Consider the following 52,843-nt stretch of genomic DNA (forward strand, 5'->3'; position numbering starts at 1 on the left):
TTTGGCCCGCTAGGCTGTTTCACTCAAGCCACGCCCACCACTCCTACACCTGACATATATGACATCAGGTGTGGGGCTGGTAAAGGCAGGGCTTGGGGGCAAATGAAAGAGGTTTGCAGGCACCACCAGTTACACAGCACTTTCCAAGCACTGACTATAAACTCATTGTCTGCACTTGAGAAGCATGTTCGCCCACCTGTCAAAATCTTTTGCAATCCGATATCTGATGCTTAAAAGTGGGAGGAGACTCACAAAGCCTTTCCTCAGTCTTCCTGCATTTTCCTTTTAAGTCTGGGGGACCTGCCAAAGGCTTTAAGACAGCCCCCATGGTCCTGTTTGAGCCCCCAGAGTCTCAAACATGGGCACAAGGGCTCTCTTAAAGCTTTTTGCAGAAACCTCTTGTGCACAAGCTGCTTCAAAGGTTGCTTTTGCACAGGGCTTCAAGCTCAGCCGATGAATGGGGATGAAATTCTGCTGCTTTGGCTTAATGTTGAATTAACCCCTGTTCTGCCTATCAGCTGATGTGGTCCTGGTTTGGGGATAATGGCCTCATTGGCCAAGTTTGGGCTGCAAGCCAGAGGTCCCCCACCCTTAGCATAGGGGTATGTGTATGTCTAAGGGAAAAGATGTCTCCCACCCACACTAGTCTAGAGCAATTTTCTTTTAAAAAGAATCTGACTATAAATTGCTGAGTATCCCATTAATGTTAACAGACTCACAGCATGCACCACTAATATTCTTCCGAGAAATATTATCCATTTGCATTTTAATGAGACACCATGGTGTAATTACACCAGAGTACTTCAATTTATAGGCTACTGCAGGGCACGTTCAGACGTTTCAGAGCCTGTTGATGTGATAAATTTTATCAACTGAAAGCTTGAGGAACCATGACAGCCTAGGTGAAGATTGATAGGGAAACCTGATAACCTGCAATGGCTATGACGGACTGTAAAAAAAAAAGGGGGGGGATTTCTACTGCAGAAGTATTATTTCCTAGCCCTGTGGCATAGAGTTGTGGTGCTTCAGCACAACAATTTATTTTGGACTTGGTGCTGCTCATGCCTGCAAGTTTATCTCAGTGCCCACATAATATTAACCTCAGAAAAATGCCAATTCAGACCCCCCCCCCAAAAAAAACCTAATCTGGATTTACTGTTTTCCATGGAGTGGGGTGGGTTTTTTGGGGTGTTTGTGTGTGTTTGCTGATCAGATTTTCTGTGGAAATGTTAAATCTGGAGGAAAAGGGAAAATATGGGAGTCTTTTTGACAAAGACAACATTGCATGGATGCTGCAAAGCACATAGATGCATGCATAAGCACCACTGAGTCTGCAGTAAAACTTCCCTGCAGAAGTGCCTCTGAATGCATGCCAATGCGCACACTAGAGAAGTGGCTTGCCACCCCCACCCCCACCCCCACAAGTACTTAACAATTGCTGAGGGTCTCAGTGGGCCACTTAATCATTTTTCTGCCTCTTGTAGCAATTGCATTGTGTTGTGCTAGATGCTGTATGGTTTGCATTGGTATTTTACTGCTTCTTTTATTCATTACGTATGGACTTTATTGTATAATTCAAACTGCAACATAGTATAAGAAATAAAAGCAGCAATAAAAATATAATTAAAAACCTATATGAATATGTAATACAGTGTGCCACCCCCTGGCTGCTTTCTCCAACTAGACTGGTAGTCCAGTAGGCACAAGTTTGGATCTAACCCATTGTTGCCTGTAAGGAATAATGGGCATGGCTGGAGCCCAAAAGAAACAGAGCGCAGGTCGGATTAGCTAAATCAGCAAATAATGCCTGTGGTCCCCCAAACACTTAAGAACAGGGTTGGGGAGCCTGTGGCCTTCCTAGTTATTGTGGGGCTACAACTCCCAATAGCCCTGGCCAGTGGTCAGGAATGATGGGAGTTTATATTCCAGGACGCTCTGTAGGACCTAGTTTCCTCAGCGCTACTTTAGGATGAGACTGGAAATGATACCTTTGCAGTCTTGAAAATGACTTCAAATTGCATTTTGGCAACAGTTGTTGTAGTTTTAGATTATATACAATGCCAACCTTTGTCTTCAGAATGAATCCTTCTGAATGACCCGTTTATCGTGCATTCATCCTAATTGGCTTGCAAAAAACTAAAGTTGTTTTTTGCAAGCCAATTAGGCTTGCAACGATTATAGCCGTTCTTTATTGAGCATTCATTCTGATTTCCTTGCAAGATGGTAACAATGGGCATTCGTCCAACATACATCCTGATTTGCTTACAGTGTGTTTACACGTCTGCATGTTAATGTTTTGTTCCATCTGACATTTCAGATATTTACCAATCACTTTCCTAACTGCAAAAAGTCTGATCCCCCTCCCCAAACTCAAAACAATTTCTTGCATTAGCCCGACAAGCCCCTTTAACTGTGCAAACCTAAAGTTCCAGTATGTGCTTGCATTCCATTCCCACAAAAAAATGGCAGTCAGTCTGGAGGTGTCATACAACTGTTAGAAAGGACAGGAGGATCCGGCTATTGCAGGAAAAGGGCTTATTGGGAGAAATTCCTCAATAATCTGCCTCTTAGATATCCCTTGCCTCTTGTGCTTCAGAGTTAGAGGGGCTGAAAAAACGATGCAGTAATTTTTGGCTTTTAAATTAGATATTAAGCCAGTAAAGCAGTGTGAAAGCATGGCTTCTGCCTAGAAAAGAACTAGTTTTGCTTTTGAAGTTTTACCACCTAAATGTCAGCCTACGATAGACTTCAAAGGGAAGTGTACCGAGTGACCCCTTCCTGCAGCAGCCCAATTGCCAAATTTCTGCAGCAGCTGGAAGTCTAAGAAGTTTAACAGCAAAAGAAAATCCTATTTATTTATCAGCTCGGTGCTTATTGGTAATAGCCTTAACTGCATATATATCAGAACTGTTTGGAACAAATTGAAGAGTCAGAGCTGGCTTTGCTGTAATGTTTTCACAGCGGGGGACCACAGCACAGGATCAGACAAGGACTCAGAGCCCCCAAAGGGATTTTTTTTTGCAGTTTTGTTCGTTCAACACCCTGGCCCAACTGGGGCCAGAGTTTCAATGATGAAAGAGCCAAACAGGGAATGTTCCGGGAAGCAGATGTGATCTAGTGGATCCTAAATCCTCCCAGCTGCTCACCTGAACCCCAATCTGGGTGGAAATATTTGTGAGCAGGTTTAAACTCACCCGTCACTTTCCCCTTTTGTTCCAATGTCCAATTAAAGAAGTAACTTTACTGTTCTGAAACAAGGAACACGCGTTATTTTCCACAGGGAGCTTAAAGTTTAGAAACAGGGACAACCTTCCAATTCCCAGTCTTACAGCACTGGTGAAGCTACAGTGTAAAATTAGTACAAGCAAAAATAGGTCAGTAGTTATAAAAACTATTTTTATTAAACACTTTTTTCACTGTTATGAAATAAGAGCAGTATTTTACAAATCTTAACATCTTCCCGAGCAGTTGAAACATTATCTGGTTAAAAATCTTTCTACCCCACCAACCTCCCTACGCAAAAATAAAACTTGAACAAAAGTAGTATAGTACAAGTCCAAAATAAAATGTAGTTATTACACAAATTCAAAACACAGGTGGCTGATTAAAACCACCACCACTTCACATAAATATATTGGTTGTAATCTTGGAGGCCTGCTCATTCGTGATTTGGATAGACAGTGTTTTAAGCCTGACTGCAGCAGGACTGCTGGCAAAGTAAGACAGCACCAGCAAATTCTGGCACCATGGTCAGAAGTTGTTTGTGTCTGCCTTTTGCACCAATACTTCCAACTAGTTTTCATAGAAAATCCAGCTAGTAGGTTTAATAGACTTGGCTTCAAGCCAAAAGGATCTCAGCGGCGTAAGCTTAGCTTATTCTTCCTTAAATGTTCACCCTTTATGTTCACCCAAGCGCCATCATTTTCCAAAGCTGGAAAAAGCACAAAATGTTAACTGTTGCCAATGTAAACATATCTATGCTACCAAAAACAGAAGTTAACCACTGGCAAGAAAAATGAGACGCGAGTAAAGAAAACAAGGCCAACAATGGGCAGAGTTGTTGTTTAAAGCAGCTGGGTACTTGTAGAGCCACATTGTTTGCTGAACCGAAGGAGTTCCTTTGATTTGGAAAAGGGCAGCAGCAGCATATATAGAATATGTAGGTCCTCGGATGCATTAAAAGGAAGGATGTAATGGGAACTTTCCTGCACCCAGCTCTTCTCAAATGAAATTCATGCTGGGTGCTGCTTCATCTGGGCCCATGTTGGATGTCCTTGGCAGAGACAGTAGTTTAGTGCCTCCCTCTACTGTGTCACTGGCAAGGCCACATTCACGGGGACCTGGCTAGGCTGAGGTGCTGGAGACACATTGCTTATGGGTTGCTGAGGAACAGTTGCCGACTCCATCTTGCTGATATGTATGAAGCGCAGGCGAAGCTTCAAAGCAGGCCTCAGGTTACAAATAATCTTTTCAACCTTTAATGAAAGCCAAAGGAAAATAAAAATGGTTATAAAGCAATAAAGGGATGGTTCCTTTATATATAGATATATATGCCTTGCTATCTCACCAGGAATCAGCTAACTTGCGGTAAAGCAAGCCAGTGGAGATTGGCTGGGCCATGGTGAATGCAGAATGTAACCAATCCCAGTAGAAAGCAGAGATTAAAATCGGCTTCTATCAGCTCTGTGGGTTTGACCTCACTAAGGAGTTTACCATGGGAAGCTTCACAGTCAGAATATCCTTGAAGGTGCCTACAAAAAGCCCTGTGCACTGCTTTGAAGCCCTGCTGATCAGCTGTTCTTTGCCACTTCCAAAAGCGCTCTGGATTGTGTTGAAATCCTGATGTTCATGCAGACTTCAAAGCACCCCATTACCTGATGTTTGTGTAACATCAGGTGACTGACAGGTGGTCAGCACTGCCCACCTGTCAAATGTGGCCTGCTGGTTTAAAGTCTAAAATAAAAAATTAAAGGTCTTCATTTAGCTTCACAATGCTTGCAGAAGAACAATTGTTAATTGAATCATGATAACCGATTTCTTTTATATACAGGTTTTAATTGGCTCACTAATGGCAGGATGTCTATTGCAAAAAAACTTTTTTTGGTGAATGGCCATCGTTAATAACATAATTAACACCATCTCTACTGTTCTGCATTTCATTTCTGTTTATAATTCTAACTACCCCCATGTTCTTGCATCTGACAAAGAGGACTCAAGATTCTTCATTGGTTTTAAACAGTTTGTATGCTATTTTCCTTGACTCACTTCAAAATTTAAAACAGAAAACAGAATTATAAGTATGTAAGATATCTTAACTGACATTTTCCCATAATACAGTGATATCACGGCTACAAAAGATTTTTAAAAAGAAAAACAGAGGAAGAAAAGAGGGGCAATAGAAATAAAGGAAAGAGAAAGAGAAAACAAAGAAAGCAAAGGAAGAGAGACTTGGCAAAAAATACAAAAGAGGAACTTCCGGTTTCCCATCACTTACTTGGTCTTTTACACTGTCTCCAGTAAACATGTACTTCACATGATACAGGAAATCACATATCGGATCCATGTAGTTGAGATGTGTGTTGCATTGGTCCACCTCCAGAAGCATTTCATAAAAAGCTACTCCAATCTATTGAAACACAAACAAAAACTGTACTGAATATGCATGGTATTAGTGAGCTGAGGTTGGTGAGCACGGCAAGCAGGGGCAGAAGCCTATGGTTCAGTGGTTCTCAAACATTTTTCTCTGGATCAAGCTTTCAGAATAAAAACTTGCTCGCAACAAGGCTAAAAATTTTCATGGATAAAAAATTCATTGGAAAACAAAAAGGAAACAACTAGCAGTGCTAGATTTATAACACGACTACTTTATAATGGTAAATGTAAGGTAAAGGACGCCTGGATGGTTAAGTTCAATCAAAGGCGACTATGGGGTTCGGCGCTCATTTTGCTTTCAGGCCAAGGGAGCCAGCATTTGTCCGCAGACAGCTTTCCGGGTCATGTGGCCAGCATGACTAAACTGCTTCTGGCGCAATGGAACACTGTGACAGAAACCAGAGCGCATGGAAACACTATTTACCTTCCTGCCGCAGCAGTACCTATTTATCTACTTGTACTGGCGTGCTTTCGAACTGCTAGGTTGGCAGAAGCTGGGACAAAGCAACAGGAGCTCAACCCTGTCATGGCAAGCCCAAGAGGCTCAGTGGTTAGACCACAGCGCCACCCACATCTCCACTTTATAATATGATCATGGGGCATCCAAAAACATGAATCATTCCCAAAATATAATGATTGTCCTTGAATCTTCCCACCACAGTGGAGTGTTACACTCTTTGAGAACCACTGCAGATCTTGTAAAAGGTTATTAAAAATAACAGATCACATTATTTCAATTTAAAATAGTGACCTGAATCTTGCATACAGATATACTACTGAAGCATTCTGCAATCGGACTGAGCTTTGATTATGAGAGATAATGGGATAGACAACTGTATATAGTTTAGTGGAAATGTGTTTGCCAGATACACTGGTGTTTTGTGGTCTACCACAGAAGCACAAGGACATTTCTGGTGGACATTTTTTAAAAATTAGTCTTTATCTAAATTTGGGGCATCTTTTGTTTAAGATGAACTCATCAATCCATAGCCATATGGGGGTTTCAGAGCCGGCAAATGAAAATTGGTGGCGCCATAGCAGTAACCCTCATTTCTAGAAGAACTCGGGAATTTTTATTCTTCAAAGATGACAGGAAAAATCGAGAATAAGCTAATTATGCACTTTTCATATCTCTTGCTCTGCCTGGCTTACTACAGAAAGCAGAGTTTAAAAGGCACAGATGTTCCTTCCTGTCTTCAAAGACAGAGCTTGAAGTCAGCTTTGTTTAGCTACTTATGGCATAAGCATAATTAATTTTAGGACACTGAAAATGTCTTGGAGAGTTTATTTTAAAACTCCTTTGTTGTGCTTGAAGAGACAAGCTTGCTGAATACTGTAATTTGCTTTCTACTGTGACTGAATGCAAAGTCCATATAATTTGAGGCTGTGCCTGTGGTGATTTCACGAGAACTGGGCTGTGTTTCTCCCAACAAACTGACAAAGGCAAATGGGCAGTAAAGAAAAGGAAAATACCCAAAAGATTTTGTAAGATATCCTGAAATTACATAATTATGTGATATATATTCTCTTGCACCTATGACTATGGCAGGGATATATTAAACCTCCAACTAAATTGCTTCACTGCAAGATGTTATATTGGAAGTCCTCCAAAGAGGATGGAGGGATGAACACAACGAAAGATATACAAACTATCTCTTCGTTGAACTAATTTTGTTGGAAGGATAGGAGAGCAAGGTTAACGTTTGCATGGAAAGCCTCACCAGAAAAGGCAGTATTTAGCAAAGTCCAAAAGCTTGCTGTCCTACGGTTCTGATGAACACTGCAGCAATTTCTCTTGATCTCACATACCTCTAGCATGCATCTTGTCCTCTCCTGCTGGAACCGCTGTAGGAATGGACCAACCAGGTGATACACGTAGAGTAACTGAAATTCAGTCTTTACTACTGGTATCAATACTTCAGTGAGAAACCTGTAATATTTTAGAAGTTATATTAAGTTAGAAAAATATAAAACAAAACTAATAAAAGCACTATTTTATACCCTGAAATTTACCAAATTTTGTTAAGAGGCAAGTGCTGCTAATAATAAGATTCATACACTCAGATATTCTGACACACACTTAACAGAAGATATTTACCTATCAGCTATGTCCTATGGCTATATGTGCACTTTATATACAAGCAGCACATTTTTATTTGGCTGAAAATAATATTCAGATATTATATAGAGTATGCCTGTCATGGCGGGAGTCAGGTCAGCAATAAAGGAAGCATATCTTTGTTGTCAGTGAAGTTAACTCTTTATTCAAGGAACTGAACATGTTCTCAGCAACACTCCCCAGTAGGTCTTGCTTCTACTGCCTTCCACCATCTCTAAGGCTCCTCCTCTCTCAGGTGTTTCCCAAGCAGTCTCAAACTGTGTCTGGACACCTCTGTTCTGCTCTTCTCATTACTTTGCAAGTTCTTGGACACCAGGTGAGAGGGGAGCTTGTTGCAGCAGAAGAGGGAGACTGTGTTCAACAGTCCCTTGACACCCCCTCCTGCTCTAGCCTCAGAGTCTGAGCTGCTTCCTGTCTTCCTGCTCACTAAACCCTGTTGTCCCTTCAGCACCTGAAACCTACCCCCCTCCAATCCACTCCCTCCAACTGCTCCTCTGTGTCCCACCACCAATCCTCTGGCTCTGAGCCTTCCTCCTCTGGGGTTTCCCCAGCTGGTGCCTCCCACCATTCCTCTTCATCCAGCCAATCCATGACACCTACTTTGGAATGAGGGAAAGTTGGCCAATGCTTGAATGGTGCCAGACTGCATGTGCCAATGCCAGAGTGTAGCTACAGCACATCTCGGAGTAAGACTGGTGGCAAGCTGTGAAGTCAAACAGCTGGAATGGGTAACCAACCCATTCGGTCTCCGAAGTCAAGCTAGGACTGTTGATAACACTCACAATCCTCTCGTGAAGGACAATCCAGTAGGGCTCCTGGGGAAAGAGAGCCAAAGCAACTTCAGATCATCAGGACATTGTGGCCCAATTCTAATGTTGTAGGAGCAACGTGATTGCCACTCTCTTCTGGCTCCACCCTACACCACATTGTTGTAGCATGGGAATGTAAAAACCACAAGCCCGTGTGTGGAGAACCATGTTTGCACAAAAGGCAACTTAGTTACTGCTGCAGGAAACTGAGTTTTAATAACAAACATTTAAGAGTTCTTAAAATAGCCACCCTAAACAATTTCTACACGGCTCAAGGTGTCAACTTTTCTGAATTGCTTCAGATGCACCATACTCTGTCTTTGATTCTTCACATCCAAATTCCGTTGACCTTACAGTACATTCAAAACTAAGAAAAATGAACGCTACCCTAACTTCGCATTATATTTCTTGTACAGGGGTCGATGGTTTAGCATGCTCTCTCGTCACTTAAATCAGAATTCAAAATGCAAGATGACTTACAGGTAACGCAGTGATAATGAGTCCAATGGCGTTCATCCAAGCTGTGATATTGTCTCTGGGCACTAAAGGCTGACTATAAGAAACAAAGGGGGAGAGAGACACATGATTCTTTCATTTAATAATTTGGCAAAGAAATTGATACATTAAAATCGGCTAAATATGGTTAGCTCAGTTGGTTAGGGCGTGATGCTGATAATGCCAAGGTTGCAGGCCCGATCCCCATATGGGACAGCTGCATATTCCTGCATTGCAGGAGGGGTTGGACTAGACAATTCTCAGCATTCCTGCCAGTTCTACAATTCTGTGATTTGGTTCCTGGGAATCTTTCCATTTGACAGATATTAGACAACATTTTGCAAGATGTTATCAGGTCCCTAACTTCACAACAGTGTCCCCCACCCCCACCTTTCAGAAAGTTTCACATACCTTTTCAGCACAACATTGAGGAGGGCATTGCCCACATCCTTTCCTGGTACAGTCAATGCCATGAGTTCGACACAGGTAACATGGAGAGCGTGGGCAGCTGGGTTGGGAAATTCATTGAACCTCCAGTCACAGTTTGGGAATGGGCTAGATGATTTGCCAGCCATCGGTGACAGCAATTAAGGTAAAGAAACTGTTATAGAAACTAGGAAGCAGCCATTAGAACATGGGTAGGCAAACTAAGGCCCAATCGCCTTCTAAATTCAGCCTGCGGACGGTCCAGGAATCAGTGTGTTTTTACATGAGTAGAATGTATTTAAAATGCATCTCTGGGTTATTTGTGGAGCATAGGAATTCATTCAGTCCCCCCCCCCAATAAAATATAGTCGTCGTCCCCCCCCCAAAGGTCTGAGGGACAGTGGACAGGCCCCCTGCTGAAAAAGTTTGCTAATCCCTGCATTAGAACAAGAAGTTAGCATCCTATCAGGAGCATCACAGTTACAGAGTTTGATGTGTTATACACTTTGTGTTTCCCACCAAATGCAATGCAGTGTATTAGAAATTCTGAGCCGATTTCCCCACTTCAAGGAACTAAAGGTTTGTTAAGAAAATGACTGGTCCTGTGATCTTTTGGATTTATAAATTTTACTTAGGCTGCAATTCCAAGCATGCTTATTTATTTATTTAATAAAAATTATATACTGCTTGGTTGTAAAGAAAACAAGAAATATTAAAATTGTCAATTGAGCAAAGGAAAATAAATAGAAAGAAACCAGTCTGGCTCAACTCAGTGGGGTTTACCTCTAGGTGAACCTACCAATGCCTGGGATGTTAGCCACACATATTTAACACATGAAGAGAGTTAAAAACATGCACGTTCTACTTATTTTGCAGTAGTAATTTGATAAGAATCTGTGGGCGGCTGAAGCACTAGAAAATAGACATATACCAATTCATTATAATGAGAATAGTTATTTGGATGCAGCCTGATATTTCACTCCCTCCTTTTTTTAAAAAGGATATTATCAACCAGTCTCGCAATCAATTTGCAATAATAAATATCTTCAGGAATCCACAGGTTATCTTCTCGTGCATTCATACCACATTTGAGGTAAGTATCACTTAAGCACCACCCTTGTGGCCGATTGTCTTTAAGGGAGCCGATGATGGCATGGACGAGCTTTCGTTTGAGGTTCATCCTCTCCCGGAGGTGCCCCTCATAGTAGTGAAGAGTGTTGTACAGGTAGGTCACTGGACGATCTGCCAAGAGGAGAATAGATGTGTTTACAAACTTACTGCCAAGTCTGTGTTTAATCCATGTTATAAAAGTAAACCTTCATTCAGGCAATCCAAGTTCTGTTCTAATAAGTCTGGGATTTGTACCAAATATAAATAATGCAATCTGATCATCTCTGTTTGGGGGAAATTTAGCCTGCAATTTTTGCTATCTTGTATACTTTACTTCGCTCACTGCAGGAGCTTCAAAGATTTCAACTTGTTTCCCCCACACACTTTCAAGAATATGTATACAACCGCAAGGACTAGCTTGCAGTTTTCATAATAATAGAAGCTGAGATTTGTACGAAGCTAAATTGTGCAGCCAGCATCATAGAATGCCTTTTTTTTGCACTGTCGCTGAATTGCTGTATGTACACATAGCCATGCTTGTAGTTTTAAGAATCAGAGACAGAAGTTCAAATGAGTAGTAGTACCTGTTGCCTCTTTGATTAAAGTTCTCATAATAATTCAGCACATTAACCCTGGATTTTGTGAAAAATCAGAGAAAATCTCAAGCTAGGCTCATGTCAGAATAAATTTTGTGTGCTCATTCTCTTTATGGGATAATAAATCACTTCTTTTAATGATAATCTCTGTAGTAACCCTAATACACCTCTAAGTAGCAGCTCTGGCTAAAACATTTTTTTCTAAAGAATGCAGCATTGGCACGGGTAATGCAAATATTTCTCCGAACCCAGGGAATAATATCTGGGTGTTTGGAATTGGAAAGAGCAGGTAATAATGACCAAAACGTGGAATAAGGTCATCCTAGAGGACAATTCTGCAAATACTTTATAGTGACAACAATGGATTAAAGGCCTTAAATTAGATAAACATCGATATACATTAATCACATTGGAAAGAATTGCTAGTCTCTGGCTTTTCCAGATTACTATAATGCATCAGTGACAATAAAGAACAGTCTCAAAAGATGCTTCATAGTGATTTGAGCAAGATTCTAAGCATGAGTTTAAATGCTTATATGGTAATGTATGAGGTTTCCTAAAGCAATCTATATAGCAACAAGGGCAAAATCTGGTCGTGTCAAAACCTTAAAAATTCTGTTCATTTTCCATGCCCCTTTAGTTCGTAAAATGCTTTTTAAAAAATCGAGGCAAAAAAACCAAACAGTTTCACTTGCAGAGTAAATACAAATGCCAACATAATCTATTTTGCATTTATCTCAAATTTAAGCTGTTTGATCACATAATTTGGATTTATTTTTAAACCACGAGGGATTAATACCTTTTTCTTAATCCTTGTTCTCAAAAAGGGAGGGAAGTGATGTGTGGCTGTTATTAGTGGTCTACCCAGCATGGTGACTATTACAAGTCATGTTGTTTCTCATTACTGAACTACTAATCTTTATGGCTTCTCCTCAGCTTTTGAAGTAATTGGAAACATCAACAATCCAGTCTCATACTTCTCTCCTCACAGCTATTTCAAAAGACAACCACCCCAATTAGCTCCTTCCTGCAACCTCATGAGCTTTCATGCATGCATGGCGTTTGACTACATACAAAGGCTTCCACTTTGCTTCAATAGGCTTGCCGGGGCTGCGCGCGCGCGGGGGGGGGGGGGGGGGGAGGGACTCGGCATGCACACATCTGCTTTGTACCATGCAGAATTTCTCCAACACTAAACATCAACAGGGACAGAGCTTGACATCTGCACATACGTGCCTGCAGTTTTGGCTCAGCCAAACATGGATGCTAACATACCAGCTCGGCTGGCATTTTTGAAATGTATATTGACACAGACTTTTGAAGAGGCCAGCAATTTCCATACTCTTCCTAGGAGTAGGGGTTCCCCCCACTCCCACAAGTCTGACAAAGCCATATGCAATTACTCCTTTACTATGCTGGTGAGACAAGCAAAATTAGCACAGCTGGAACAAGACTCAGACACACACAACGCTTCATTGGTGATATTGTTTATCATCCACTCAGTTTACAAAGTAATTCACGTGTTTACCGAAAAGGGGGGGGGGTAAAGTAACTTACCGTGAAATTTGTATAAGCCTCCTAGATGATCGAGTAAAGTCTCCAGTGATTTGGACACCGGAAGGAGTTCCAGAAATCTGTGAATCACAATGTCAAATACTGGCAGGAAACGGAGACACACATTTCCAAAGTATATCGGCAAGTACTGGGGCTGGATTTGTACTGGAGGGTTGACTTGCTCTGCTAACCCTTCAAAATATAACTTTTCAGGATACCTCTGTGGAGAGAAAAGTTTTTAAAATATTAAATTGACCAGCCTTGCTTTGGTAACATTCCAAACCTAATATTTTATTCTCTAAATGTTCTGAATGCAGATTTCCCCCGCTACAATCCTGTTGTGCACTTGAAAAGCAATGGTGCTTTACATTCATATCTCACTGCAAAATCTCTAGCACAAACTGAGCTCTGTAATTAGAAACACATACAGGCAGCAAATCATATGACTTTTAAAGATTTCTAATTTCAGGTGTGGGGTGGGGTGCGGCTACTAAGAAAATGAATAGGCATATTTCTGCCACTGGGGAAAGAAGTGTTTTTTGAAGCAGTGTGATGAATGCAGGTAAGTCTTAGGGTGATTCAGCCTCAAAGCCCACATCTCAGGCAGTTCACTGTGGTATCTACACATGCAGGAAACAAAAGGTACCACACCTTCCAAGTCCTGATCTGTTCTAGGTGGTAAGGATTGGTCTAGCATACTCAACTCCCCTAATATTCCCCAGCAGGGGAAATGGTTTTGCATGTGTCTTTGCCTGTAAGACCTGCCTGTTTTCAAACTATACTCCCAGTTCAAATGTGAAATACTGCCCCATCTGCCCCTCACTCTCCTCTACAGCACATGCAGAAACCACTTTCTTGACCATGAGGCCCTATTAGTCTCGTCCGTTCAATCCACTGGAGCCCGTCTTTGTCCCTAAAGCACCCAGGGTTTGAGACCCATCAACTACCCTCACCCGGTTTAACCAGCCAGTCGAAGCCAATCCTTGGGTGTGGCTGCTGTCGCATGTTGACAGCTTTTAGGAGCCCCAGGTGAGAGCTGAGTGCAGGGTGGGGAACAAAGGTGGACAAGCTACCCCAGAAGTAGCATGACATGTCCCCCACCAGAGGCACTACCCCCTCCCCTAGAACCCCATACACCCCAAGCAATTTGCAGTAATAAATAAATAAATAAGTGCCTTGAGAAAGAAGGAGTAAAGTTAGAAACAATATTCTAACTTTACATATTTCACCACTAAGTCAAGTAACAGAAAGTACCTTGTGATAGGACATGTGTTTTGTATGCCAGTCATTCTGCAGCCAATGCTCTGGGGAGTTGTCTTTCACAAATTCACTTACTCGGTTTCGGAAATCATTAGGTTTAAGTAAGAGCAACTGAATGATGAAGTAGCACACTTGGGCTTCGTTGCCCTCATGACTGCGCATTGCCTGAAATGAAGAGGATAAAAAGCATCTAAGAGGACAGCAAAATACTACAAATTAAACATTTGTGGCTCATGGAGGAAAATAAATAAATTTGTGAGTCAAATCTGTAGCACATGAGCCAGAGATGTTTGGAGAGTGTCACACTGTGCATAGGCGTTTATATGCTAATGCTAGACGCCTCCAAGCCAAGATGAGCAAGTTGGAATGGTTGGTTGTAAAGGAGTGCAAGTGCACCATTTGTGCATTGTTTGACTGTTAAAAACCTCTAAGCAGTTTACAAAAATATAAAATGAAACATTGAAACTATTGATAAAAATAGTTAAAACAGGTAATTAAAAATATTCAGAAGATGGTTAAAATCAGCAATAGCTAAAAAGAAAGCACATGCAAGATATATAGTGGGGATGAAAGAGACAACCAAAGAGACAGTTATATCTTCTTTGCCTCTGTCGTCACTGTGGAAAATGTGGGGTTGATCCTTGTGCCTGATTGTACTTTCTCAGAGTGTCTGAGGAGCTGAGGGAAACAGTTGTAAAAATATGAACAAATTACTGGGTGCAGGTAGCATCCACTAGAGAATACTTAAAGAACTCAAATGTGAAATTACCAATTTTCTAACAAAAAATGCAACTTGTCCCTATGATCAGCTTTTTAACTTGTTCATAAATGACCTAGTTAAGAGTGAGCAGTGAGGTGCTGATGTATCATAATCATTCAGCATGGTAAAAACAAAAAGGAATTGTGAGGAGCTTCCCAGAATCTCACCAACTTAGTACTATTAGTTTTATGGTCGTCATACAAGAGGTATCCACTGTTGTGGCGTTACTTACCAAACATAAAATCAACCGGTCCAGTGTCACAATGTTGTATTTCCACACCATGTCATTGAGAATCTCAATACACTTATTGAGCTGCTGGCCTCCAGCTGATGTGGAAAATTCATAGACCAAGAAATCTGCAAATGTCCTTACATGAGCCACCAGAGCTCTGGCTCCAATTCTTTCCAAGACCCTAACAAACAAGGTAGGAAAATGCAATGGTGGCAGATGAAGAATTAATTTAACAAAGTGTAGTGTTAAATATAGATACTGTACCTAAGGCTGCCATGATCAAGTAACCAACCACTAGAGAGCTACTGTTTTCAGAACATTCACTCTCAAAATGCATGAAGTAGGGCAGAACTGATAAAAAAACCTGCAGTAAAAATAGAGTGGTGATTCTAGCCCCTTCTGTCCTAAAATAGATTCCCTCTGGAGTTAGTAGATAGGTCTGCAGCAGCCCACTTTGTATTGATTTGCACTGATAATGAATTTTGTCTTTCAGCCTATGCCTAGCAGACTATACGTAATGAAAGTCCAGGGGACGAACCATTAAACCCTGGGCAGCTGCAGAAAACCCCCGTCTTTGGCAAAGATGTTATGTTTTCTTTTACTAGTGTGCTAACTGAAATGTACCTCTGCTTAGGATGTTCTGCACAAATAACTAACCTGTAACCAATTTGGTTAATGTGATCAGTCTCCAGAAGCATCTTCCAGAGGAGGCAAAGGAAGAGGGGTGGGGAGCCCTGCATGGAGAAGTGGGTGATGATGTCATTCTCATTGATCATGGACTTCCATTTTCGGTACTCCTCTTCCACGTTTTTCTTCAGGTTAAAGCGGCTCTCTTGAGGTACATTGTTTTGTTTGAAGAATGCCTGGAATAAAGTGAATTGTTATCAGTTGTCAGATCTGAAAATTCCTATTTCATCTGAAATTAAGCAAACTACTGTGAGTCATTCTGCTTCTATAATAGAGACATTCAGAAGCGGGATCTTAAAAACCTGGAGGAAGAAATCTTCTACCTGGAGATGGGACTTAATTTTGGTGCTCCAGCCACTTCCTACTACCCCCCAAGTTGACCCCCCCCTGATTTCCCCCTAAATCTCCAGCATTGCCAGTATAAAGACCACCACTTTTCTGGCTTTCCTTCTCACAAGGGATTTGTGCCAGAGACAGGCCTGAGTAACTGATTAAATATTTTAGAATATCGGGTTGTGGGACAATTATCTCAGAAAACTTGCATCCTGTAATCATTTTGCATCTAGCAAACACTAATCCAGTTATGTCTAATGCCTCCTACATCTCATCTCAATCTCTGACAATGTGTGGACTGCAGGGGTCCAGCTTTTTCTGTCCCTCAACGCCTTTTGCGAACTATTCAGTATGAAGACAACTTCTGGAGAGTTTGAAGCTTGCTCACTGTTTCGTGATGGAGGAACTGGACATGGCTGAATCCTTTCTTTCTGCTCAACACCCGTGGGTCAACTTTAATAGGTGGATGAGGCCGTCCACCCGTCACTCACCTGATGTCATTATGACCTCAGATGACAACTGGAAAGGGGCTCACTTTCAAAGGGAACAGCTCTTGAATAGAAACGGCATGCAAACTTACTTCAAAAGGGATGGCTCTCAGTGCCCACACTAGGGAGTCCCAGATGGGGAACTACTTTGTTCAGCCAATCCTAGTGGGGTTTCCTATTAGTGAGAGGGAGCCCTGAAGAAGGCAGTTTAAGGTCCTGACTGTTTCTTTGCATCTATGTCTTTACCTACCTATACCTGACACCACATAGGATGTCCAATGTGGGGCAGGTGGGTGTGGTCCGGGGAAACAGCCTTGCAGGCCAAATCAGGACCTCCACCAGGTCTAATGAGGCCCAGAGAGTGGAGGTTCCTCACCACGACTTTAGCTGGTCCCAAGAAAGGTATTAGGTCCCTGTGGCGTCTAGGGTTTTCTTTCTGATTTCTTAAAGCCTTCTTAGAAACACAGAGCTTTCTCTATACAGATGGAGGCAGCTGATGCAAGGATGGGCCTTCTACAATGTGTCCTTTTAGTACAGCAATTCAAAGTTCATACTCATTTCACCAGACTAGGCTAAAAGCAGAAATTACCTGCCACACAATTTGTTATGTTACTTTGAAAAAATCCCTAATAATGGGTACATTTTGTTGGTAGTGCTTTCTTGTTAAAACCTTTAAACCTGTACCCCTTTAAAACCTTTAAATCTCATCCTCCAAAATATACAAAAAACACTGTTGGGAAGCCTCCTTCACGTAATTTACTGTGAGGTGACTTTTAAAAAGTAAGAGAAACAGTATGTTCTTCCATCCTAACTTGCTCAAAGGTGAAGGCATACTTGAATAATTGGTTTTGTTTTCTTAATTACCTGAAGTGGAGCTGGAAAACAGCTCAAGGTGTGTGAAGCCCAGTTATGGGGTGTAAAGCTCATTATGGTCTGCAATATATCCTTGCACCAAGTGCCCTGAATGGAATCCGACCCTGTGAAAAAATCTAAGACAGACATCTAAATGTAATTACTTATTTAAATAGCTAAAACAAATACAGTGGATTGATCAATAGTCATCTTTATTCCCCACAGTTGCTATATGCATTACTGATATTGTAATTTTAACAATTCAAGACCTCCACGGGTTTCCTTTTCCAGATTTAATTATTCATTCTGACTAGACTCTGTTTTAGATTAACCAGAGTTTAGCATTATATTTCAACCCTAAACTGTGGTTAATCTTAGCTGGGGTCAGAGAAAACAAGTCAGCTTCATAAATTATAGTTTGGAGGTGGCTTATTTTACGTAACTATAGTTTGTCCAGGTTAAGAGATCATGGCAAGCTGTGATTAGTTTAAAGTGGATCTGAAAGCTTCTAAACCTATTGTGACTATGATGGAAGAGGGGGTAATATGTGAGCCTGATAATAGCTGTGGCCTGGTAACAGTTCACTCCTTCAATAATTGTAACAATGCAGTGAAAGCATAAAGAATTCAAGACTTGTAAAACAAAAATTAGCACACTGTATGTACTGCATTAATCCTCACATCTTGTGCTTTCCTTTGATATATTCAAAACCATCTGTAAAACAGAGAGAATGACTGTTACCTGTGACATGCGTTGCTCTTGCTAGAGTCAAAATAAGTGCTCTGTTAAGTTCCTCTGATTCTGCTGAAAGGACTGTTTTGGGCTCATTAAGGAAGCGGGTGAATTGTGGCTGGACCTCAGAGCTACCCAAAGCAGTAATCAGCCGTAGAGCAGTGCTTTCAACACTATAAAGAGAATATGTTAGCTATGTTTTCAGGGAGGGAAAGGTTTTTTTTAATGATAATAGCAGGAAACACCTTGCTTCAAGCATTATTACAGGAAGCATGGCAATATTTGGCTTGATCATGTGATTTGAGTTTTCAGTTTTGCACTTTACACGAGTTCACCCTCAATTGACTACCCATATTTCCATGAATGCATATTGGCCTGGTCTGCATGACTCTGTAAGCGTACATTGACTGTGCACACTTGTAGGCTCCCAGAGAGGAGCTAGCAGCAGCAGCACGTATTCTCTCCAGTCTTGTTTATTCTTGCTCCGTACCGAGCAAAGCCAACCTTTTAGCTTAGCGTCTTGCCTGAACCTGAGCACATGGTTCAGCTCTCTCTTCACTAATCATAAGCTGTGGCCAAAGTTGGTTCTGTAGTGTTTGAATCAGCCCTTCCAAAGATTGCACTAACTTTTGGCCTAGAAACATTTTGGACCCAATCCCTCTTCCATGGTTTTCTGCTTGGTGTGATGCTTCCAAAGCAGAAATAGATTGATTTACAGTAGCAACACTTACCATAGATGAAGCTGGTTCTGATTAGTCTGGGCCACAGCGGCTAAGGAATGAAGGTTACTAAGCAGCTGGACTCTGTAATGAGGTTGGATATGGTGCATGCGATAGCTGAACATCTCCAGGAGAGTATGCAAGATTCCCCAAGCGTGAGACTTAAAAACAGTGGGTAGCAGTTGGCCTGAAAAGAAAAATAGGAAATCAACTATTTTTTCAGTGAAACATTGAGAGGAATATATTTTTCTTACAGGCACAAATAGAAAAAGGTAAGTTCAGGCATGTTTCTTTTTTCCTTTTCCTATATTTTTTTTAGCCCTACAGCCAGTGCTGGATTTACGTACAAGCTAAACAAGCTAAAGCTTAGGGCCCCATTCTATTGGGGCCCCCAAAAAATTTAAAGGAAAACAAACAAACTGGATGTACATTTCCAAAATATAAGATAAAAAACAAATAAAACAAAACCTACATGCAGCAACAGTGGCAAATGGCGTTAGATACCTATTAGGTCCATAAATTACCATATAGCATATAGTCAACACAAAAAACAGTGACAATTTGTTGTTGACAAAGGACAGCTGGACATAGAAAGGGCCCCATTACCTTCAGTAGCTTAGGGCCTCATCAAACCTAAATCTGGCCCTGCCTACAGCATTGACAATAGATAGCACATAGTTAGATCTTAGCAAGTTCAGGTAGAATAGGTATCCACTATTATGCAATTACACAGACTGCATTATTCATTCATATAATGGCTGCCTAAACAGGAGCTTAAAGCAGGAGTCCCTATTATTCAATGCTTGTCATCTCTTCTTTAAAGAAGATATTACATGCATCGAATAATACAAATGATGTAGACAATTTTGTTGAAATATGGCATTCTTTTATAAATTACTTTACTGACAACCCTGAAATCACAGATTGAACTTGGGCAAACTCAGGAGGGTCAACTGTGAGGTTAAAGCCTGCATGCCATTTGGGTTCCTTGGAAGATGTGCCGGATAAATATGTTAATAAAAGCAACAATAAAAATAACAAGATAAATTTCCAGCAGTATGCATAGTGCTGAGCTGGTTCATTCCCAGTTCAAATCCTAGCTTGTCAACAAACTAACTGGGTGGTGCCAAGCAAGCCATTCCCTTATTATCCTGAGTCCCCTATCAATAATTAGGGATGCTACTATTGTTTCTGTCTTACACATATCATAAGAATGGGTGAGATAAAAGTGCTCTGGCTATTCAGGAAAGAACTATATGTATGATTATAATATGCATGCTATTTATAGTGGAACCTCGGGTTGCGAACGTGATCCGTGTGGGAGGCACGTTCACAACCCGCAATGCAGCATCTGGGCACGTGTGTGACACGATTTGGTGCTTCTGCGCATGTGCAAAGCATGATTTAGTGCTTCTGCGCATGCGCTGAAAGCCGGAAGTAACCCATTTCGGTATTTCCGGGTTCAGCACGTCTGTAACCCGAAAACGCGCAACCTGCAGCAATTGCAACCCGAGGTATGACTATATTACAGTCATACCTCGGTTTAAGTGCGCCTCGGTTTGAGTACTTTCAGTTTAAGTACTCCGTGGACCCGTCTGCAATGGATTAATCCACTTTCCATTACTTTCCATGGGAAAGTTCGCTTCAGATTAAGTACGGACTTCCAGAACCAATTACACTCATACTTCGGGTTAAGTACGCTTCAGGTTGAGTACTCCGTCTGGAACGGATTAATCCACTTTCCATTTCTTTCAATGGGAAAGTTCGCTTCAGGTTAAATACGCTTCAGTTTAAGTACTCTGCGGTCCGTCTGGAATGGATTAATCCACTTTCCATTACTTTCAATGGGAAAGTTAGCTTCAGGTTAAGTATGCTTCAGGTTAACTACAGACCCCCGGAACCAATTGTGTACTTAAACCGAGGTACCACTAATTTAAAGTTATCATGCCAGATAAAGAATGTCTGCAAAATAACTTAACATATATCTAAACAAAAGTTATAATAACTGGATCTTGGTCCTGAACTAGATTGCATAGAAGTATGTATTTAGCATCAAGTTACAGTACATAGGGCCCCAAATTGTAAGCACTTCGGAGCATGCACAGACAGCCCAAGCCAGGGATGTTTATGTATATTAATTTGGCAGCAGAGGTCCAAATTTCAACCATAACTGTTGACATTTTAAAAAATCAGTCAAACAAGATTTCTTACTTATAAAACCTTTGATGCCCAAGGATTCTATTTCCATATAAACCAGCAAGCGACTATATGTTTCCACAAGGGCTGGAGCCAAGGCTAAGCTAGATTTTGCATGGGCCAGTTTGATCACTCTGGTAGCTATGCTGTGAATGAGGCTGGGGAGAAAAAGAAACCATGTTATTTTCAAAGCCATACAGTTTTCTGAGAATACAGATCTTCTGTACTGCAATACACACTTGACTCTTCTGTAACTTTCAGATACTGAGTACACTCTACCTCATCTTGGCGTGAACTGTTAGTGAATCCAAGAGGTTCATTGGCAAAGGTGTGATGGATCCTGACGCCATACAATTGGTTCCTGGAAGAGGTATTCTCATGTTGCCATTTCCGTAAATAGTTTCCACTAGAACACCCATAGGCAACGTGAAACATTCTGAATTAGTGGAATAAGCATTGCACAACAGGGCAATCTTGTAGTCATTCATCTGCAAACTTTTATTTCTTAGACTCTGTTGCAAGAACCTGAGAAGAAATTAAATGAAAGGGAAAAGAGTGACTGTCCCAGAAATGCCCAGGCAATGCAAGTTTGCATCGGATGGTAGAGTTGCATCCTAACTCCAAAAAAACAACAACCCAACAATCACATTCTAGGTATTACAGAGGAAATCTATATCTCTGCTGTGTAAAGCCTTTCCCACCAGGTCTTTGATTATGGGAAATCCAATTGTTTCTGCATTTTAACATGCTGTGAAATGCCTAGACAACCCAGTTGGATAAGCAGCATAAACTAATTAATAACTCAAAGCCCCTTCCTATTTTCCTGTTGAGTTTTACCACTTCTCTGGTGATGCTTCTGTTCACTTGTTACTTTTTGCTGCAGTGGTTTCTTTTATCATAATTAAACTGCCTTCCATGGTGTGTTTTTTATGGCTTTTAATGCAAACTCCCTGAAGTGTGCTTTTATGGGAAAGAAGTACAGAAATTCTGCACACGACTACCGGTATAATAAACAAAACATTCATCTTTTATCGTCCTTGCCTCTCTCTCTATTCTCTGTTGTGATCGTTACCCTTCCCTATTCCTTACCCTGTCAACTTTTAAATATTAAGCTCCTTCAGGCAGAGACACCCATGTAACTTCGCAAAACGGCAATTGTGTGAATGCCACTGCTTAAGTAAACAATAAGGAAGACAAGTGAGCAAGGTAACATGAAGCAGAGCTGGAGAAAGATTTGGGAGGAGGCAAGTTATCAGGAAAAGAGAGACTCTGGGTCTAAGACGTCCCAGTACGTTTCTGAGCACAGAATTCAAAGTGTTGGTGCTGACCTCTAAACCCCTAAATGGCCTTGGCCCTATATACCTGAAAGAGCGTCTCCACCACCATTGTTCAACCTGGACACTGAGGTCCTCCTTTGAGGGTCTTCTCCTGGTTCCTTCACTGTGAAAAGTGAGGTCACAGGGAACCAGGTAGAGGGCCTTCTTGGCAGTGGCGCCCACCCTGGGGAATGCCCTCCCCGCAGGTGTCAAGGAAATAAACAACTATCTTACTTTTAGAAGACCTCTGAAGGCAGCCCTGTACAGGGAAGTTTTTAAAGTTTGATGCTTTTATCGTTTGTTTTTTTTTTCTGCTGGGAGCCGCCCAGAGTGGCTGGGGCAACCCAGTCAGATGGGCAACACACTAATACTAAAATACTACTACTAATGATGATGCCGACAACAATGCAGTAGCTACAGCAAAGGTGTGGCACGCACACTTGACCAGGGATCGCACAACATGAGATACTATCTGTTAACTGTCAGCATTAATATATTAATTGTGGGCTATTACAATTTCTCATCCTATTTTCACAGACAGCTTGCAAAATATTCTGTGTACAAGTGGCCAAAGAGTCTGTTGTATTTTTCTATTATCTATACCAGGACTATCACAACTGAAAAGAGCTATTATATAGAAAACAATTACTCATGGTGAAGCTTGAGAGAATGAGGAATTGGAATTTGTAGCTTAGAATTGTCACTGTGAGCCTTCCTGTTCAGATGTATCCAGATACAGGTCATTGCAAAAGCGTGTGTTGATTGGGGCTTGTTGATATCAGGTACAGGAATACACTAAGGAAAGAAACAACATGAAGTTAAAGTTTACTGGCTGTCATACAACTTAAGGCATTTAGACTTGGTGCATCCCAGTTTGACTCTTAGGAGCCTTCACATCAATAAAGGAATTCTCTTGTAACTCAGTAGATAAATACCCCAAAACTGAAACCACTTTCTCTAATGCAGTACAGTTAAAAGAACTGAAATGCTGCATGTAGATTGACATAAAACAAAGTAAAACGACTGGCATATCTTACATCAAAAGCAATAATGAGAATTCACATGCAAACACAGAAATAAAAGCACATGCCCTGGCTTGCAGCGGGGGGAAGTGGGGATTAACATTGTCAAGTAATTTCTCTTCTGTGTACGTTATTCACATCCTAGCTAAGCTGCAGATTTTTTTTATAGGCTGGCAATTATCCAAAACACTTATATCTCACCTTTGCTCAAAAACTTCAATGAGCCTTAACGATAAAACCATAAAACCATGATATGTAAAAAACAACAACCCAACACACACATACACACACACACCAAAAAAAGAAAAGCAGCAGAGCAAATCATACAGTTCAAAACATCCAATTAAAACAGTTTCCAGCAGAGTTAATACATAAAAATTCAAAGGGCTTCCTAAAAAGGAAGGTCTTTACCATATGGCAAAAAGCAGCTAATGAGGGGCAAATCACAGCTATGGAGAAGGCTATTTCCCAACCAGATATAATTTTTTTGGGGGGTGTGTGGGGTCAACATGCAGGAAGGACACCAATACTGAGCTTAGCAAGATGCCAGGGTTGTAAAGGCGGCGGCAGTCCTATAGGTCAGAGCTTTCCAAATTGTGTGTTGCGACACGTTAGTGTATCGGCTGCAGTGTGTAGGTGTGTTGCATGAATGCTCCCCATACTCCTCCCGGGGCTGGAAAGGGGTTAGTTTAACCTCCGGTTCGCTAATAAAACTGAATTACTGTGTCTCAAAATGATGCATATCTTTTTTTTTATTAAATTATTTTTATTAAGGATTTTCTTGGGTTACAAAGGTAGTGCAGTGTCTCATGCATCATTTTTACACACCAATATTACTTGTTGAGACATTATGAGGAAGGGGGGAAAGAGGTGGGTGGGATGCATATCTAAAAAGTGTTACCAACATGAAAAGTTTGGAAAGTTCTGCTTTAGGTCATTGTTCCAAGCCGGCCCAAACCTAAGGCAACTGCTTATGGTTAACACATGGCTAGGATCTGTAGTTTCCAGGACTGTGAGTAGCTGGAGCATCAGCAAAATCTCTTCTAAACCTTGCTCCAATCTCATTTTGATCCCTCATCACTTTATTTGTTATTCTTACAGGCAGCCTGTCTTATCTGCTTATAGGCATTGGATCAAACTGTTTATATTCCTCCTCCATTTTTGATTTTGTGTTACAATCTTGGGAAGGGGTCAGCAAACTTTTTTGGGAGGGACATGGTGAACCGGCGTGTGCAGTCCTTTTGGCGGGCCAGACTGCACACGCACGGGGCAGAGGGCTTCTCTCTCTCCCAGCCCTCCCCATCCCCTGCCTACCTTTCTGCCACTCTGTCTGTGGTTGGGAACCGGAGGCGGCACCTCTCCTTTCCGTGCCAGCTGTCCCTGGGTGGGTGGCGAGGCTTCCTTTTAAGCCCATAAGCCCAGCCCCCTTCCTCCGCAGGGCAGGGAGAAGCCAGGAAGAGGGAGGGAGGAGGGGCCGCCGTGGTGTGTCTGGAGGGGAAAATTTTGTGTGTGTGTGTGTCTGAAAAATGGTGCCTGAATATTTTTTTTTTTAAAAAAATGGCGTTTGCGCCGATCCAAGCGGCGACTCCAGAACCATCCGCGGACCAGATCCAGAAGGCAATTGGGCCTGATTCGGCCCGCGGAACTTAGTTTGCCGACCCTTAATCTTGGGTTTCTGTAAATAAGTCAATATTCTACTTCCATGCATCATTTTTCTCTTGACAGATCTTGCATTTTACTATCTCATGTCTCCACATTTATTCCGTTTTGATTACTTCTTAATTTCATTACACAAAATATAGAAAGCTGCTTGTTTTACTATCTTAAATTTGAGCAAATCAATATTTCCCATATTATTATTCCCTAATCTCTTCTTTTCCCCTTTCCTTTCAACTGTCACCTTAGGGACTGTAAGACATTTTGAGACTTGTTTTATTTGCTGGGGGGGTCTTTTCAGGGGAAATATGAGTAGTAAATCATAATAAACATATTTCACATAGAAGACTCACTTCCTTCTCTGGGTAGAGGAGGTCAAAAAGCTTCATAACAGGGAGGAAGTCCGCTAATGCATTTTTCTGAATGCTTCCAGAGATGAACTGTAATAATACCCACATCAGATGATCTCTGCCTTTGATTAGGCCTCGTCCTGCTAACTGTAAAAAAGATACACTGAGCAGCAAGTCCACACTCCAAGACAAGAACAGCAACACTGAACATCTGTTCTAATTTTCTATAAAATATTATACTTTCACTTGAGAAATAATACACTCTCACACCTTTCCGCAAGATGCTGTGAACTAATGACCTGTTGGTGTATTAGAATTATATAACATGGGCGCACGAAGACTTGTGACTAATATTTTTACGTCAACAAATAACAGAAATTTGGAAGGTGTCAGCTGCCTCTCTCTTTTTTAAAGACAAGTTTATACATACTTTCAAAAGGAAAGCTGCCTCTCTCATATATAAGCAATACAAAAATGAAGCTGACTGTTCAAATTGCCGAGTTTCACCTGGACAGACTCTGTAAGTGAGGGTAACACATCAAAATTTCCTCAGCATACAGTTGTACCTTGGTTGTTGAATGGAATCTGTTCCGGAAGTCCATTCGACTTCCGAAAATGGTCAACAACCAAGGCACGGCTTCTGATTGGCTGCAGGAGCTTCCTGTACTCAATCGGAAGCCGTGTTGGACGTTCGGCTTCCAAAGAACGTTCACAAACCCGAACACTCACTTCCGGGTTTGCGGTGTTCGGGAGCCAAAACGTTCGAGTCGAAGGTGTTCGGGAACCAAGGTACGGTTGTATTTTGCACCTCATTTCTCTTGTAGCAACAAATTTTCAGTGCTTGGCTTCTTCCTTAATCATATTTTACCATGTGCAGTAGCAGAATGGCAAATCTCTCCACACTCACCCGCCAATTTATTATTTATTGCATGCCGCCCTATATCCATAGGTCTCAGGGCTGGTGCTGGTTTGGGGCCATGGAAGTAGATGAAACTCTGAGTGGGCAGGGCAGGAGCTGATTCCGTGAAGGTTAAGGGATAACCATCTACTCTTTATTATTATTGCTAGTGGTAGGTAATCTACCTTTTGATGGAGAGACAGGACCATGTGAGGGAAGCTTGCAAACTGGAAAAGTACGAAGAAGATAAGCTGGCTGGAAAGGTGCTGCCACAACAATTGGCTGGTTCCCCCGTCATCAAATTTCTCCTCTGTCTCTGACCGCTCCATGGCGTAGACCACAAGATCCACCAGCTGGTCCTCCAGCACAGGGCATCGTTGTTTGTGCTGCAAAGCAGAAACCAGATAAAATATTCCACAGTCTAGCATCCATCATTTTAACTCTGCCATTTCAGTACAGTTACTATAATGTACGTCTGGGAAGCATGAAATGGGATCTGAACATAAAGCTTTACAAGATAAGGCAAAACATTAAAACTGTCTGATGTTACAGGTCATTATATTTTTTAAAGAAAAAATAATAGGCTACTTGTTATACCTGCTCTTACTAGGCACAATTGTTTATGGAGCCAACAAATATCTAAAAACACCATGTAAGGGAATGTTTTTCATATAAGAGTATGTTTTCAGCTCTGGAGGCTGCAGTGTGAAGACTAAAATAATACAACGGAATTGGGCTCTTCTGCAGTTAATGGACTTCAGTGTGGCAGTTCCTGACACCTTAACAATTTGGGTACACTCAATATATGGGGTCAGTTCATATATACCATCAAACCAAAGTATGGATTACAAGACAGAGCTCTGTCCTTGTGTGTTCTACCTCCTCACAAGGAGGTTAAACTATGGTTTTCCACAATTCAGAAAACAACTAATGAAGTGGAGTTTGTGAAAGACAGCACGTGAGCCTGAGGCTCAGCCATATTTTGCCAAGCCCATGGTTTGGTGTTACACATGAAGAAACCGATTACCAAACCTCAGAACAACATAATAAGCCTTTTGCTTGTGCACAGAACCCATTCATTCCTCTTTTCACAGTGTGAGCAATCAAACCAGGGAGCCTCTAATAAACAATAGTTTCTAATTTCACCCAAATCAGGAAGCTAGAGTTACCAGCTCTGGAAATTAATATCCTGATATGAACTACAAACTATAGTTTCATTGAGATGAAATGGGAAACTACGGTTACTTGAAGAATACCTGGATTGTTTATTCATGCTACAAAATGGAGAAGTGCATACTGGCAAAAAGCTTGTTCATATCTCAGCTTATTAACACAGCTTGAACAGTCATTATGTGGGAATACCAATTCCTATGCCAGTGGTGCATCTGTTTAGTTGTTCACTTTCTTCTGTTTGTGTGCTTGGATGTTTTGCAAACTGCTAGACCCCTTTCATTTTGATCTTCCCCTATTTAGACTACATAATGCGCATAATTGGAACATTCCACAGTGGTGCAGCATGAAGCCAATTCTTTACAAGCAGCTGGAAGAAACTGTGTACATTCGAGGCACTACTATTGAAGTTACTGAGTCATTTCTGTATATATTATAGAATTTCAGAGTTTCACATAGTGAACCTGTAACATAACACAGCCTTAATAAAAAGAAAAAAGTATTATTTTTAAAAGATAATACAGAAAAGGTACGGAGCTGCTTAGAATCTAATCATGAAGATGCCTTGTCCCTTTCTAGAGGCAAAAAAGAGAGAGAATTCATTATTTGTTTTTCGTTTCATGAGAAATGTGCTATGATACCCAAATACGATTTACTCAACACATTTCAGTGCTCCTCTTAACAAATGGTTTCTTGGATTAACAGGCAGTCTAAAAGAAAACCTTCCAAATTTAATTTTTAAAAAACAGAGAAAAAAATCCCAAGGTTGCTGGAAACAGATACTTATTCTATGCTTAACAATATGGATAGCTTTTTGCCATGAAAAAGGGATTATGATTTCAATTTAACAATACAATGCAAGAATGACAAAACTTTGGACAAACTCTGAGATCAGCACTCTCTCCTTCACATGCTCTTTGCCAGCTCAATATTTGCAAAAGCTACAAATCTAGCTGTGCTTTCTTGAAGCATGCTTAAAAACAGAATACTTCCAATCAAAAGGACATTAGTTGCTTTTGACCCTCTCTTTCAAAAAAACACAATGCCATTATCACAGATCAACCACGTTACAGATTTACAAAGAGCAATATTAACGCCACCAGTTGAGAATACTTTTCCCCCCAAATGCAACTAATTATGAAGCAGAGCAGAATGCAACAGACAGTACTACAAACTATTTCATGATACAGCATGCAAAACTACTGTGTACAGGGCTTGAAATTCACTAGAATTTGGTAGAGAGGGGGGCAAATTTCCAAGAGCCCAAGAGTGCAAACCTATGTCAGTTTTGAATTAAGTTATTTAAGAGGAAACAACTGTCAGTTAATGCAGGTTTCTAACGACAATAAATTCACGAATGCAATTATGTTTTTGAAGTGATTCAGAAGGAACTATAAAGGTCAGTTTTTGCTTTCTATAACACTCTTAACTTGACCAGGAAATGGAACTGTGGGATGGAATATGCAGAAAGCAGCAGGCTCAATTATCAAATGGGCTCAAGCAGAAAGGCTGTAAAGGGAAGAACAAAAACTGATCTCCCCTTCAAAGTTGTGGGCACTGAGATCAGGTTTAGCCATGGTCCTTGAGTCATGTTGTGCATCTCCTGTCCCCAAATCAGAGGGTGAGCGGTATTTATTGCTCCCAGTGCAGAAGCACAAGCATATGTGGGGTGAGGAAGATCCTTTTCTTCCCTGCTGTGATCCTGACACAAGTGCAATGGAGAAAGTCCCCCATTGGTGCCAATGCCAACAGGTGGAAATAGTTTATATCCCCATCCCTGCCTGATGCAATCTGGATAACCAGCAGTTTCCCCAGTGGCTACCATCTGCATGTTTATAATGTGCATGCGTTCAATCCAAATATATATTTCACATGATGTCCAGTTTGGCCCTAAGCAAATTCTTCCATTTTTCTCCAATGGGGAAAGTTCTCCGACTCCCTCTGCTCAACCCCAAACTGGGCACTTCCACAACTGTTGAAGGAAACTCATGTGAGCTGTGATGCTAGGAAGTGTGTAGACCAAGATGGGTGACCTGTGGCCTCCACACATGGTCTCTTCTATCATCCATACTGACTGGGCCTGATGGAAGTTCAATTCCAGCAACAGTGGAAGACGGCAGCTTCCCAATTCCTGGTGAAGACAATCCCTAATGAAATCTTAGCTGCCAGAGAGGTCTGGAGCAGAGCTTCAGTTTATCTGTAATACAGCATAATTGCATAATAAAGGAGAGAAATTATGCAAATTTGCTTTTTAGAATCCAGCATTTCTTGGCACAGAATTTGGATTGCCTAGGAACAGTTTTCCCCCCCTTCCTCCAACTTGGAATACACACAACCCTTGCTCATTCTGTTTTTACTACCAGTGAAGACTGAGAAATATTATTATGTACAATACCAGCACTTCTGGAACCAACTGGAAAAGGGCTTTCTCAGAGAAATGCTGCTGCAATGCTGTAAATGCCCAAATGCACCCACAGACTCAGAGAATCAGTATGCACACATAACAGTGCGCAGCAAGCAATTGCACACAGCAAATACTACTGTATTCGCATGACCTTCTTGCACAGTAGCCACCATTCCGCAGATCAGAATGTTCACTGACTCTGAGCGCCTCACAGGGACACTTTTGCTTATACAACACTTAAGTGTATAGTTATAAAAATCGGAGTTATTTATCTGTTTGACATGTGACAGGAGGTTGTTCCACAGGGCGGGCACCACTACCGAGAAGGCTCTCTACTCAGTTCCCTGTAACTTCACTTCTTGCAGTGAGGGAACCGCCAGAAAACCCTTGGAGTTGGATCAGTGTCTGGGCTAAATGATGGGAGTGGAGATGCTGAGGCCGTTTATGGCTTTAAAGGTCAGCACCAACACTTTAAATTGTGCTCAGAAATGTACTGGGAGCCAATGTAGATCTTTTAGGACCAGTGTTCTATGGTCCCTGTGGTCAATCCCAGTCACCAGCCTAGCTCCCGCATTCTTGATTAGTAGCAGTTTCTGGGTCACCTTCAACGATAGCCCCACATACAGCACATTGCAGTAGTCCAGGTGGGAGATAATCATCCTGGTGAGGCAATGCACAGGCAGGTTGGGTCTCAGCTGGCGTACCACATGGAGCTGGTAGATTGCCATCCTGGACACAGAATTAACCTGCGCTTCCATGGACAGATATGAGTCCAAAATGACCCCAAGTCTGTGTACCTGGTCCTTCAGGGGCACAGTTAACCCAATCAGAACCAGGGAGTCCCCCACACCTGCCCACCAGAAACAGTAGTTCTGTCTTGTTGGGATAATCAGTTAACCAGCATCCATCTTCCAACCACCTCCAGACACTCATACAGGACATTTACCGCCCTCACTGGTTCAGATTTAAATGAGCGGTAGAGCTGGGTATCATACTGGGGAACATCCAGTCCAGATCCCCTGGTGATCTCTCACTGCGGCTTCATATAGAAGTTGAAAAGCATGGGAGAGGATGGAGCCCTGAGGCACACCATTGGACTTATTTAGACTAGATGTAGCTCTCAGCACTAACTTTATGCTGATTTGTAAAAATTCTCAATTACAAAAATGCTGTTTGAAAGTGAGTCCCCTTACTTCAAAACATTTCTTTCTTTGGATATTGTAAAGGAACCATCATTCAGTTTCAAATGAGCTGGGTAGGTGTGAAGGCCACAACTATGGGCTGATTACACATATCATAGGAGACATATCCTGAGAACAGTTTCCTGAAGAGGAACCATAGATGGATTTCCCCCCCTAAAGATACAAAAGGAAATTAAAGAGAGCAGCAGCAGTAGAAACACAGGAGGAGCGGGGCGCAGGAGGACAGCATTAAGAGCAGGGGAAGCGCTCCTGCTGACAGCACACTTCATTGCAGAAACAATTGTGTTATTGTAGCACGACTACACTATCCACGCCATCTGTTCATAACTGAACTCATGGTAAAGGCCCCAATGCAAAATGGGGTCAAGTCCAACACAAAAATGTTAGGTGGAGATGTATGTGTGAAGCCTGTTTCTATTTAATCATTTTTGAGTCACAAGTAAATTTTTGATGGAGCTGTAGGCAGTTGATATTGTAATGCAAAGCCAAGGTCTTAATTGCTGAAGTTTTCAGGAAATACAGATTTCTAAGCAGATTAATCTACAATAAAACCAACTTGCATAGTCTGAGTATTGATCATTTGATATCATTTGCAGCATTAGCCTTGAATTCCAACCAAGCAATGTCACACACAACCCTTTCATGCTTTTTTAAACTGACAAATGAACAAAACAAAAAAAGTTCACAGACTGTTGTTATTATGGCAGCACACCTACAATTCATAGTTTGTCAGCATTTCCATTTAAAAAACCATGAATTTCAAAGTTTTGTTACTTGGCCATAAAAGTTTGCTCTGAGTTGAACTGTATGCTAGAGGTAGAAATTATTTCTCCCAATCTTGATCTTTCAATGTACTTTAAAAGGTACATACGTAAAATGGATCAAAATGGTAATTTCTAAACCTACTATTGTGAAGTTGTTGATGATGTTAAAAAATTAAGCCACTAAATATTCACTCTTATTTTATAAACATTTGTCTATTGGGAGGCTTAGAGTAGAAGTTAAAAGAGGCAGAAGGTGGAACCACACAATATTTTAATTTCACAACTCCGGCAAGGAGCTAAGTATACTTGCAGAGCTCAGTTTTCTCCTGTGTAACCTTCCTTGGCCAAGCAGATGGGGGAAGAAAAGTGAATATAGAACATGCACAGAGAACTATCAATTCTTCATAAGAGCCTGTTGTGGAACTGTAGTATGTGCTTTGGCAAGGAAAATGGGGCTCCAATATGCCACATTAGGAACCCAACACATTTGCAACATTTATCTTTGGTAAAGATGAATTTAGCAATTTAGTAAAGCAGGGAGGTATTTAACAGATAAGGAAGTGAAGCTGAAAGACGGTGGCTTAACCAAAGTCACCCAGTTAAATTCATCAAGGGATTTGGCCTCAGATTTTCCAGCTTTGAGCTCCAATTCATACTTTATGCAACAAACTTGTTGGCATACACCCAGTTGTGTGATGCTAAACATTATAAAAGGATGAAGGAGAGTTGTACATTTGTGAATATTCATGGCTGTACAGCAGAAATATGCCAGGAAGCCACAAATTAGACAGCTCCGCGTGCTTGGGCAGTTCCAGTGGTACAGATTATCTTACAATTTAGCATTAAAGAAGCAACTTATAAAAATATACACTTCTATCTCAACAAAGGGATGCAGGTGGCACTGTGGTCTAAACCACAGAGGCTAGGGTTTGCCGATCAGAAGGTCGGCGGTTTGAATCCCTGCGATGGGGTGAGCTCCCGTTGTTTGGTCCCTGTTCCTGCCCACCTAGCAGTTTGAAAGTACGTCAAGTGCAAGTAGATAAATAGGAACCGCTTCGGCGGGAAGGTAAACGGCGTTTCCATGCGCTGCTCTGGTTTGCCAGAAGCGGCTTAGTCATGCTGGCCACATGTCTGCGGACAAACTCCAGCTCCCTTGGCCTATAGAGCGAGATGAGCACCGCAACCCCAGAGTCGTCTGCGACTGGACCTAATGGTCAGGGGTGCCTTTACCTTTATTCTCAACAAATGCTTAGCTGTGAAAATAATCATTTTAAGCATTAACTCCACAACTGTCATTGTACCATTCACCAAAGCTTTTTTTAAGTTTAACAAACAACACTATATTAAATAGCTGTATTATTTTAAAGTGGAGTACTACTTTATAATTTCTTTGCAAAGTGAACATACAGCAAATCTAAGTCTACAAAATTGTTGTTGTTTTTAAGTAATAACCAAAGTTTTAACATTAAGCAAATGTTATGGTCAAGTACAATCCCTGAAATGAGAGTTTTTATAAAATGAAAACACTGACACAACCTTCACTATAGTATTGCAAACACCAACGCCATTGTATTTTGCTTAAATATCACTTTGGATAAACTTGTTAAATAAAAAAAGAAAGACTAAAAAGGTCAAAGTTGAAATATATAAGCAGACGAGTGTGGGTATTAAATAAGTTGTAAATTTATGTCCATCTTCCCAAGGAATTTTTTTCTTTGCTTTTTTTTAGCTCAGCCCACTTGGAGATATGTTAAAATAGTCATTGGTTTTTTTTAATGGAGGCTGAGTATGACCTTTCCTAGTCAAGTTGAATTTTTACATAAATACTTAAGTGTGCTAATATTTAGCAAACCGAGTTTTCTTTCACATTATTATACAAACATTTTTTCTTTCTTTTCAAGGCAAGGGAATTTTATAGTCAGAACAAAATTGACTATGGCAGTTTGAGTAAGTCATGGGTAACTCAAGCCAATGATTGAACCGGCTTCAAAAGATCCTTTTTAAACTACACAGCATTCTTAAAACCTCATAATTTTTTGGAAGTTAACCATTTCTTAGCATGTGATGGTCCCACCAATTTCAAGCCCTGGCCAGACGTGTATTCTCGAACTGGAATCAGTGGCTACAAAGCAGCCAGCGTATCGTTAGTCACAATACAACAGTAAGGTTGTGAACATACCTGAGCAATGTTCAAGGTCTAGAGCATTGGAGGATGGGCAGGACAAGACAGGACAGAACAAAAATAAAGGAAGAAAAAAAGAAAAGACAAAACAGTGACTATGAGGCCAGCCTCAAGTTACCCCAAGTCAGATCAGGCCCTCCCACATGGTAAGGCAAAAAGAAAGAAAGAAAGAAAAAAGGGGTGGGGAGTAAAGTAAAATAAATTTAAAAAAAGTTTAACATTAAACCATTCATTACCATTGACGGTAATGAAAACATGCCAAGGCATTTCACAGACAAATTCATAGACTAGTGATCTAAGCAGTACATCTACCACCACCACTGCTGCCACCCCTCCAAAAAAGAGGGGAACGTTTGTCTGCCATAGGTTCAGGGTATATTTGAGGCTGGCCTTATAGGGAAAAAAGCAATGCCAATATATATATGTATATATATATTTAAAGTATCTACTTTTCAATTTTGAAACCTTTAAAACAATATATAAATGATAGGAATAATAGTGCCCAATTAACCTAAAGCAATAATACTGAAGGTTGGGGGGGGGGAATCATGATCTGATCCTCAACTGTTTTGCTTAGTTAGCTATAGCAAAGAAAAAGAGAAAAGAAAAGTGCAGGTTCTATGCAAAACAAAAGACATTACAGCACAATACAGTACCTGCTTGTTTAGACCTAGCATATTGCAGACCATATCTCTGGAATAGGGCTGCTCCAGCACATACCGCAACAAAGCAGTCTGGGGCTCAAACAGATCCTTGAAAACAAAAACAAAAAAGCATACAAATACCAACCTATTGACAGAAAAATATTTAACAGCTGAAATTAAGATTCCCCATCTGATTAAAGCATTACCAGCGACAGACATTAAGCAGGCTCCCTTTTTCCCACTAATATTTGTGTTGCGTGACTCTTACTTTAGGTATTGTTGCCTCAGATGGCAGGAGTTTTGGGGTAAGTGATTTAATGTTCTTAGACTTAACAAGAGTCTTATTTCAGATTATCGCCATAATTATTATCCACCAACTCCGCCACCCCCCACCCAAATTATTGCCTATCAATACTACAAGAGTAGGCAATAAATGGCAGCATTTTTAGATAGGTCGGAATGGAAGCTTTTCACAGAAGCAGAAACTCATCTGCTGTGACACAGAATTCATCATTTTCCAACTTGTATGAACATTCTCGCTGTCTCTCTATCCCTGCAGGTAATTTTATTCTTGCAGTCTTATTAGCATGCACTAAGAATATTTGGCTACACCTTCGATCACCTCCAACTTCGCCACAGAGACAGTACGAAAAGGACCCACTTGGTTTTCTGGCAGACAGATATGGGGGCACAGTGAATATGGGGGGGGGGGAGGAGCTAAGGTGGTCCAACACAACTTACCTTTACGCACCACTTGCTGTATTTATGCGACAATAAAAGTGCAACACTTTTTAGCTATCACGGTTGCTTGCTTGCTACTTTCCAAAACACCTAAACACTCCAAAGCGTTTCTTGTACGGATCCGTGAGAAGTTTGGGCAAAACAGAGAACCAGAGCAGATGCTATTTCTACCAAACTATAAAGAAATGTCACCTCCAGGAACCATTTTTCCTGGATAGCATTAGTCACCCCCTCAAGGAGGGTTCCGTTCTTTGGCAAAGTCCTTCTGTGACATCAAGAACAGTTGAGGTGGCAACACTTGCATGCTCACTAGGCAGAAATGCAACTTCCTATTATGGGTGAACCCTCACTGGATGTGCTCTGTGCAAGGAGCTTCTGAAAGCAGCTGGCAGCAATAGAGTAAAGCAGGGGACCACATTTATCAAGCAAGAATACTGGATTTGCCTGTATATAGTTGACACGTTCAATTCAGTTGACTTGCACAATTCAATGTGCAAGGAGCCCAAACAGGCTTTGATAGGGAGCCAACATTCCAGCTCTGTACCAGCCCTACTACTCTGGTGAAAGCAAGGTGAAGTAGGGCTTTGCTTTTGATTTAATGCGGCACTTCACAGATGCTCCAAGTGCACGCAAGGCCCAGCGCAACTGCAGGGACAAGCCTCTCCCACCTTCACAACTCAAATTCCCGCACATCTTGCCTCGTTCCAAGCCTCCCCAAGGGCCAGTGAAAGGATCACCTTCTCACAAGTTTCCGAGCCTTTGCAGAGCCAGGGTTATGTTCTGGGAGTTTCCACCCACCCACCCCTGCTTTTATAAGCTCAGTAGGGTGGAGATTTTGCAACAAGAAGAACAACAACGATAACGTACTCTCTTTTTTTAGGACCCTGAGAAAAAGCTGTATGTTTCTTTAGGAATCAGAACATGCAATCAATGGGCTAACCTTCGACAACATTTTAATGCATTCTCAAAATTGCATAAGCACCAGCACTTTAACCGGTATATGTGAAAAAGTTCCATAAATTGTTTCCCCTCACATTTCTAAGTTAGAAATATGGCTTCCACATCTGTCACATGCACATATACCTTATCATATGGCAAAAGGCCTTTCAGTGGGAAACGAAGAGTTGTAGGATCCAGCTTCCATGAATTGCAAATAGCACCAGAGTTATTTACCACAGGAAGGAGGCTACATCGCCCTACATGTATTGGAAACCAAAGAGAGAAACCATGAGTCACAAAGTATACCTCTCCCTAAATTTGCAAGGCATAAAAACCCTAGGATATTGTTAGCCAATTCTTTTTGTATACAATAGAAATACTAATAATATGCCTGCATTCTGCAGGCCTGACTAAGGGCCTTGATTGTTCCATGCCTAGAGGCATCTGCGTGAAGTTACCACAGATGCTGCATTTTTCAAGCCCCAGGATTTTATTTTATAAAAAATATTTGTATACCGCTGTATCGTAAAAAGAACTACCAGCCGTTTACAACAATATAAAGACAGAAGAGCAAATGATAAAATCAAAACAAGTTAAAAGGCAAAAAATATAATTAAAAACAAACAGCAGCAGACCACCATGGGGGATGCACCTTTTAATTGTCTGCATAGGTCTGGCAGAATAGGAATGCTTTCAGCAGGCATTTGAAAGTTGGCACAGGAGCAGCCTGCTGGATTTCTAGTGGCAGGGTGTTCCACAGGACTGGGCCAATGACGCTAAAGGCTCAATTTCTCATTGTTCTCAGCCAGGAGCTCCCACTAGCAATCAGGCCGCTGCATTCAACACCAGTTGGCTCTCCCGAACGAGACCCAAGGACAGCCCCACAGAGCACATTACAGTAATCTAGCCTTGATGTTGCGATAAAGCTATCCCTGTCCAGGAACCTGGGTGTAGCTGGTGAACCAGAGGAAGTTGGTAAAAGGCCCTCCTAGACACCATTGCACAAGTGGTGTCAACACTGATTCCCACCACAATGATCAAGTTTTGGAGCATTACTCTGCTGGGCAGACTATAATGCTTGATCCCAGAGACCACCAAGTGGCAGATTACGGGCACACAGGAATCAGTGGCACATCTAACTAATCACCAGACATGTTATCTGTATTTAACATTATGGGCCAGAAAGTGCACATTAGATTCTTCAGCTAATGCCAACAAAGCTAACCTTACACTGCTATATTTAGAAACTCTTACCACAGATGGAATTTATTCTCGCTGTAGGTCTGAAGGAATCCACGAAGTCCGATACTAGGTTGCCTAACAACTTAATAAATAAAACTGGAAGTCAAATACCCAGTTTAATCTGCACCCAACAAGCAAATTACTTTAACCAGTACTATATTAATCCAAATGCTATAAATCTTCACCAGTAAGTTATCATAATTTGAATTAAGAACTAGGTCAGCAAAACTGGCTTCAGCCACTAACTATTCTGTTATCCAAAAAAGGGCAAAGCCAACAACAACATTAACTAAGTCTCTTCACATTATGAACCTCCACTGTCCTAAACAAACAAGAGCAATCAGCAAGCATGCATAAGGGGAGAACTCTCGAGTGCAACATCAGACAATAAGATTATAGAAAGGAAATGACAGACAGACACACAAATTTTTATGATAAAGGACCTATTCTTCACAAAATGAAGATGCAGTGAAATAGGAAATGCAAAGCATTTCTGTAGTTTCCTTTACAGTACAATCGTTCTAGGATGCTCTACAGAAAGTCTCAAGGAGCCATTGGTCTGAGACTAAGCTTGCCTGGATAAAACATCTGAGGATAAAACTATCACTATTTGTGATAGTGACAAAATCCTTTTGATCAAGGGCTATGCTGCATGCCATGTAAGAACATGGCACACTGAACCTAGATGTCGTTTCCCTTCCCTTTGGAATAAACTGGTCCCATACTACTCCAGGCTTTAGGGAAATGAAGGCATTTGTCCTTTTAAATATATATCTTAAGCCTTACCCAATGTGGAAGTTTTCCTTCGGGATACAACTTTCGGATCTCTGTGACCGCAAAGTAGGCAGGTAATAAGCATGCATTCCTTTCCAAAATGTAGGCAACTACCTGGGTAACAACAAAGAGAGGAAAACTGCAGAAAAAAATTGTGCAAAATTTAGAGAAAAGCAAGTGAAGCCTGCAGTGAAATGTTGCCATATAGAGCAATCCTGTTCAGGGTTCCACAAGCTAGTCATACCCAGACCACTGCCCCAAATTTCTGTCTTCCCCTAGCCACCGAACAAGCTCAGTCTTCATTTGGTTGTGCTCCCTTACATTTTGGACTTTTATAAACCTTGCAGTTCCCCAAGCACTTTGTACTTGTTTTATGAATGTAATTTTATTGTTGATTTTATGCCGTTCCCTGCCATTATATTTTTTCTTAAGGCTAGCAGTATAGAAATTTTTGCAAATAAAAATAAAATAAAGCATGGCGCTATCTGCCTTCTTGTTTCTCAGTGACCTCATTCTGGCTCTATGGCCACCAGCACTCAGCACCTGTGTTTGTTATTAGAGGAGATGGAGTGGAGGGAAGGATAAAACAAGGTCAGAATTAGGAGATTTGATTGCAATGTTCCACACAAACACGCTTCAGTTTTAATTTTACGCTCAAACTATGATGGGGTGTTCCGACATCTCAGAAGGCTAAAAATGGAATCACTGAAAGGATGCTAACGATCTAGATTTGTAAAGAAGTTAGCACTCTTAGTTGAACACATTGAAAATACTATATCCAATATTAAAAAATTTCTTTCAGGAAGGCTGGACAACAAGAAAGAACGTTTTTCTTCCAGAACATAACATGTTAAAGAACTATGGTGACTGGAACCCAACTTCATATTTTAATTCACTTTCTTTTTTTAGTAGTTGCAATACTCACTTTGCATAAATATTTGGATGTGTTGCCTTAATATCTCAAGGGACCTTTAAGAAAATCTCCTATCAAGGAGGTGCTACAGATACACTACTTTTGCACTCTGCATCTTACACACAGAAAATAACTTTAGATGCATGTCAGATAAACTTTCTCAGAGGTCTCTTTTAAGGCAACCAAAGATTAATTGGCTTTTAAACCAAATTGAACATGTAATTCTCAAAAGCTTCTCCAAAGCCTTGTGTGATAGATGTCTGCAGTCTAAAATAACTTATTGTGTTATTGCATCCTTCACCACTTCACAACTTTACCTCTCTTGCTGCTAACAGTTGCTGCACAACAGCAGAGCTCACTGTGTTGGGAATAGTTAGGATTTTTTCTAGGATACCCTTCAAAAGATCTCGCACACCCTATAAAAACACAGAAAAATATTATATAGAAAAAATCTGGGAAAACATAGTGTACATGTTTCAATTTTATAGAAACGGAAGATGCACACACAGATAAAGGATTTTTCAGTCTTAGAATTATACTGATTGTCATCCACTTTCTTAAAGCAATGAATACCATATACACAGATTCATCCAATGGGTTCACCCTCTCTTGCCGCCCCAAATGAGGTTGCTAGTTAGAACTACACATTGTTTCCCAGGAGCTGGTAAGAGAAGCAAGCTACTGTGCATTGATTCCCCTGCTGGATGTTGGGTGTGAGTTTATCATTGTTGAATGCCTCAATTCAGCTATAAGGACCGTACAAATGCTGCACTGGAAACCAAAGTACAATGTTTGAAATCTGGTCCTACAGCTCAGATGTGCATGCAATGATTATTATCCACATCATCACAGCACAGTTACTATGCTGATATACTTTGCACCTGTTTTGAGGTGATGATGAATTCCACTGTTTGGAATTACTATGCATAATTAATCCTATGTGAATCCCATCAGTCTGGGAAACCCTACAATTCAAAGTAATTTTGAGTGGTCAACTACCAACAGTGTTGGCAATCAGAAAATCTGGATTAAAAACATCAGCTCAAGTCTTGGAATCATTCAGTGTCCTCAAGAAGCAGTTTTTCTATCTCTGTTTCAACTCTACTCTCAACAGATATGGTAAATGATAGCCTATATCATACAATTATTGAATAAACCCAAGGTGTAGCAAGGGTGATCCCAAGCCTCCGGATAAGGTAGGCATTAAATTTAAATAAACAACCAAGAAAACTGTTTGTAGCCTATAATAGCAATATTAAAAAACACAATGAAGTATCGCAACACAGAGATTTTTAAAGACCATTACCTTGTAGTCTACACCACCGATTATTTTTTGGACAAGCTTAAATGTTAGAGACCAAAGCTGTGTCCTTTCCCACTCTAGGTTGTCAGAATTTAGCAGAGATTCACAAACCATCCTGGAGAAATTGAAAACAAAAGTGAGTGGTGTATTTTCTAAGAGAACGTTGTCAGACTCCAAGTATTAGTGCATATGAGGACAATCCTTAAGCACCCAAATTTCCATCATGCTTTTCAACAGGCCCTGTTTGTCTGGAAGAAACATACCTTGGTGGAAGTAGCCCAGTCTCCACAGCCATTGCTAAACAGTCATACAGAAAGGAAATTCTTTTAGGACTATGCTGGCTATGTATGAACCTTACAATCCACTGAACACATTGTTCATGAGATTCCTGTAAAAGGAAAGAGAAACATGTCAGTAATTCAGATTTCATAAACTTGAAAAGAGATTGGGAACAAGTCAATATTTACAGTAATAAAACCTCCAAGCAAGTATCTTTAATAATTCCTGTTTGTGAAGGGGATGGAAAAAGATTCTCAAAACAATTCTCTGTAAGTCCATTACTATTAATCTAGTCAATCAACACAGATTACGGGAAAGAATGGGAGTTGAGAGACTGCCGAGATTTGAATTTGTGGTTGTTTCATAGAACAGCAAGAGCCTAGGATAGTGCAGAATGGTACGGTGGGTTCTATCCTTCTTGCTATGCCAGCCACATGCTGGTGTAGCTCCAGGGGTCCAATGGCAAGGCCCCTTGGGAGATCTGCAAGGCTTAGAATCAAATGAATTTGAAGTCTCTAATGGGCCTCCCTTACACTCCATTCTGGGGCCTTTCCCCTGTCTACTGCTGGTAGGACTGCCAGCAGGAGCTTCCTGGCAACTTGTGCAGAAATAGTTTAGGAACAAAATGTGAGTAAGCGGGTATCTGATAGAGGTGTGTAAAATTGTACAAGATGCGGGAGAAGTGAATGGAAAGAATTTTTTCTATCTCTCTCCTGACACTAGAACTCAGGGTCATCCAATGAAGCTGAATGCTGAAAGATTCAGGACAGATAAAAGTACTCATTCACATGGTGCATACCGGTAGTTGATGAAGTTCGCTATCCCGATATATAATAATGGCCACAAACTTGGATGATTTAAAAAAGGAATTTGACAAATTAATTGAGGATAAGGCTATCAATGAGTACTACTAGCTTTGATGGCTGTGTACTATCTATTGGAGGCATTGTGCCTTTGCACACCAGTTGCTGGGAATCACAAGTGGGGAGAGTACTGTTGCATTTAAGTCCTGCTTATGTGCCACAGGCATCTCTTGGGCCACTTGAGAACAGGATGATGGACTAGATAGAACTTTAGTCTGATCCAGAAGATCAGTGATCTTATATTCTTGCTAAGCCCAACATATGAGCAGAAACCAGGAACAGCACCTTATAAAGCAGAACTGGCTGGGTGGTGCACAGAGACCCTAAGACAACATTCTGGTATCTTAAAAAGAAAACAGCACACCCTATTAATTAGCTGAACTTCAGGACCCGCCTGTGGCTTTTAACTACTATAAGCTACCTGACCTCTCTAAACAGCAGAAATTCCACTCACAGAGTTACTGGCATTGATTGGTTTGTATATAATTATGAAAACCTGACCTGTAAGTTGATGAATTGCTTTGGGAAGCTTTGGGTGTTGTTTCTAAAAAATGTCAGCAACAGATGGGATTACTCACCTGAGAAAGATTGCTCCAGAACTGTCTAAAGGCTCCCAAACAACTGATCAATTTGGTTCTCTCATCTTCAGGAGTGTCCATAAACATGCTGTGGAAAATAAAACCACAATTATTATTATTTTTTTGGGGGGGGGGGACACACATTCCATCATCAGAAAATACAACAAGATGTTTGCTATCAAGCAAGCAAATAGTTTCAGTGCACTTACCCAGGAAAGGCTTCCTCTATGACCTCTGTTTTCTGGAAAGGGGAAAAAACAAAAAACAAAAAAACGTCATCAAGTTCTTGATGACAAACGAAACTTGGCTTCTCCCCTACATTTCCTCTACCCTATGTTAAATCAAAGGCTCCACAGTAACTGGAGGAAGCAAAGTCATCAACTAATCAAAAATGTAACTGCTGAAATGAAAATAAGCCACAAGAAAAAATGAATGCTGAAAGATCCAGGCAGAAAGAGAGGCCTTAACAATTTTTTATAGCTATACCCCACTTTTCAGACACTACTGGTTCCCAAAGAGGCTTAAAATAAAAATTTACATAAATGAATATAATATATTGTTGTCAGGATCAAATGCTGAAAAAACAGAAGAAGGTATAAGTAAGTTCCCATATGTTGATGCTTTACTAATCAAACACACAACAGCAGCCTTAGACTAGGGGTCAGCAACCTTTTTCAGCTGTGGGCTGGCCAACCGTCCCTCAGACCATGTGGTGGGCCAGACTATATTTTTTGGGGGGAAATGAATGAATTCCTATGCCCCACAAATAACCCAAAGATGCATTTTAAATAAAAGGGCACATTCTACTCATGTAAAAACACCAGGCAGGCCCCACAAAGAACCCAGAGATGCATTTTAAATAAAAGGACACATTCTACTCAGGTAAAAACACGTCAATTCCCGGACCATCTGAGGGCCGGATTGAGAAGGTGATTGGGCCACATCCGGCCCCTGGGCCTTAGGTTGCCTACCCTGCTTTAGACACTACTACCGGTAGTGGCACTAGTCTGTCTCTGACTCTTAGTGGCCAACATCTGAAGCCTGTAGATTTGCATCCTGTATACCTTTACCAAAATATTCTGCTTGCTTCATCAAGCCTAGACTGTAGGTGTGGATTGTAGGGTCCAAGGAGTGTTAAAAACTAAGATATTAAAGCTAGGAGCTAAATGGCACCTTAAAACTAGATTATGGGTGCAACAACGGAATGTCTAGGTGTGCTTTTTTATAACAAGAAGACAAAGCTGAAAATGAAAGATTGAACTGCAGCTAAAATATTATGTTCATTTTTCATGTGGTCTAGTTCTTCCCCTGCCCACCCCCCCAATATTCTTAAGAGGGTATTTTCTCCAGAGAGTAGATAGAAGTGGGGGGGGGGGCAGAAAAGTGTCCTCCTTTTCTTCTGCTCTGCAGTTTTAATCTGAAATCTTAGGCACATGATTGCGCCCAGAGCTCAGAAACTGCTCACACTAATGAAATTCCCTGTTGCAAAATGCGCCAGGGAGTTTTGAACACTGGGTCCAAGAGATCCTACAAATAAAAATGTCACCTGCCGGTTCAGGGGTCCTCTTTTACACACACATTGCCCAAGACCCAGTGCTGCTGATCATTATATAAAATACAGTAGTATTTGGATAGCGATGAAACCAATTTATTCTATTCTGTGTACTGCAATTCCTTGGAGCCCTTTCTAGGTCTTCCCACTGCTTAAGTATTTCCTATGTTTTTATATACAGTGGAAGCTCGGGTTGCAAACATGATCCATGCGGGAGGCACATTCACAACCCGCAGTGGCACGTCTGCGCACACGTGGGTTGCAATTCGGCGCTTCTGCGCAAAACATGATTTAGCGCTTCTGTGCATGCGTGAGCGCCGAAACCCGGAAGTAACCCGTTCCGGTACTTTCGGGTTCAGCGCAGTGCGCAACCTGAAAATGCACAACCTGAAGTGTCTGTAACCCAAGGTATGACTTTATGCTGTAAGCCACCCAGAGTGGCTGGGGAAACCCTGCCTGATGGGCAGGGTATAATCATAACAATCATGGTTGTTGCAATTATTTTTTTTACAGTGGTACCTCTAGTTGTGGACATGCGCACCCCGAAAAGTCTGGAACTAGAGTGGCGCTTCTGCGCATGCGCGAAGCACGTTTCTGCACATGCATGAAGTGCGAACGATTCTGCGCGTGCAACAAAACCCAGAAGTATACACTTCTGGGTTTGCTACGTTCGCAAGCTGAAAAGAGGCAACATGAACCGAACGCAACACAAGGTATGGCTGTACTATAATAAAGTTCAGTAGATAGCATACTATATGACAGGGATGTCAAACTGGATCCTTCCAGTGGGTCTGTCCCTTATGTGCCTCACCCCATCCAAAGTTTGCTGTTAATCACATAACATCACAATAATGTCAGGTGAACTGTGTTGGCAGTGCAAGAAGCCTCAACAGTCAGCTAACCATCCAGGCTTGCAAAGTGCAATGCACAGTGCTATGCAAACTCCATCAGCTGATTGTCAGCACTCACAAAGAACTGCATAGGGCTTTACAGGTGCCACTAATCAAGTGATTGGCAGTGCCTGCAAACCACCTTTGCCCCAGCAAGGTCTTTACCTGTCTCACATCTGATGTCATATGTAACATCAGGTTGAGAGCTGGTGGCTGTGGCTTGGCCAAAATGGCCTCATGGGCCAAATGGGAAGGCCTGGTGGGCCTCCACCATTGTTACAGGATGAAGAACCAGTTAACTAGAGCAAAACTCCAGCAATTAGGGGTACTCCTTTCTCAAAATTTTCAAATGTTCCTAGGAAATCAGCTGGAAAACCATCAGAGTCTATTGCAAGAATCTCAACTAAAACATTCACAACATCCAGCCTCTGCTTAAAAACCTCCATGGAAGGAAACCCTTCCACTTTCCAAGGGAGTCCATTCCACTGTCATAAAATCTCCCAGAAAATTGACGTACTTCATAAACTGTAAAAAAAATTAGAGGTACAATGTCCTATATATACTTGACAATATGAAAACAAAATATACAATGAAGTATAATCACTGAATACATACTACCACATCCATCATATGGATAAATATATGCTTGCGGAACAGTGCTCATGGACTCATGTAGTCACTAAACTCCCAGCTTCAAACAATGTAACTCCAGGTGGTGCCGATTACAAAGGAATGATGTTTAAAGGTACAGAACTGAAAACTGCCTCAAGCTAAGGCATTAGATGAAACAATTCAAATCAAATTCTGAGTTGAGTCCCCCTGGGTGCATAGTTTTGAACATAAAGATAAATCGGGACTCTTGCTGGTGTAAATATTTCTCATAATCCCTCCTAACTCCAATGGTCTTCCAATTAATCCACAGCACTGTAAACAATAAGTCTGTATCTGAATGGTTGTGCGATACAAAATGTTCCACGAGGGGCGCCTCAGTTGGCATTTCGAATATGGGAACGGTGTTCCCCGATGCGGACTCCAACCACCCAGGTGGTCAAACCCAATGTACAATAAATTACAGGGGCAGCGGATCAAATAAACTACATTTTTCATCTGACAAGTACTGAAATGCCGAATGGTGAATCTAAAATTAGTAGTCTCATTATAAATTTCCTTAGTTTGTAATGCAAACGGACAGAACGCACACCAATGGCCAATCAGTTCTGAAATCTCATTGGTAGGGGTTTCAATTTTGTTGGAAAAAATATCAGTGCGCACAACAAAATTGAAACCCTTACCAATGAGATTTCAGAACCGATTGGCCATCATAGATGTGGCAGATGCGCTGAAGAAGTTCTCATGAAACAGTGCATCACTCCGGAAACACTGTCCGACTAGTTTGTTGACTACTTTAGCTACTTTGGAACTTTGCAATACAAAGCTTTTCAGCTTGTTTCTTATTGAATGACTTTCTGCCATTTGGTTCCATTCATATCAACAGGGACTTTCAGAGACTTATAAGATTTGTTTTCATGTGAATTATATTAGATATGTTCAGTTTCTAGTCTTGTTTTTGATATTACATATGTTGTATATACATTCTGTTCGTTTGAATTCGGTCACGTGTTGCCCAGTAACATAGGAGACAGGGCTAACGTGTGCAGTCCATCCCTTTAAACCTTTGCGTGCGTCCAGAGTGAATATTTTGGGGGTTGCCTCCAAGCGAAGCTCCCTGCGTTGTTGGGAGAGAGCGCCACTGGAGCTGCGGCCCACCTTCCTCTCTCCTGGCAACCTGTGGCCCTCCGTGGACGCGACTGGGCTCCGGCTCCGCATCATCCAACACGACCGGTGGTCAGGGGCGCTGGAGTCCGGCAACATCCACGGAGGGTCCCTTCCCTGCCCCAGGCACCGCTGCTGCGCTTGCCATTCTCTCTGCTCCCTTCCCTTTCACGACACGGGTCTTCCCCGCCTCAGCCCGCCAGCGCCTTCATTCCGACGACACGCAGCCACCCACTGTCCACGCAAGCAGTTCGGAACCGCGGGGACTCACCACCACCTCCTCAAAGATGCTCTGCAGCTGCGTCTCCATCGGGACCGCCATGACGCCGGGGCGGAGGAGGAGGAAGAGGCTGCCCTCAGTCCGCCTCCTCTTTCGCTAGGAGCCGGCCGGAAACAGGGAAATGGCAGAGCGACGCACCGGAAGCCGTTTCCTTTCGTATCCGGGTCGCCGGCGAAGCTGCGGAATTTCCGTTCCGGAAGCGCGAACTCCAGCCTGGCGAGGGAGGCGGGAGGCGGCGGGGCTCTTTCGGCTGGGCCAGGGATGCGAAGCCTGTCCCGGGTGGGTGGGCTCGAAAGGGGAGTCCGCCGAATTCCATGGCGCTCTCTCTCAGGTAGACGGGCCTCCGCCTCGTTCTGCAGCCTGTTCCTAGGCAGGTTCCCTCGGCTCCCCGGAAATTTCCCGCAGAATTATGGTTGATTACTGTATTATTATTAGACTTATTAGTGGTTATTCATTCGGGAGTAAATGCTGGCCAGCAGCGACCGTGTGACGCAAATCGAGGCTGTCTCACGCCACTGAGAAAAAGCTCTGCAGAGGTGCCAAGCGTGGGACATTTCTACGGAGAAAGGAGTCTGGGGAATTTAAGAAGATGCCTGGCCTACAGAGTTGTGATGCCGGCTTCACCTTAGTATACAAGAAACACGTGGAGAACAACTGGGCCTCGGCCCGGTATACCTGAAGGAGCATCTCCACTTCCTTCTGGCGATTCCCTCACTGAAAAGTGAGGTTATAGGGAACAAGGCAGAGGGCCTTATCGGTAGTGGCACCTGCCCTGTGGAACGCCCTCCCATCAGATGTCAAAGAGAAAAACAACTACCTGACTTTTAGAAGACATCTGAAGGCAGCCCTGTTTGGGGAAGATTTTAATGTTTGATTTTTTATTCTGTTTTTAGTGTTCCGTTGGGAGCCTCCCAGAGTGGCTGGAGAAACCCAGCCAGATGGGTGGGATATAAATAATAATAATAATAATAATAATAATATTAAAGCGATCGATCAGCATATGGGAGAAAGGACAAAACGTATAATACAGAGGAATGCACTTGACCAGCAATTTGCTTTCCTGCAAAATGAGACGTTGGATACTGAAAAAGATGAGGGTTTTGGGGTTTTTTTTGTTTTTTTTTTGTCAATGAGCAAAGTCAGCACACGTGTGCTAAGTACACAAAGTTGAATGCTGCAGTTATGGTCTCTGAAATACATCTCCTTGGTGCCACATTGTCTTGTTATAATAAGGAAATCAATCCCGATGAGCAGATTGCTAACTGGAAGCTTTAGAATTGCTCTGGTGGGTGTACAATTGGAAGCTGCAAGAAAGTTTGGCTAATTTTGTTGTGATGTTAAGAGTCTTTAAAAAAAATTCTTATTAAACAAATTTAACAAAAATTATCAATCAGTATAGCCAATTACATTTCCCCTCTTCCTCCCCTCCCAAGACTTCCCTCAGCTCCCCCCTCTGGTTTATTTGCACATGTTGTTCTCTGCATGTTATAAAATTGTACATATCTCTACCTTATCTATCCTACGTTCTCCTAATAAATTGTGTTAGTTTATTCAAAACCTGTCAAGGAGTCCAAGTTCTTTTGTTGTCTTTTTAAATAAATTGCAAAAAGTTCCCATTCTTCTTTAAAGTCACGACTGTCCTTCTCTTGTAGTTTGTGTGTTAGCTTTGCCAGTTCCTCATAACTCGTCAGTTTTTCCTGCCATTGTTCTTTAGTTGGGAGTTGCTCATTCTTCCAGCCTTGTGCTAACAAGACTTTTGCCGTTGTTGTAGCATACATAAATAGGTTCTTTTTTTCCTTGGCAGATCTTGTCCTAAAATCCCTAACAAAAATGCTTCTGGTTTGTTTGTTTTTGCAAATGTCCTTTTAAACATTTTTTTCAGTTCATTATATATCATCTCCCAATTTTTAAAACTTCTCTACATTCCCATCACATATGATAAAAAGTACCTTCTTTTTCTTTACATTTCCAACATTTATTTAACCCAGTTTTGTACATTTTTGCCATTTTTCATACATCATTTTCATGTAATTTTCCTTCAAAAGGGAACAATCTGTAAATTTTAAACCTCCTTTCCACAATTTTCCCCAGTTGATGTTAAGAATCTTTTTAACCATCGCTGTTTCAACTGTCAGTTGTGAAAGAAGTTTATCGAAACATCAAATTAATCAAAACGTATCAGAAATCTACAATGAGCCAAGAAAGACTGAGTAACCTAGCAATACTGTCAATTGAGAGAGATTTCATTGTAGATTTCAATACTGTTATTGAAAAATTGACACAAATAAAAACCAGGCAATTTTAAATAAATTGAGGTTTACTATCATTAAATGCATTATACTTTCATTACCTCAGTATTTTCTTAAAATAAAATATGTGTGTTTGCTGGAAAGGGGTTCAATACTGCACTGTTGGAAGGGACTTGGAATGCTAACAGTCCACAGGTGAGAAGGTGCAATACTTGCTTGTCATATTTACAACTTCACTTTATATTTCCTGTATATATTTATATTGTTGTTGTTTAGTCGTTTAGTCGTGTCCGACTCTTCGTGACCCCATGGACCATAGCACGCCAGGCACTCCTGTCTTCCACTGCCTCCCACAGTTTGGTCAAACTCATGTTCGTAGCTTTGAGAACACTGTCCAACCATCTCGTCCTCTGTCGTCCCCTTCTCCGAGTGCCCTCCATCTTTCCCAACATCAAGGTCTTTTCCAAGGATTCTTCTCTTCTCATGAGGTGGCCAAAGTATTGGAGCCTCAGCTTCACGATCTGTCCTTCCAGTGAGCACTCAGGGCTGATTTCCTTCAGAATGGATAGGTTTGATCTTCTTGCAGTCCATGGGACTCTCGAGAGTCTCCTCCAGCACCATAATTCAAAAGCATCAATTCTTCATTTCCTGCTTATTAAAGTAGAATTTCATGGGCAGTTTTTCCATTTCAAATGTTTTTGTTAAAAATTGTAATAAAGATCAAAACAGGAGTGGGTAAAATTATGGCCTGAAATATACTCTCAACCATAAGAAATCTAGGATGCCCTACTAATAATACGGTACTTTAGGTCTGTACTGTGATGTACCAGTTCCAATGGAGCTTAGCAACAGTGTGCTATATCCAAGGCTGCTGTCCCACCTGCACAATATATTTCAGTTTGCTCAATGGAACTTCCCCTTTTATCCCCCTAGCGGCCCTGCATGCACCCTCAAAACCTGCTATAGAGGGTTGGGGGACTATCCAGCACTGATAACTGCTTATGCAGTGTGGGATACAGTCTATTGCAGGCATGTCAAACCTGCGGCCCTCCAGATGTTTTGGCCTACAACTCCCATGATCCCTAGCTAGCAGGACCAGTGGTTGGGGAAGATGGGAATTGTAGTCCAAAACATCTGGAGGGCCGCAGGTTTGACATGCCTGGTCTATTGTATTTTAACCTGTTGTGTATTTGATGAGTCCCCTTTTTGTTGTTTTTGCAGTTTCAGGCACACTGCAAAAACAGGAGTCCCTTGTGGTTGCTATGCTTGCTTGGTTGGTTGGTAGGTAGACTGCAGCTGGCCCAGTGAGCAACTAGTTGGCTCAAAGTAGATGTGGGCATCCTATTACATCCACCTTCTCTTCTGGGCAACCTTCTGCTGACTCCAGGGCCAGAGGCAAAAGTTGGCACATCTACGAATGTGAACGTGAGCTTTGAATGGTGGCTAATTGCTACACTTGCACTTTCCTTTCCATCCCTCATCCATAAGTAAGAAGCATGATCAGAACTGAAGGACACAATTTATCTAAGCAAAAAGCCCCAAGGAGGACTTGTTGATCTTTAAGTTGCTCTCTTAGCTTTTCTGGCTGAAGGGTGTGGTATAAATGAATTAATGAATAAAAGGGTAAGTCCTGGAGGAAGGGAAACCCTCATGAAGGGTGCAAAGCAGGTCTGGTAGGGGGCAACACTGCTGAGAGGGTGCAGCTTGGGGAGAGTCTAGAGGGATTTTCCCACTGGGCTTGAGGGTCTTCATCCCTGGCCTAGAGCAGGTTTCATCTGATGAGTGATGTGATTACATGATTTAATAAGCCCTTGCTTGATGGAAACCAATAGCTTGTGCAGCCTAGTACAAATAGCCAGTTTAAACTGTAATGTTGGAATAAGTCATAGCAGAAGTGTTTGTGAAATTAAATGTCCTTCCCTGCTAATATTTCCATTGATATGTTTATCCAGTGATAATACTAATGGCTTTCAGTATACCACTAATGTTAACAGTTATTTGCACAAATGAGTTGACAAAGTGTGCATCTGAAAAAGTTCCAACGCTTACAGCATAAAACAGGCATGTGCCTGAAATGGGGGATATAAATCCATTCAACAGCACAAACTGGCTTTGTGCTGATGTTTTACCAGTGCCAAACAGATAGATTCATAGCTCTAATTTATGCATGTTTATTCAGAAGTCCAGCTATGCTAGCTGAGGTTTAGTTCTAGGTAAGAATTTACAGCCTTAAACTAAAATCCTTTGGGGTTTCAAACTCTCATGTAAATTTATATCATAGAAAAAGCAGAGTTAACACTTTTCATTAGTATTTTCTGCTTTTCAGGGATGATAGAACAAATAGATGGGCCCCACCTGTCCCTGTTTATGCTTATGCCTGAAAATAAATGGTTAATTTTCTTGTTTATACAGTACTGTATAGTTAGTGCTTAAACATAAAATGCTAAGTTACATTGCCTTTTGGCCTTTAAAATCTTGACATATGAAGTTGTAATGTTTTATGGCTTATCTTGATCTAATTGTTTCCTGCATTAGAGAGTTAATTGCTCATCTGGTGTTTGTAGATAACGTGGTTTTACTTTTGTTCCTTCATTTTAAAAATTGTTTTTGCCTATTTTTTAATGAGGAAGAGGCCCACTGGATCAGACCAAATCTAATCTGGCATCCTGTTTTCCACAATGGCCAAGCAGAAGCCTATGGAAAGCCTGTAAGCAGGACTTGATGGCAATAATTCTTTCCTATTGTTTCCCAGCAGGTTGTTCAACCGAAAATGTCATGTTCAACAGTGATTACGTAGTGGGAATTTCTATTCTTTGTTACTAACTGAAAACTTACAGAGAACAGACATTCACACTGCATAAACAAGACCTACTTGTGCTTCATTAATCTAGACTGGACTGGATGATATTAAGAGCTAAATTTATATGGAGTATATATTTATATGGGTACAAGCTGATCTTTACCCTTGCATGCCGTGGTCTTTAGGTCCCATTGTTTCCAGCTGTTGTTTTTCTGTCTGCATACTTACATGCATGTATATGTGCTACAACATTTCATGCATCAGACGAAGTGGACTCTGGTCTGTGAAGATTAAAAATCTTGTGCTTTATTACTCCAATACATAACAATAATCTCAATTTCTCAATAAGGCAGTTGCTGAGTGGTCTTTCTTCCCTTACTTTATGTTTCTCAATTTTACCATTTGCACCTTTTCCACACCCTTAAAATCCAGTCCTCCAATGTGGGGGAATTCATTTCCTTCCAGTTGTGGTTAATTTCTATTTGGGCAGCTGCGATTAGATATATCACCATCTTTCTATCTTCTGAGACACAAGTCTTAAACATAGTCAAAGATGGTCACAAAAGGGTATTCTGACATATGAACTCCTGTTATGGCCATCCAAAAATATCTTATTCTTGGACAAGAGCAGAATATGTGCAACATAGCCACATTGCTCATGTTTCATCTACAGCATACCTTGATTGAACCTGGATAGGTATGGTTGATCTTGTTGAAGTTGGATTCAAGGGGAAAACAAATGTGTACCCATTTTCCTTCAAAACTAGTGCTTATGGTTGGCCTTGGAACATACTGTATAAGCATTTCAAGTCCTAAATCCCCTTCTGTTTAACAATGTAAGTATTGAGCGATTAGATGGCTGGTGTGGTGTGGTGCTTAAAGTGTGAGACTAAGCTCAAATCTCAGAGTTGGGAAGGGCCGTAGCGGTAGGACATCTCCTTTTCAGGTGGAAGGTCCTAGTTAGAACCCTACCCTAGCATTTCCAGCTAGGGCTTGTAATGTCCCCTGTCTGAAACCCTGGAGAGCTGCTGGCAGTCAG

The 52,843-nt window shown here is 41.4% G+C and overlaps 1 protein-coding gene across 1 annotated transcript; it reads right to left on the bottom strand.

The window, feature by feature from the left end:
• Positions 1-1,680: 1,680 nt before the first annotated feature.
• On the bottom strand, positions 1,681-46,887 carry MED23 (mediator complex subunit 23). The gene is made up of 29 exons (XM_035108978.2): positions 46,747-46,887; positions 42,470-42,501; positions 42,261-42,348; positions 40,804-40,928; positions 40,544-40,655; positions 39,555-39,653; positions 38,337-38,438; positions 37,563-37,632; positions 36,453-36,565; positions 34,641-34,736; positions 26,448-26,648; positions 25,368-25,511; positions 22,986-23,131; positions 21,300-21,545; positions 21,036-21,178; positions 18,837-19,011; positions 18,115-18,278; positions 17,386-17,510; positions 15,671-15,876; positions 15,014-15,194; positions 14,016-14,186; positions 12,765-12,981; positions 10,507-10,743; positions 9,487-9,652; positions 9,061-9,133; positions 8,372-8,586; positions 7,462-7,582; positions 5,495-5,626; positions 1,681-4,475 (listed from the first exon to the last, which is right to left on the bottom strand). The coding sequence occupies exons 1-29, from the start codon at positions 46,795-46,797 to the stop codon at positions 4,305-4,307; spliced, it is 4,122 nt and encodes a 1,373-aa protein (XP_034964869.1). The 5' UTR covers positions 46,798-46,887; the 3' UTR covers positions 1,681-4,304.
• Positions 46,888-52,843: the final 5,956 nt, after the last annotated feature.

This window comes from Zootoca vivipara, chromosome 3 (genome assembly GCF_963506605.1).
Source record: "Zootoca vivipara chromosome 3, rZooViv1.1, whole genome shotgun sequence".
Lineage (NCBI taxonomy): Eukaryota > Metazoa > Chordata > Lepidosauria > Squamata > Lacertidae > Zootoca > Zootoca vivipara.

Excerpts from the sequence above, each read along its gene's own strand:
- MED23 (XM_035108978.2), bottom strand. The coding sequence starts at position 46,797 with ATGGCGGTCCCGATGGAGACGCAGCTGCAGAGCATCTTTGAGGAGGTG. Across the intron at positions 37,633-38,336 it reads AAGGAAAACTTCCACATTGG|TTGTTAGGCAACCTAGTATC; the intron begins GTAAGGCTTAAG and ends TTATTTATTAAG. Across the intron at positions 15,195-15,670 it reads ATTAACCAAATTGGTTACAG|GGTCTTGGAAAGAATTGGAG; the intron begins GTTAGTTATTTG and ends CTTGTTTGTTAG.